Source organism: Xenopus laevis, chromosome 2L (assembly GCF_017654675.1).
Source record: "Xenopus laevis strain J_2021 chromosome 2L, Xenopus_laevis_v10.1, whole genome shotgun sequence".
In the NCBI taxonomy this organism is placed as follows: domain Eukaryota; kingdom Metazoa; phylum Chordata; class Amphibia; order Anura; family Pipidae; genus Xenopus; species Xenopus laevis.
The window spans coordinates 157,824,770-157,896,858 of NC_054373.1; the positions used below are offsets into that span (position 1 = coordinate 157,824,770).

The 72,089-nt window shown below is 39.9% G+C and overlaps 2 protein-coding genes across 3 annotated transcripts; both read right to left on the reverse strand.

The window, feature by feature from the left end:
• Positions 1-13,342: 13,342 nt before the first annotated feature.
• kpna3.L (karyopherin alpha 3 (importin alpha 4) L homeolog) lies at positions 13,343-44,351 on the reverse strand. Of its 2 annotated transcripts, none has more exons than XM_018244994.2 (17): positions 43,734-44,351; positions 31,043-31,087; positions 30,057-30,146; positions 29,915-29,938; positions 29,772-29,830; positions 28,965-29,060; positions 27,846-27,931; positions 27,459-27,545; positions 27,011-27,180; positions 25,867-25,911; positions 25,149-25,280; positions 23,572-23,700; positions 22,023-22,127; positions 21,195-21,266; positions 18,280-18,442; positions 16,132-16,226; positions 13,343-15,997 (listed from the first exon to the last, which is right to left on the reverse strand). In XM_018244994.2, the coding sequence occupies exons 1-17, from the start codon at positions 43,800-43,802 to the stop codon at positions 15,899-15,901; spliced, it is 1,566 nt and encodes a 521-aa protein (XP_018100483.1). In that variant the 5' UTR covers positions 43,803-44,351; the 3' UTR covers positions 13,343-15,898.
• Positions 44,352-52,495: 8,144 nt separating this feature from the next.
• spryd7.L (SPRY domain containing 7 L homeolog) lies at positions 52,496-61,091 on the reverse strand. The gene is made up of 5 exons (XM_018247605.2): positions 60,103-61,091; positions 58,950-59,066; positions 57,603-57,769; positions 56,746-56,848; positions 52,496-54,226 (listed from the first exon to the last, which is right to left on the reverse strand). The coding sequence occupies exons 1-5, from the start codon at positions 60,203-60,205 to the stop codon at positions 54,129-54,131; spliced, it is 588 nt and encodes a 195-aa protein (XP_018103094.1). The 5' UTR covers positions 60,206-61,091; the 3' UTR covers positions 52,496-54,128.
• Positions 61,092-72,089: the final 10,998 nt, after the last annotated feature.

Sequence of the window (72,089 nt, forward strand, 5' to 3'; positions counted from 1 at the left end):
GCTCGATTGGTAGGGTCGCCAAACGAGCGGAGCTTAAGCTCATATGCCCACTGGGCGATATCGGGTGAATCCGAACGTTCGGCCTTGAATGGGCGCTGACATGTCGCAGGACCACATCAACAAGCCGATGCAGTCCTGGATCGCAGAAAAAATCTAACTTGACTGATCAATATCAGTTTGGCCTGATATCGGTCGGGAGGACCAGTCGGTAGCCCCCTCTCGATGTTGTCTTCGCAGGAACATTTAGAACAGGTCAACCAAACATGTTATTAAAATTCATCGCTCTTTATTAAGTGCTCCTTTAACATCACAAAATCATAGTGGGGCAGGGAGAAAGCAAGGCTTTACATATTTCTTGAGCCGCTTCCTCAGAAGCCATAATGCCGCCTGCTGATATCTCATATTTAAAACCACTGATTAACAACACATCATTCCAATTAATATAATTAACAAGGCACAGAACTTATTCCTGAAGTACACACATAGGGGCACATTTATCAAGGGTCGAATTTCGAGGGTTAATAAACCCTCAAATTCGACCCTCAAAGTAAAATCCTTCGAATTCGAATATCAAATTCGAAGGATTTAGCGCAAATGCTTTGATCGAACAAAAATCGTTCGAATCGAACGTTTCAACCGATTTTAAGCGATCGATCGAAGGATTTTTTTTCGATCAAAAAAAGGTTAGAAAAGTGCTAGCGAAGGTCCCCATAGGCTAACATTGCAGCTTGGTAGGTTTAAAGTGGTGAAGTATGAAATCAAAGTATTTTTTAAAGAGACAGTACTTCGACTATCAAATAGTCAAACGATTTTTACTTTGAATCATTCGATTCGATCGAATTTGACCCATTCGATGGTCGAAGTACCCAAAAAAATACTTTGAAATTTGAATTTTTTTTTTCATTCGAATTCTTCACTCGAGCTTAGTAAATCTGCCCCATAATACATGTGTGGATAATGTTGTGATGGCTGATTCTGTTAACACCTTTAAGAGGGACTTGGATGATTTCTTGGCCAAGTATAATATCCAAGGTTACAGTGATGCTGAAATCTACATTTAGGGGGTTATTTATCAAAGTCTGAAATTATCTCTATATTTTCTGAAAAAAACTCAGAATCTGCACCGGTTTTTTTTATCTTATTTATTAATACACTTACCCAAAAATTTTGTTTGCGGGTAAAAACCCGATTTCCACCTGAAAATTCAAGATTTTTTTCAGATTTTTGGCCCTAAACCCCGAAATATTTGGGTTATTGCATGAAACCCAGAGCAGATCAAAAAATCTTTGAGACTTCTCCCATTGACTTATATGCAACCTCGACAGGTCTGTGATGCTGGATTTTCAGATTCCTCGATTCCTTGATTCCTCGGTGTATAATAAATCCAGAAAAATTTTATACTAAAAAAACACACAAATTTTTTGAGTTTTTGGCATTCTGAGTTTACTAAATAGCCCCCTTAATATAGATATTGGTATATATAGTTTCAGTGGGTGTGTGTAGGTATGTGTGCCGGGAGGGGTTGAATTTGATGGACTATGGTCTTTTTTTCCATCATTGATGTTTTTTACAAACATCAATGAAGTTAATAATTAATGGATAGATATTTAAACTACCATAAATGCATCAAATAAACCCTTTGAATATCCAGACACCATATATAAATCAATACAGATAGTAATACATGATCATAAACAATAAATAACAATGTATGTGAAAATATGATGCTGAGTAATAAATAAATGAATAAACTGATAAATCTCATATTTATCATAATATATTTATAAAATAAATATGAAATGAAGTAAAATATAACTAACAATGTCAACTAACAATATCAATATTTATAAGGTTTCTGTGTTTAGCTTTGAGCTGTGCGGACTGTGCCAGCTGTTACTGTTAACAAACAAAGGTAGATCCCTGGGAGGCAAACAACAGAGGGATTGGTCACCACAATGCTGCGAATTCCTTTACACCCCTTCTGGCTCCAAATCTTGCACTTCGTATCCTTCGCAGGAATATTCAGAATAGGTCAACCAAACATGTTATTAAAATTGTTCCACAAAACAATTGAGTTCCAGCTCCCTATTTAGATCTCTAGGTGACAGGGTACCTAATGTGAACATCCAATACACTTCTCCGAAGGGCAGTCTTAAAATTTCCCCTTCTAATGCCGGTACAACCCTGTCAATTACTTGGAAGGAGACACACAAACTCCCTCCATACTGTTCCACAAGATGTTTGGCCACAAATTAGTCACAAAACACGTAAAGCCTTGCTTTCTCCCTGCCCCAATATGATTTTGTGATTTTATAGGAGAACTAAACCCTTAATTTTAAAAAAAAAAAAACCCAACCCCTCTACCCTACATAGACCCCCCTCCCTGCTCCCCCCCATCCTAGTCTTTCTTTAATGAAAAAGAAACCTATCTCCAATATACTTTAATTATAAAATGTGTACCGTTTTTTATAAGAAACCTGACTGTATGCAGTGAAATTCTCCCTTCATTTACTGCTGTGGATAGGAATTGTCAGACGGTCCCTAACTGCTCTGCAGGGAAACAATCATACTTATGAACAGCAGGGGGAGCCCCCGCCTTACTTCCCAGCCATGCAGAACTCAAGCAGCTTTGTTTATGACGATCCCTAAGCAACCCAGACCACACTGAGCATGTGCACAGTCTTAGTCTTGCAAAGATGTTTAACAAAGTTACAAGATGGTGACCCCCTGTAGCCAACTTTGAAAGCATAAATTATATGTTTGATTAGGCTTGTGGTGCAGTAAGTTCATGTTTATATTTAGTATACAAAATACTACATTTCTAGCCTTATTCTATTTTAGACTTTACATGCCCTTTAATTTTTACTTACCCCTCGGTGCAGATTCAGTGCATCGGAGTTCACAGGTGCCATCCTCTTCTCTTGGATAAACTTTGGGTCTTCTTCCAGCGATTCGGCAATTTCCGTCAATTTCATCGCATGCACAGTTGTCAAAAACCCGAAGACTGCTCCAGCTGTGCATGCGCTGATACCGCACTTCCCGAAGAAGACCGAAGAGAAGAAGATGCGCCAGTGAACTCCGATGCCCTAAATCTGCACCGAGGGGTAAGTAAAGATAGGGGCTAGTGATGGGTGAATTTATTCACCAGGCGCAAATTTGCGGCGAATTTCCGCGTTTCGCCGCCGGCAAATACATTCGCAAAATCGCAGCGATAGTTTGCCCGCGAAAATTCGGCAGCATCAAAATATTTCGCTGCCCGCGGCAATTCTGACGACAGTGACAATTCCGAGGCCAGCGACAATCAATAGATGCCCATTGACTTTAATGTGCGTCTGAATTGTCGCTGGCGTCAGAATTGTCTAATTTTACGGGAAATTCGAAAATTTTTAGGCGAATTGAAATGGAAGAAATTCGCCCATCACTATATAGGGGCATTCACCAGGGCTAACAGCTAGGCTGGGGGGGAGCAGGAAGGGGAGTCTATGTAGGTAGGGGGGGTAATTGAATAAAAGTTGATGAACATGTTTAGTGACCTGTACTGAATGTACCTGTGATGGATCTGAAGTTTGTACAGCTGCTACTGTTAATATTTACTCAGCATAATGAGCAGCAATAAACACTGTAATTGTTGTTTATTATGCGCTTTTGGTCTGTGCCAGCAATGCTTTAAATTTAAGGGTATATAAAGTTTTATGAAACATTATATGTACACTGTGAGATTAAGGTTAGCCGGGATCATAAACCCAAACACAGTGTTTTAGCACAAAAATATGAGTCAAGGGCCACCGGAAACATGCAGCTTGGTTGTCTTTATTTGAAACAAAAGGAACAAGTTCAGCCCACTGGCTTCAAATTAGGAAAAACAGTCCTGCTTCCACACTCTCCACACATTGGTGTATACAGAAATAATAATATGTCCAGCACTTACAGCAGTGGCAGTATTGAGTCCCAGAGTCCTCTGTTAAATATTCAACACGCAGTCTCTTAGGGCAGAGACACGCCCAGATTTGGGGAGATTTAGTCGCCCTGCGGGAAATAGCCTCTTTTTCGGGATGACTAATCTCCCCGAACTGCCTCCCGCCGGCTAGAATTTAAATTGCAGACGGAAAGGCACTCGGAGTGCTTAATTTTCCGAAGTCGCCTACGGTTTCCTCATGAAGCAACTTCGGGTGACTTTGGAAAACGAATCGCACCGATTGCCATCCCGCTGGCGATTTTCATTCTAGTCGGCGGGAGGCAGTTCAGGAAAATTAGTCGCCCTGATGAAGAAGAGGAGATTTGTCGCTGGGCGACTAATCTCCCGAATCTGAGCGTCTGTCTCTGCCCTTAGGAGGGATAGTTCAGTTCCTTCCTCCAGTCACTTGGAGATACTTGAGAAAATTGCACCTCAGTATGGAAACACCCAGTCTCCTTCTCAGCTCCTCACACACTCCCACACACACTGGGAAAAGGTGTTTAAATTAACCCTCCTGAGTGCAAGAAAATCTGGGCCGGCTACATGGCCCGGAACCATTCTGTCAGAAACCTGGGCAGGCACGTTTCAGGGGCTGCTGCTGCTTGAGGCAGCAGCCCCAATGCCGCCCCTCCTCCTGCTCCGCTCTTCTAACTACCAGCGTCGGAGCGGGTGGAGGAGGGGCCGCATCGCTAGTGCAGTGAGCGCTATTGCGCTCGCTGCGCTAGAAGAGCCGAATTTACGTTTTAAAAAACGGAAATTCGGCTCTTAAAGTTACAAGAGGCGGCTTTTTGCCGCCCCTGGTAACTGGCCGCTCCGTGCCGCCTGAGGCAAGATTCTCACCTTGCCTCATGGCCGGAGCGGCCCTGAACCTGGGACAAACATAAACTGTGTCCAGGACTTTTCCAGGTATTCAGCCATCCTGTTACAACACCCATAAGAAACCATTCAGATGTTGAACCCCAGCAACTATACCTGTAATCATTCTGGGCTTTGCAGTGTGTTGTCTGTGGGTTGCCAACAGTAAATATAAAATTGGCATTCAATGCAAAGCCAGATCTTACCTGGGATATCAGATAAATCAGTGAGGGGGGAGCAGTTTCCAGAGGTTCTGCTGTAAAAGACTGCATGAAACAATCCAAATATCTTCCATCAAAAAGAAGGATGATGATCCATATAATTACCGGCACACTAGAGTGAATATATAAAGAGCAACACAAACGCCAACTGCAGCCATTTTTGCATCTACAGCAAATAAAGGATTTCCTTGTGAAAAATAAAGTGAGAATGAACCAGATGAGAGCCGGCACAATGACAAAAGTCAGAGTGTACAGAACCTTCCAGACCCTCGGCTCCGGACACTTAAATTCTAGCTCCATCATCTCTTCCATCACAAAAAGTACGAAAGCCATGAACATGGTCTTCCCAATTTTTATCTGAGATTTCCAGCTGTTAAAAAACTTCAAACGGGCCGACATGTTTTGTCTGGGCAACTGAGAAGGAAAGAGAGCTCCGGTACACTCGGAATACTGCCGGAAGAATGAAAGTGAAAGGATTCCTTAAGGATTACTGGAATATAAAGTCAATAGTGTACATTGTGCTGCTCTCCTGGGTCCTGTGACATTTTGCATCTAAAGAGGGACTCGCAAGTGTATGCAAATGGCATAAGTTGTATATAAGGTTAAAGTAAAACGTATGCAATTTACAGTAAGTAACCTCCACAAAAGTCATCCTGACTGGCCTAGAAACATATATAAATGACTTAGAAGCTCATGTATGAAGCAATCACAATGTAGAGCAGCGTGACTGGGACTGGCAGGGGCCAACTCCATTCAACTCCATTAAATTCTACTGCCCTAATGAACTGACTGATTTATTAGCACATTAAATAATAGAACCATTTATATAAACTAATAATTATAAGTCACCGTTTATATTGGGATCCATTTACTGAATTATATGAACTTTTCAGTAACAAAATGACTAATTATTGGGCCCCTAAATGTTGGGAACATGAAATCTCCCAAGAACATGTATTATAACTGCTTATCAGTCACAGTTGCAGGGTCTGTTTCCTCTATAGTTACCCCCTGGTTTTCAGTAAAAGGACAGGTGAGTTTGTATCATAGAAGCTGTGGTTGATGAAAATACATTCAGCAAGTTTAACATTTTGTTCCAGAACATGTTGTTGACCCAGGGCATTGGCAAATCTGTAGAATGTCTGGTTTTTGTGCATTTGTGTATCATTAGCATCATGGCCAAGGCTGGAACTAAGGGTAAGCAGCAGAGTCACAGAGTGGCAGAATGTAACTCACGACCAGTGTGTGGGGTGAGTTTGTTTGTGAGTGGTGACTGGGAAAGAGAGAGAGGGGAAGAGAGTGGTGGTGGGAGATCAGGGGGTGGTGGGTGACCCCCAGTATCCACCTGAAAGCAACAGAACAGGAGGGAGGCTTTGAGGTGACAAGTATAATTGCCATAGGTACAAATACTAGCTGACCCAGTTCTAATCATGGCCTTAATACCAGTAGGAGAGACACACACAGTTCTGAGGGCACTAAGCGCTATTACATTGCTCTGTATTGTGCAGCACATTAACACAATACTGGACTAAAACACACCATTAACTGAGATTACTCATAGGAAGGGATGTAGGTGAATTTTGGCCCTTGTTCTGCCTCGCCAACGCCCCACTGTCCTGCTACCTGTTCCACTGGTGATGATTCTATGACTGCTGATCTGTCATCAAGAACTAAACCCTAAAAATGATTGTGGCTAAAAATGTCATATTTTACATATTGAACTTATTGCACCAGCCTAAAGTTTCAGCTTGTCAATAGCAGCAATGATCCAGGACTTCAAACTTGTCACAGGGGGTCACCATCTTGGAAAGTGTCTGTGGGCTCTGAGCAGCTGTTGAGAAGCTAAACTTAGGGGTCGTCACTAATTATCCAGCAGAAAATGAGGTTGGTCTGTAATATAACTGATGCTACAGGGCTGATTATTAAATTCTGATGCTAATTGCACTGGTTTCTGTGCTGTCATGTAGTAATTATCTGTATTAATTACTAATCAGCCTTATATTGTGACATTTCTATTCTATGTGTACTGTATATTGTGAGTGGGTCCCTAAGCTCAGTAAGTGACAGCAGCACAGAGCATGTGCAGTGAATCAGCAGAAAAGAAGATGGGGAGCTACTGGGGCATCGTTGGAGACACAGATCTTTACTGCTAAAGGGATGTGGTTGCCTTGGGCTGGTACAGAAGCCCAAAACATAATGTACAATATTTCTAGCTACTTCTTTAGTTAGGCTTTAGTTCTCCTTTAATTCAGGTTGTCTCCTAAAACATTTGGGGGAATTGACACTGCTGCTTGTCACTTGTCTGCTTTTTTCACTGAGAAAACCTGAAAAAAGTTAAATTTCCACTACTACTTTTTATTACTCATCTTTCTATTCAGGTCGTCTCCTATTCATATTCTAGTCTCTTATTCAAATTAAATGCACACATTTTTTTGTGCAGATTGCTGTTGAGAAAAGAAGCAGGAATGTTCTATATCTATATAAAAATACTCAATTTGATAAATATAGACTATTGCTTTTAGTTTAAATGGAAAATACCCCCCTATTTTTTACTTGCCCTCATTCAATTGGGGTTATGTAGAAAAAAGCATCTAAAATTCCATCATTTCACATTGGAATAAGGTGGGGGTACATTACACTGTGAGGGGGTTTGGGAAAAAGTTCTTGGTTTCATGGTTTCATTTCTTAATCCAATATAAATAGATTGACTAACGAGTTGCTGTCATTAATAAGAAGCTAATTATTTCATCTGGAAAGTTAATGGTAGACTTTTTATTTGCAATTGAAGAGAATGCTTTTGGGTTTCATGCTTTCCTTCCAATCTGTGGAATTGGGTATGTCCTTGTAAAAAAAATTAGACAATATTTATTTCTGGAAATTCAGGAAAACTGTAAGCAGCTATTCTACATAAAGCCAAATAATGAGCTCATGTAAAACATGTGGGGTAAATTTTCCCTTTCAATGATTTCTAAATACTTAGTGAATATAAAACTGCTCAGGCTGCTGTTCTAAATGTACATTATTTTCTTTGGAAGATTGATTCCAAGCTATGAAACATGTATCCTGCCAATACAATGAATTTTAAAGCAACAGCTCCAGCTGCCGGTCAGTTTTCCAACTATTAAAGAAAGACGAGTGTTCAGATATTGTTCTGCTCAGGAGAGACATAAAAAAACGTTATCTGAAGTTTCTCGTGTCTTTTCCAAAGGGAGGAGCAACAACAGAACCATCCTCTTTTCTTTCTCTTCTAACCCGTTCCACTAACTGGATCACAGTCGAAAAAACAGACCAGCAGGTGACGCTGTTACAAAAAAAACTGAATGTAATGCAAATGGCAATTTGATTTATTTTAGGTTTAAATTTCCTCAGAAATCAGACACAGCCAAAGCTGCCCTAGACAATATCTAACTCCTACCCTGATATTAATAGCTGATCCTTTGCACTTTCCTTTACCTATATATTGCTACAAACAAATCCACTGTTCTGTAGTTGTAGCACCCAGACAGGTATAGGAATGGGATCCCTTATTCCGGAAACCCGTTATCCAGAAAGCTCTGAATTAAGGAAAGGGCATCTCCCATAGACTCCATTATAATCAAATAATCCCAATTTTTTAAAATGATTCCCTTTTTCTCTGTAATAATAAATCAGAACCTTGTACTTGATCCCAACTAAGATATAATTAATCTTTATTGGAATCAAAACCAGCCTATTGGGTTTATTTAATATTTACATGATTTTCTAGTAGACTTAAGGTATGAAGATCCAAATTACAGAAAAGATCCATTATCCAGAAAACCTCAGGTCCTGAGAATTCTGGATAACAGGTCCCATACCTGTATCTAAATTAGGGATTACTGGTCACGTACATGATGTGGAATAGAAAAACTCAGCCAACTTTCAGTGATAATACAATCATACATATTTGGTTCAATTAATTTCAACACAATAAAGTGTAAGACTGGGCAGAGCCACAATGATTTTTAAGAAGCAAATGGAAACTTTATGATTCAATAAAAACCTGTACAGGTATAGAGCCTGTAATCCAGACTGCTTGGGACCTGGGGTTTTCTGGATAAGAAAACAAATCTGGATCCCCCTACTTTAATTTTACTAAAAAATCATTGCCTCTATTAAGGATTAATTATATCTTAGTTGGGATTGAGTACAAGGTACTGTTTTATTATTACAGAGAAAAGGGAAATCATGTTTAAAAAGCTGAATTACTTGAATTAAATGGAGTCTATTGGAGATGGCCTTCCTGTAATTTGGAGCTTTCTGCATAATGGGTTTTCGGGTAATGGATCCAATACCTGTAGCTAAAAAAAATGTACCTATGCTGTGTGTCGGCAGCGCATTACAATTGCTCATGCTGGAACCAGCCAATCAGAGCAGGTGAAACCAGTTGTTGACCTTTTTGGAATCTTGCGGGTCTGATATATCCTCCTAGGACCATAATATTAATAGATCACACAATTGTTTCCTTATTTGGCTAATAATTTCTATTTTAATCAGCTCCATTACTTTAAATTAAAAGACCAGTGTCATGCTGCGAGCAGCCTTTCTTCTCTGCACGGCATCAGAAATACAACCTTAGTCAACAGCACTATCCAAATAATACAGTTTATTAAAAATATTTTTTTTTAAAAAAAGGGGACTTGTGGGATAAATTATTATTATTTAATATGGTGTCGGTTGGTGTCAGTTATATACAGTTGTCCAATTATTTCTCATACCCCAAGTTTGCTTTATTATGTGAAAATGATGATGTCATACAAAGTCTATGGAGCCCCTGAGCAATCGAGGGGGGGGGAGGGGCATAAAAATCTCCTAGAGGGCAGATACAGCCTCTAATGGTGGTGGCAGATGGGAAGATTAAACGCCCAGTGATAAATCTTTTCTTCTGCGGGCGTCTAATCTACACGAAATGCCTTCCCACCGGCAAGAATGTGAATCGCCGACGGGATGTCATACGTATTGCTTCGGAATTCAGAAATCACCCCAAGTTTCCTTGTGAGGCAATTTCGGGCGTCTTCGGAAAACGAAGCGATACGTATGCCATCCCGGCAGTAAGAATGAGAATCGCATTTTGGAAATAGAAAGAGGCACAAAAAGAGTATATTTGAACCACGCCCATTTTTGTGGCCATGCCCCCTAATTACCATGTTTATTTTACAAAATTTGGCAAGTTATGAACGTTTGAACATATTTCTGTGGTTTTTTTTTCCAGTTATTACAGTTTTGCTAATGAAGGTGAATTGCCCTTTAAACTGTTAGTCTAACTTCTCCCAAGAGACATTTTTATCCTAATTGTTACAACTACTTATTTGCTTATCTCAAAATTGTTACAAAAGTATATTTGTGCACCTGGTGGCTGTTCTGGCAAAAGCCAATTAAGTTAGAAACATTGTATCTTTTTTCTGGCTGTTCAGTGCAGGTGATCAAAGAGAAATTTGGGACATTTCAGTAACACGCCAGGACTGCGGGTTTAGATGTCAAAAGCGGGACTGTCCTGCTCAAAAAGGGACAGTTGGGAGGTATACATTTAGGCATTTGGGGAGATTAGTCGCCCGCAGTAGAGGAAATTTGAAAAGCACGAGTTTGAAGGCCGAGTGTTTTTATACAGGTCATGGAACTCAGAGGTAAATTCTAATATCCTCATATTTTACAACAGGGGGTACTTTATTATAATGCACAAGTTTCAGTGTCATGTGACAGAAATGACATCACTAGGCACAGTTTAGAAGGATATAATTTACAGGATATTTATGGCTCGTGTATTATATACCTATATACCCCATAACCCTATATTCCTACCTGTTCTGCCTTCAGTAATACAGCACGTGGCTGCAGACAGTCCCTGCTTATGGAAAATCTAATATATGGTATAATGTACCCTGTAAGTGCCTCTTTATACTGATTCCAAGCCACCTATGTAATATTATTATCCCCTATATTGCATGAGTGGGAAAGTATGAAAAGGATGGGTGAATGAAAGTTCCTGTTTATTAAAGAAGCTGTTCACCTGTAAGTTAACTTTTACTATTGGGAAGTCTGACATTCCAGGGGGGTCTATGTGGGGTAGGGGTTTAGAGGATTTTTTTTTAAATAAGGGTTTGTTTCTCCTTTAAATGTCCCCCTCCAACCTCTTACACTGTTGTGTGTCAACACTGGGATTTTTTTAGTGATCCATTGGTCCCGTCTGACAATGTGTTTTGGGGGATTTGATTAAAGGGGTGGTTCATCCTCAAGTTAACTTTTAGTATATTATAGAATGGGCACATTTTAGCAACTTTTGAATTGCACTTCATTATTTTTTTTTTTTTTATAGTTTTTGAATTATTTGCCTTCTTCTCCTGACACTTTCCAGCTTTCAAATGGGGGTCACTGACACCATCTAAAAATCAAACGTAAGGCTACAAATGTATTGTTATTTATATACTTTTTATTACTCATCTTTCTATTCAGACCCTCTCCTAATCATATTCCAGACACTTATTCAAATCAGTGCATGGTTGCTAGGGTCATTTGAACCCTAGCAACTATATTGCTGAAACTGCAAACTGGAGAGCTGCTGAATAAAAAGCTCAAAAACTACAAATAATAAAAAATGAAAAAAAATGAGACAATTTGCAAATTGTCTCAGAATATCACTCTCTGCATCATACTAAAGGTGAACAAAACTACAAATAAGAGATGACTGCCGTGATCTCCGAACCGATGGGTAAGTAAAAAGTTAGGGGCAATTGCCTGGGTAGGCTGGGATTAGGGCTGGGACTATGTGGGGTAGGGTTTTTTTAATAAGGGGTTTGTTTCTCCTTTAATTTTTCTGCTGCAGGAGGTGAACGGAGACTGGCTACTGGCAGAGCCTTCCTCCTGCAGAGAGATCATGTAATGAGCTGACAGAAAAAAGACGGCCAGCAAAGTATTTGGGGTACAAGAGTCTCTGCATCTGCAGCCAAGCTTGGAAATACAAGTCTGCTAGGTGCACCATTTGCAGACATATGGACAAAGGCCGTGAAGAAGAAGTTTCACGGTGACAAAAACTATTTTGTTATAAGGGGACCCGTCACCCAACAAAAATTATGCAAAATTAACTTAAATTACACTATATAAATTATTTTGAATAATAATAAAATCCCAGTCTGGGATTTCAAAATTATAGCAATCAGGGAGCAGAAATTTTGAGGACACTGTTATAAAGACAAGCCTTGAATCATCTCAGAATCTTGTTTGTGCACCAGAATGGGGGACCTGATGTCCATCCCCATGTCCTGGCTACACAATTAAACGGGGAAGAGAACAGGGGAATGTGGGGAGAGCAGTGACATCTAGGAAGTGCTGAATGGAAAGTGAAAGTAATTGCCTGCCCTGCCTCTGTGCCCAGGGCATAGAGGAGGGGCAGGCAATATTTGATCGACAGCTGAGATTTTTAAATACGCTTACAACAGCTATGAATGCTTTAATAAAAAATAAAAATTGGATTTCATGTTTAATTTGAAATTTATTATACAGATTTTTGTGTCTGGGTGACAGGTCCACTTTAAAGGGTAAAAAAAACGTGTTTTGAATCATGTGATGTCTGGTTGGATATTGCCACAATTCAGTCACAAGCATGGACGGACTATTTCCAGCCGGCAGTCAGGTAGGGTCGCTAGGCAGCAGAGCAGGCCGGTGTCTGAATCCTATGTAAATCTGTACATGAGGTGGCACAGCTTGTGGCTTCTCAGTAACAAGTGAAGAGAATTTGAAGTCCAGCACCAAAATTATCATGAGATAAAATGCCTTTATTAGGAACACATGGCAGAACCTGGATAGCAGCGACGTTTCAGGCTTCAATCAAGCTTCATAAATGACTGATAATATTGGTGCTGGACTTCTCTTCAATATAATGGATTGTGGCCATTAATAGTACGTGAGGATTATTGGAGCGGATTCTGCAAATATTGTTCTCAGTAACTTGTCTCAGGTAGGTCACGGATATGACCAATACAAATACTATATGCAGCCCTCCAGCAGGCTTGGCACAGCAGTGCTAACCACAGAGCTAGGACAGGTAATTTCAACACTTTAGTGCTCCATAAAACACTGCTATCCCAAGCCTGCTGGGGGGATTCGTATTGTATATCTCCATGCTGTAGAATTGTCACACTACTGGTAAAGGTCGGACAGTACTTTTTTAGGAATCGTGTAGCAGTTAAGTCAAAGGCAGTATGACCTTCTAGCACACAAGTCCCCCACATTGTCACACCCAGTAGCAGCGTTGGGAATTAGTGCCCCAAACGTATACACACACACACAAATAAAAATATAGTATTTGATAGCAGCTTTTTATTGGTTACAAAACCTAAGCCCATATACAAAATTAGGAACACATTTTGATGCTTCTTCGGAAAGAACATTTTAGTCTATTTAAACAGTTATTATAAAAGAAAATGCATTTTCAAACACTGTTTTGAAAACTTAAAAGTGCAGCAATAATCTTTGTTTTTTTTTTTTCCCCATTTTTGTAACTTTTCAACGACGCAATCCCCGTCAAAACTTGATACGGTCACAGGCCCAGGTAAGCGAATCAAGCACTTGGTTAGCGCTTTAAAATAGTCATGTACACTTTTAAGGCTTTAACACCCTCCAAACCGCCAGCAAAGCTTCCTTGTGAAAGCAAACTCCTCCCAGGTGCAACTGTCGCAGCATCTTGGCGGAACTGCCAGTTTTCCCTACAAGCACCGACACTCAACTGGTTGACGCTCTTTGTAAAATTTGGAGGTGAAATGGATTAAAAAAAAAAAAAAAATACTGCTTGTGGATAAAGTGTCAGCGGGGCTTCGCTCTGCAACGTGACCATATCAAGTTGTGACTTCAACTGTAACTTTTAAGTTAAACACCACACATTTAGACCGGAGGGTGTGAATGGGATGCACTTACGATATGAAGCTTCAACTCTAAAACTCTGGGGGACAGGGGAAAGAAAAAAAGGCACAATGAACTTCAACTCAATTTTTTTTATATGTGCACAAGAGTTGAATCAGTTTTGAGCCACCTTAAAGAGAAATTGATTCTAAAATTTATAAAACCTATAAATAATCAGAGGCCAAACTGCTATATTAAAACAGATTCTTTAGCAAGTAAAAATCTTGCAGTTTAAACATACACTTGTATCATTCTGGCGATACAAGACAAAACCCCCCCCTCTTTAAAGTGGCTCTACCTTGGCAGATATATATTGTAATGAAAGCGCATCTGCTGCGTTGTTCTTCAGTAACACGACTGACGGTCAGAGAAGCTGACCCACAAAAACTTGGCTGGCGTCCGTTTTCCTCGATACAGTAAACATTAACCAATTCAGGTATGCTAAGTAGTTTTCATTCCTCTATCCTATCACATCACTTAACTGGGAATCGTCAAACGCAAACACACTGCGTTTTAGTGTCGGAGTTGCGACGCGCTCCTGGTCACTGTAGCTTCGACCACAAAGGAAAAAAAAAAAACTCCAAAAGTCAGAGTTTGTGAAAGTAAATAGCCATTATAATTGTAATATTTCACAATCTTAGCAGGTTCTAACTGTCAGGTGGCCAGGTCAGCGTTAAGGTATATAACCGGCAGCCATCATATGTGGACATTATTAAAGGGAACTGTACAGCAGGAAAGCGAGACAATATAGCGCTACTGACCCACCTTATAGGAGTTCCGTCCTCTTACACACTTCCATGAGCCGTATTCTTTCCACCAGCTGTCGGCTAATTTCTGTGCTAAACATCCTGCGTCATTCTGAATAAAGCTTTAAATATTTCTATTTTTGCCAACCATGATTTTAAAAGCACTGGTTACGAAGTATAAATTGTTTAAGACTACATTACAGTAAACATGAAAGCTCCACAGTTTGAACCCAATAAAATTAAAGCCTGTAGCCACCTAAATGAAACAAAAGACCAAGTCAACTAAAAGATGAAAGCAAGGTTCCATCCCCGGCCCACCCCACCCGCGTGTTTTACGTTTGTTCTCGTCAAAATCTCAGCTTGGTTTGTAAGTTACTCTTGCTTTCAGCTTCAGCTCAACTGGCATATTCTAGAAGCTCAGAGGAAATTCCATGCACAGCTTTTGGTTACTTCAAAACAGCGGGATATGTATGTAGAAGTGGTCAAATACGGCATGATGTTCAAAAGAATACAAAGCATTTTGCTTAGAAATAGTTCCGTTTTTTTTTTCTCTCCAATCCTGACTTCTGAGGCAGTTTAGGAAACACCAATTAGAGACAGACCTACATTTGTCTTTCTCTTAAACAATTTGTTTCATGAAATCACCCAAGTAAAACCTTTATTCGGTTTCGTGAATGAAATATTTTGGCTTGCATGGTTTTTTTTTTTTTTGTAATTTTTTTTTTTGTTTTGTTTTCCGTTAAAGATCTAGTTCCACAAAATATGAAAATGTTCATGTAGGAAGATGGAGGCTCAGAGCAGACTACTCCTGCAAATTCTTCCAAAACAACGGCATCAAACCAAAGTCTGGATGTACAGTGCAGCAGATTCAAGAGGAGCGACTTTCCCGCAGTAAGCTGATATGCCACCACTATGGAATAATTTGAAAGAAGAACGTTGTGGCCGTCAGCACATGGTGCTGAATGGAAAAGGCAGGAGATATAGTTGGGACTGTCAGAATTTCAAAGAAAACCGAGATCATGCATATGCAATTACAGTCCGTGTGAACGTGATATTTGGCAACTGCAAGGTGACAAGATAACATGATTTTGCTTTAGAAGCATCAAAACGAAGAGACGTGTGTGTATCTTTAAGCCTTTAATGTTTCTTCAACGGGTCGATATCTGGTGGTGCTGTATGCGGAGGGACAGAAAAGCTGCACAGCAACATACTTAGAAGTTAAATTCCTTTGTTTGCAGACTGGTTGTGGGTTCAAAATGATATGTACCTCCTGGGGTAGCGTCAGGAACAAGGCTTTGATCTTCATCAATCTGCAGACGAGAACGTGAAAACAATCATTTTTAAATTCATTGTTACAGAGGTTTTGCAGGAAAAATGTACTTTTTTCTAGACACCAATTTGAAATAAACAGTCAGTGCTATACCCAGAAAGACAAAGCACTTACATCATCACCAGAGAAATACTGGTCTATGATCTCAAATGCTAGTTTATAGATTTCTTCATTCTCATGTTGTTGCAGTGATTCTATTTTCTCCAATCCTACAAACAGAACAGAGAAATGAGACATTTAGAAAAACATTGCTTAGCATAGGATGAGATACATTCTGCCAGGCACAAGTTCACTTGTTTTCAAAATAAAGACAAATGTAAGACCATATTTTACTGGACATTAAAAGTGAATTCATGCCCTCTTCAGCCCATGGTACATGACGGGCACAAACATGATTTATCCTGCTGCTTTTTTTATTTTATTTGAAGGCAAATGTGCTCTATGGCAAATGCTGATACAGTCTGGCAGGGGTCTCTATGGTGATTTCTGCATTCTACTGTAATCCCAGCCTGACAACACCAGACATAGGAAGCCCAGGAACCAGCAGATTGGGATAAGAATTTTTAACATGGTTATCCCTAAGAGGAACATAGCTCCACAGTGCTTGTGCCAAGAGCCTTAAAAACAGGTTATTTTCATGAAAATAACAAAAGCTTTAAACCTTTTATCTGAATCAGCCTTTTCCCTAGAGCCCTAAACTCCAGCGATACCGTGACTCTAAGGCCTATAACAGGACAGACTAAACTCAGGGGGAAAATTATAGTCAAATGTTGGTTGTTCCTTACAAATATATATTTGCTTCTATACGATTTGATCATTGTCTACAAGACAACTTTTTTCTAATTTTGGTTCTGTACATTATTACCACAATGAATTTTAAATGAAACAACTCAGATGCAGTTGAACTGCAGACTTTAATTCAGTGGGTTGAACAAAAAGATTGCATAAAAACTTGAGGAACTAAAGCCTTTTTTTTAACACAAACACTTCATTTCAGGGGCTCAAAAGTAATTGGACAAATTAAAAAACTGAAAATAAAATGTTAATTTCTAATACTTGGTTGAAACCCCTTTGCTGACAATGACAGCCTGAAGTCTTGAACTCATGGACATCACCAGATTCTGGGTTTCCTCCTTTTTAATGCTCTGCCAGGCCTTTACTGCAGCGGCTTTCAGTTGCTGTTTGTTTGTGAGCCTTTCTGTCTGAAGTTTAGTCTTCAACAAGTGAAATGCAGCTCAATTAAGTTCAGATCAGGTGACTGACTTGGCCAATCAAGAATATTCCACTTCTTTGCTTTAATAAACTCCTGGGTTGCTTTGGCTGTATGTTCTTGGTCATTATGAAAAGCCTCCCAATCAATTTGAATGCATTTAGCTGGATTTGAGCAGACAGTGTCTCTGAACAGCTCAGAATTCATTCAGCTGCTTCTGTCCTGTGTCACATGATGGATAAACACTAGTGTCCCAGTGCCACTGGCAGCCATGCACACCCAAGCCATCACACTGCCTCCGCCATGTTTTATAGATGATGTGCTATGCTTTGGATCATGAGCTGTTCCACACATTCTCCATACTTTTTTCTTGCCATCATTCTGGTAGAGGTTGATCTTGGTTTCATCTGTCTAAAGAATGTTTTTCCAGAACTGTGCTGGCTTTTCTATTCTTGATGCTTATGAGTGGCTTGTACCTTGCAGTGCACCCTCTGTATTTACTTTCATGCAGTCTCCTCTTTATGGTAGACTTGGATATCGATACGCCAACCTCCTGGAGAGTGTTGTTCACTTGTTTGGCTGTTTTGAAGGGGTTTCTCTTCACCATGGAAATGATTCTGTGATCATCCACCACTGTTGTCTTCCGTGGACGTCCAGGTCTTTTTGGGTTGCCGAGTTCACCAGCACTTTTTTTCTTTTTTTCTCCGGATGTACCAAACTGTAGATTTTGCCACTCCTAATATTGTAGCAATTTCTTGGATGGGTTTTTTCTGTTTTTGCAGCTTAAGGATGGCTTGTTTCACCTGCATGGAGAGCTCCTTTGACGGCATTTTGTCTGTTCACAGCAAAATCATCCACATACAACCACCCACATATACGGTTAGCTGTGTGTTTGCACAGGTTACATGACAGCTTTGAATGTCTGCCCTCATGGCAACACAGCAGCTTGTTTATATAAACTATATTGTTTCTAAAGCAAACACACAGATATTACCAGTGCAGAACACTGTATGCAAAGGAATTAGTTGAGGTGGAGATCATACAGTCCTTACCTCCACATTCCTCAATAATCTCGGCAATAGTACTAGCTTCATCCCCTGCCATAATTAGAATGTTTTTCAGACCGTCCAAAACAACCTGCACAACTTGAGAATCCTTTACAGACAGCAAACTGCAGAACGGCGGGATAACATTTTGCTGCACAAGGTATTCCACCTGCATACAACAGAAAGATGGGTTATGTGTTAGCCAATTCACTTGTACTACAGACAGTATAATGGGTTAATATATTACTCTGTGAAATATAAATATATGCATATAAATAACCACACTAAAATAAGTACAGGAAACAAACAGAAATATGTGTTAATATAAATGTTGATAACATCCAGCACACATAGGACTTGATTCAAAAAAGTAAAATCATCTTTATTCAACCTGGTTCCTGATGAAGTCTCAAGTGTGAGTCAAATCAATGTTTATAATAACACATTTCCATTATTAATAATATTATTATATTTAAGGCCCCCCATTGCTTGATATGTTACTTCTATTTCTGATCTGTCCTTCTTTCCTCCTCTCCTATAACTTGTTTTTAACCTACTTCCCTTCCTCCTCCCCTCTCCTCCCTGTGCCCCAAATGTGCCAGCAGCCCCCAGATCGCAGCCTACATAAGAGTTGAAAGTGCCATGAAGCAGCGTTATGTGGGCAAGGATGAATATACCCGTGTCGATTTTATTTACTTTGATTGTGTCAGCCATGACGGTTGGGTAATTTTGGCACTCATGAGCGGAGTAGCGGTAAACTGTCTCCTTAGCGGTCCTTTGGCTGTTGCAATATGGTTACAGAGTAACCTGTAGCTGGCCGTTCGCAGCGCTACTTTGAAAGAATGTCGGCTGGCCGCATATAAGGAATCCCGCACGGCTCCCCCTGTCAGTTCTGCACGGAACAGCGTCATCCGGTTGCCCCGGTAACGCCAGCTAGTGAGCGGATCGGAGTATAGCAGTCCTGGTGCGTCTACGCGCACACCCACCTCTACACTGCGCAATGATTGGTCGATTCACGGAGAGGCTTGTTGCGATTGGCTGGCGGCTATACTGTGATGTTTAGCCTAAAACTGACACAATGGCACGTCTCCCCACTTGCTACTTTCTTACTTTTTTATCTTATGCTTCACTTTGTCTCACATGGCTACACTTGCCAGCACTATCGATACTTATATGATGTTCTCACATCCCACACTGCTCTATGCAGATCCCTACACTTCCCCACATTGTTTGGTGGTTGCTTAGCAACGGTTTTGGCGCCAATAAATGGCCAGGGGGTTTAAATTCTGGGTTGGGGCATGGTCTGGCTGTTTGTTTGTAATCTCCTGACGAAGATCCCTGTGTGGGATCGAAACGTTGAGTGGAATAAATACACGAATATTTTGCATCAAAAAAAACTTCCTGAGTGTCGCTTTCTTCTGCAAATATCCATTTACTTTGGCTGGCACCCAGGTTTCGACGCAGTTAACGGAGTGCACCTTTGGATTTCATATATATATATATATATATATATATATATATATATATATATATTATATATATACACACACACACACATACACACATATACACATATACAAACATACATACATACACACTTTTCCCCAGGATGCTCAAACATTAACATTATCTGTTACAGATAAAACACTGAAAAGGTTTAATAAGTATATTGCAAAGTTGCTTAGAATTATATTTTCTTGTTTAGGTCAATTTTTATTTTTTAGTCAATTGCTCATTAAAGGGGTGGGTCACCTTCAAAACACTTTTCTCAGTTCCATTGTTTTCAGATTCAGTGTTCACCAAAAGTAAAGACTTTTTTCAATTACTTTTCATTTTGTACAGTTTTTTCTAAATCTAAATTTTATTGTTCCTTTCTCTTCAGTCTGGCAGCTCAGTAATTCAGGTGCAGACTCTAAACGGTTACAATTTTGCTACATTTAGTTGATACATTTCTCAGCAGCATCTCTGGAATATTAGCAACTATTGTATCAATTCTAACAGCTGCCTGTAATGAAACCCAGAGATTCTGCTCAGCAGGGACAAAGATAAGAAATGTATCAACTAAATGTATCAATTAAGAACAGCTTACAGGGTCGGCGACCCCCACCCAGAGCTGCTTCAGAAGGTAAAAAGTGACACTTTACGCTTCAATATTAGAAAAACAGTCACACGTAGAAAATAGAAAGTCATTGGAAAAAGTCTTTATTTCAGGTGAACTATCTGAAACCAACTGAACTGAAAAAAGTGTTGGTAGGGAATCCATACCAGTAAAAAATGTTTTTTTATTTTACAGCAGTTTTATTTTATAGTCACACATTGGACAGCCCTGTACAGACATGATCACACAAGGTCACAAGTGGGATGCCTAAAAATTCTGGTCAATGACCGCAGCATTTTGCTACTCCAAACACATTCACATCACTGGCAACATCAATGACTCAAAATTGTGCCCCCCTCTTTGAACAATAAACAAAGATGAATATGGAAGGGAAAACTGTTGGAATGGTTTATATGCTTAATGTATAATTTCATCACATGTACAATATAATTAAGGGATATTTCTTATTGCCCTGGGGTGACACGTTCCACCCACCAGCAGAGAGAACGCCAATACGGCTCAAAACCACCTCAAATCTGCTCTGTGCCTGCAATGCCAGGCAGTATTTTAGTGAATCACAGGTGGTTCAAAAGCAATACTGGTTTGTTCTTGGTGTGTAGTAATAAAATTCCCTTCACGCTTTACATGAAGCTCAAGGGTCTATGCAGAACATTATACAAAATGTGAATAATGGAGCTGTTAAGTGACGTTTGAATTAAAACCTCTCATAAAATATTACAGTTTTGTCCTGTTTTATGATGAGATAATACCTTAAGTGATTTTATGATGAAAACAACAATACTAAATACAGTTTTAAACCTACCTGATCTTTTCTTCCACTTATAGTCAAGTTACTGATGGCCCAGGCAGCTTCCTTCTGGGTTCCAAAATCCCCCTAGAAAAATTAAATATATATATATATATGAACACAAACACATATAAATGTACAAAATTTACAAAAAAATAGAAGAACAGAATAAAGCTGGCCATATATACTCTGCTTATTTCACAAGGTCAACAAATAAATGGATCTTTTCTTGATCCAAACTTTCATCCCTTGGGCAAATAATCAGACCACACAGGGGTTCAAACTGTGCCTTTACACAAGCTGGTCCTTGGCTGAGGGAATTTAACAACCAGCCCAATCATGTGAGTGCATAAATTATTTAAACGTGTACATATTTCTGGAGGGGGGGTTTGGTCTTTTTTTAAAGCCAACTTAGCTGTAAAAACATTAAAAAAAAAAGTATCATTTTACTTGGCTTTCAGTTTCATACACAAGCTATGCCACTTTGATTGTATGCCACACAAAAAGCCTCTCTTCTTAATTCTTTGCCTGCTAGTGGAACTGGCTACTTGTGCAAATATAGAACCCAGAGGGCCTCCAGATCATGTTCTGTACATTAGAAGACTATCCTAGTAGAGTTAGGCACCTATAGCTCCATTAGATCACCTGTTAAGATTTATACAAAATAACAATTCGTTAGCTCTGTACATCATGTATTTCAGTTTATGGCACTGTAACCACTTTCTAAAAATGAAACTACTGCATATATATACACATGAACTTATTCCATACATGTTTTCTGAATGTTAAAATTCCAACATCCAACTTTTTAAAACAGAAAAGACAAAGTCATGCATAACTCACCTTAGCCAGCTGATGTATAATCATAGGTATTAAGCCAGCATCTATGACAGCCTGAACTTGTTGCTGGTTTCCTGCTGTAATATTAGATAAGAACCACACTGCTTCCTATATGAATAAAAGAATAATTTCATTATTGGTTTGCAAAGACAAATAAAGAAAACATTTTGCTTACAGTACATTAGGAACTTATAGGAAGACAAATTATGAAAAATATGACACTCGTCTAGTATCCAATAACAACTGATCAGCTTTGTTTAGCCTGTTTCAAGTACAACAATGTAAGCCCAGTGTTGTTTAATGAGCCCAAAAGTCTTTACATCCCATTGAATTTTTTTAATGACATGATTATACCCCTTTTCTATCGTTATTATATTTAAGTTAAAACGGAACCAATGATCAGATCTTAATACAGCCTATGCAGACCAATCATTAAAAAGGATGTAAAGGCAAAAAAATAAAACCCCATTTTTACGTTCTTTAATGAAAAAGATCCTATCTCTAATATACTTTTATTAAAAAATGTGTACCGGTTTTAGAAGAAACCCAACTGTATGCAGTGAAATTTCCCCTTCGTTTAACTTGCTCTGACTGCTGTGGATAGGAAACTTCAGATAATCCCTAACCACTCTGCAGGGAAACAATCATACTTTCACAGCAGGGGGGAGGGACTTCCCAGAATTCAAGGAGATTTGTATCCTCAGATACAGTGCAGTCTGCATATTCTGATTATTAAGTCTGGCTGTATCTGCTGCTATGGCAGATATTTTTTGACTTGTGCTGTTTTGATAATTTGAGTATCCCTAAGCTTAACCGCCAACTGAAGCCCAGACCACACTGAGCATGTGCATGGTTTTGGTCTTGCAAAAATGTTTCAAAACGAAAATCACAGCACCATCCAAATTGTGTATAATCTTAAAGCCTTTATTGGGTTTCTGGCTTGGATCTCAAACGAACAACGTTTTAGGCCTGCATGGCCTTTTTCCAAGTTAATGAACTACTGTTGGTTTTATACTCACTCATTAGAAGTAATAAGCGAGTATAAAACTTTGTAACCAGCAAGCCAGAAACCCAATAAAGGCTTTTTAAGATTATACACAATTTGGATGGTGCAGTGAATTCGTTTTGAATTATCTAGCCAGTTGGAGTGGACAACCTTGCACGTACACCTGTCTATCAAGCTTGTGGTTTGGGTAAGTGCTGACCGATTGTTCCAGTTTGCAAAAATGTTTAACAAGATGATGACCCCCCTGTGGCCAACTTTGAAAGCATAAATCATTTGTTTAATTAGGCTTCTGGTGCAGTAAGCTCATATTTATGTTTAAGATAAAAAAAAATACAGCATTTCAAGCATTATTCGATTTTAGACTTTAGTTCCCCTTTAATGGGCTTATCAGGTATTCAGCCATTGGGATTTTCTTGCCTATTTTCAGATAGCTATTAATGTATTCCAATTTCAATTGTTTGTTATTCAAAATGCAACCTATGACGAAAGTTTTTACCCCCCCCCCCCAACACTCAGACGAGACACAGATAAAATACAGCAAATTACCTTGTTAATTTTCTCTTTAGGGTGGGTTAGAAGATTGTGAAAATGAGAAAGAACATCACAGTTTAAGACGACTTGAGTCTGTTCATCTGTTCCAGTAACAATGTTACCAACGGCCCTTAGGGCTGCAGTCTGTAGAGGGGGGAAAATTAAAAATGTACATTGATTCAATGGAGGCCTGAAAATGGGGTGAAAACATGTGCTTTAAGATTGCTCTGCGTGTTCTTTTGCAAATTCTTTGGATCAAAATGTCCAACCCCATTCAGTTCTAATCAACAGAAGATTGTGGCAGCGGATAGCAACCCCAGATTCAGCATACATTATAACTGCTTGAATCATTACGATCCAGAATGTCCAGTCGACTGGCCAATCAAAATAGGGAGGAGCATCATTTACCATATAGGTGCCACAAATCAGGAAGAATTGCAAAATCTGAGCTAAACATCTAGTTGTCATCAGAAATAATGACTTTTTCCAATTACTTTCTATTTTCTATGTCACAGTTTTTCAAATATTGAAATGTAAAGTGTCATTTTTCACCTTCTAAAGCAGCTCTAAGGGTTCTAAGTTCACCGACCCTGTAAACTGTTCTACATGGATACATTTAGTTGATACATTTCTTATGTTTGTCCCTGCTGAGCAGAATCTCTGGGTTTCATTACAGGCAGCTGTTAAAATTGATACAATAGTTGCTAATACTCCAGAGATGCTGCTCAGAAATGTATCAACTAAATGTTGCAAAAGTGTAACTGTTTAGAGTCTGCGCCTGAATTACTGAGCTGCCAGACTCAAACACCAGAGACACGAACATTTAACTTTAAAGGGGTGGTTCCCCTTTAAGTTAACTTTTAGTATGTTACAGAAAGGCCAATTGTAAGCAACTTTGCATTTGGTCTTCATTATTTATTTCCTATAGTTTTTGAGTTCTTTGCCTTCTTCTTCTGACTCTTTCCAGCTTTGAAATGGGGGTCACTGACCCCATCTAAAAAACAAGTGCTCTGTAAAGCTACAGATGTATTGTTATTGCTACTTTTTATTCCTCATCTTTCTATTCAGGCCTCTCCTATTCATATTCCAGTCTCTTATTCAAATCAATGCATGGTTGCTAGGGTCATTTGGACCCTAGCAACCAGATTGCTAAAATTGCAAACTGGAGAGCTGCTGAATAAAAAGCGAAATAACTCAAAAACCACACATAAAAAATGAAAAGAAATTTCAAATTGTCTAAAAATATTTTCTACATGATACTAAAAGTTTATTCAAAGGTGAACAACTCCATTAAACTTATATTTTGGAAAAACAGTAAAAAATAAATAATGGAAAGTAATTGAAAAAAGTCTATTTCTGAGGAACAATCTGAAAACAACTGAACTGAAAAAAATTGTTTGGAAAATGAACAACCCCTTTAAAGAATCAAATAGGTAAAACTAAAATTCATAAAAAGAAAAACCAATACTAGTAATAGTAATGTTAAAAACAATCAGATCATTTCTACACGCTTTCATTGCAATGCTCCTTTATAGGAATAATGGGAATAATGGGAAGATTCTAAAAAGAGAACATGCAGCATCGAGACTTACTTGTACTTTTACTTCCTGGTGGCTCAAGAGAGGTACTAAAAATGGAACGACTCCAGAATCTATCACCATCTGTATTTGTTCATTGCCACCATCAGTCAGGTAAGACAAAGCCCATACGGTATCCACTAGAATCTAGAAAAGAAAATGGTTTATTACATATCATGAACTGCATAAGAGCTTGGGATACCACGTCTAGATGTGATATAAAAATGGGCACCTCAGGCTGCTTTACTAATTCTACAAATGGCCCTAAAAGATAATGTGCTGCCTGCTTCTCAATTAACCTGAGATTCAAACCTGCTGTCAGATTACTTTGTACCTTTCATCGCTACATTAGTCGACAGTCAGCATTTCAGCTACTTGCCAATATTTGTCCTATTTTATCATAGTTCTGTGAATATGCCTAACCATATGCTTGGGACAAAAGTGATTTTGAATTATTTTGGAGTTTTACAAACTAATATAATAGACACATGCTTTGTATTATTAACCCAAACATCACTAGTTTTAATTTAGGTTTGTAAGCTCTCAACCTCCTAGTTTCCATTTATCGAACTGTGTCTATTTATCCCAAAGTGTTTTACAGGTACAGCTAAAATCACAGGATATGTAGCTAAATTGTAGACATTACTTCTACTGACATGGCACAAATAAACAGGTTTAGAAAAGCAATTTCTCATGCTCAAAAATATATATTTGTGAAAGGCTGAATACTTACATTGATGTCTGTATGATAAATGAGGACACACAATGCAGGTAAAATCTGTAAATATAAAAAATCAAATCAGTGTATCAGTAAATAGAACTGAAAACAATATGTAAGCAGGTTTTTTTCAACTTCTAGATAATTTCCTCTTTAGTTAAGCAGTGGACACAGGGAGCAGGGGTTATTCAAATTCTTCAACCAGGAGTTCTTTTTGATACACAGGTTGCCACCTTTAAAGGGGACCCGTCAGCCAAAAACATTATTCAAAATCCTATTTTATGACATTAGTCAAGCAAAATAAACTTTAATTACACTATATCAATTATTTGAATCTTGTTTCCTTCAGTCTGGGAAATCATAATTATAACAAGCAGGCAGAAGCCATTTTGTGGACACTGTTATTAAGGCAAGTCTTATATCATCTCAGAATCTTGTCTGTGCACCAGAATAGGGGACCTGATGTCCATCCCCATGCCCTGGATACACAATTAAATGGTAAAGAGAACGGGGGAATGTGGGGAGAGCAGTGACATCTAGTAAGTGCTGAATGGAAAGTGAAAGTAATCGTCTGCCCTGCCTCTATGCCTAAGGCATAGAGGAGGGGGCAGACAATATTTGATTGACAGCTGAGAATTTTAAATGAGCTTACAACAGCTATGAATGCTTTAATAAAAAAAGGGCTTTGTCAGATATCAGGAAGGTAGGAAAATCCAATTGAGAGAGCTACATATTGGCCAATGATGCATTCCTCTTGCAACAAGCTGGCCAGGAAATGCATGCATTATGGGCAGAGCAACAAACAATTGGGTCAACCTTATTTGGCCCACCAACTGAGAAATAACCCTCACTACACATTTGCCTTGCTTTTATTTTGTATTAAACATGCCTTTTACTACACCCAAAGACTAATTAATGCAGATAATCAGATTAAGATCTTCCTTGTTCTAATTAGGAACTGTAGCAATAGGAGTCACAGCACCATCCGTAAGAGTAATGTAAAAAGCCTTTATCGGTTACAAGGCTCCGATCTCAAACAACTAAACGTTTTGGGCCCAAACACGGCCCTTTTTCAAGTGGAAAAGGAACTGTGAAAAACGTCTGACCTTATAACAAAGAAACGTGCTTTGCAAATAAAAGCATTCCAAATTTCAGTTACCTCCTGGACAGTCTCCATGGGCGGTGGAGGGTCCTTATTGCGGCAGAGGTTTACAATGACCCAAGTGACATTCCGAAGGAAGGTGATGGGGATTGAGGGGTTAATGAATGAAAGAAGCGGTTTGACAACTCCGAGCGAGATGACGTAATCTCTACACTGAGGCCCATCTCCTACAGGAACGATAATGCAAAAGTTGAAAGTCAAATTAACTTAGAGGAATTCTCCATATGCGAAAACCATAAATTGTGATCTTTATAAATCAACAAACTCTATAAAGAACAAACACGTATGGTAGCTCTCATTTGAATGTGTACATGGCAACTGAATGAATGTACACAATTAACTACACCTTACAGTTGGCATGTTTCAGGGCTGTCGAAATAGATGCTCGCAGACAAGATGTGGCACTGCACTGGCCTCTGGACTACAAGGAAACCATAATGCTCACCTATAATGTTTCCAAGCGCCCAAACTGCTTGTTCACAAACATTTTGATGCAGGGAATGGAGAAGTCTCAGAAACAGAGGCACAGCATCTGGTAAGAGAATATGGAGTTAGAGACTTTCATGACGAAAAACGACGTTCACAAAAAAAACCCCATACCCCCATACCAATATAAACCAGAACTTTATATGAATAAATGGAAAGCTGCATGATTACACTGCTGCGACAGTCAACATATCATTTAGTCATTTGCAAACACAGACGTCTGCAGCCACCAAAATTTCCCACAGAAAATTACAGGTTATGTTGTCGAATAGGGACATTTGTCTGGTGCCATTGCATTTTCTGTGTATGCTCTGTTTTCTACAGAAAATACATTCATCATACTTACTGGACTGAACCACTGCCTGGGTTTGTGCCGAGGTTCCTGATGCTATGTTAGTTAAGGCCCATGCTGCTTCAAACTGTAAAGAAGGGCTACAAAAATTGAAATGACTCATTAACAGAACAAAATTAGAAATAAAAAAGCAGCAAGATGTAAAAAAAACGCATGTTTAAAACACTTTTTGCTGAACACGTTTGCCACTATAAATGGATGTTGCTTTGGCTGGTGATTCCGTTGCACTTTCCCAGAATATTCCATTAACCTCCCAGTCTCATTCATACGGCAATAGAGGTGCAATTAAATAGGATTTGGTCACAACCGCGTCACATGGCCACACTTTGGGATATCTGCCCTTCTGCAGATTAACACAATAAAAAATATCAGCTTGTTTGCCCCCTTGACAGTTGTGAGGCTATAAGTAATAGCAAAGAGTAAATAGTTTACCAAAGAGAAATAGAAAGGTATTTCCTCAAAGGACAACTGTGACCTAAAGCTGGCCCATAAATAACTTGATTCATTAACACAATTCTAACACAGTAAGTACTGTTTTTAAAAGGTATCAAAAAACTGAATCAAACAACAATGTACAATGTGCAGAAATACACCAAGGAGAAGAGGTTTAGGCAAATAATACAGTGGAACAGTGTTGTTTGCACAGTACCACTGTATTCCCTGTAAAAAAAAATTAAAGTGCCGGTACTGGTGCTTGTCAGGTGATCCTCACTGGAATGTGCCACATTGTAAAGCAGATTTATGCAGAACCTCAACCATACAGAATCACTTGAATTGTAAAATCTAATAACCTACATGATAGTGATGTGCGGGCTGGCCCAATACCTGCAGGACTCCTCTTTGCGGGTGGCGGTTGAGCTCTTCTCTTGCTCTCCCCGCCCGCCACCTTCAAATGCCGGCTTCCGACTTTATAGCCACATGCCTGCTCGTCCCGCCCCTTTTGTGATGTCATCTGCGGGGCATGTCGGCGCGGGTCTATAAAGGGAACCCGGAAGTCGGATGCAGGTTGGGGCGGGCGGGTTAGGGTCGAGTGCAGTTCGGGAAAAACCCAACCCACACATCACTACTACATGATAATATAATGATATTCTAAAAAAAGAGCAGTGTTCTTACTTATCATCGGCCCCTAAGCATTTCACTAGGATCGGCAAAATTCCAGATTTTATTAGATCATCAATAGGTGGATTTCTGTCACTGGATAGTAATTTTCTGCAATGGAAACAGGAAAACACATTAGTTGTATAAGATCCTGCCCAGAAATGAGCATTTCCTTCAATAACAGCACATGATTTAGCTTTGATATAAGCAAACTTCTGAAATCTAGTACACACGGACCTTTCCCACATTTCATAGTGGGACACTATCTAGGAACACATTTTAATCTGAAAATAAAACTGGTACCAAAGTTAAGTCTCCTGTTTGATATCCATTCATCCCCCCAAGATAAATGACCTATTTAAAATATTAGATTTGGCATTTTTTCCACATTCTGAGTGAAGTGAATCTCCTTGACAAAGGCCGTTGTGCCAAAACGTTGGGGCCCACTCATTTTTTGGCAGGTGTATCCACTCCTTGTTGTCTTTTTCTGCCTTTTATATACAATTGGGTGGTATGTATAGATGTTTAATGTTATGTATGCTGATGCTTTTGATATAACATTGTTTTAATTGACATATTTTTTTGTGATACAACCTTTGTTTGAGAAAAAGGTTTTCGTGAGAAACCTAGCATATTGCATAATATGTATCTTGTTACTCTCTGTGGGGTTAACTTTTGGTTTCCAGCACCTCATCATATATTGCCAAATACTTTATTGATTGGTGTGCGCTCCTTTTACCTGTATTTTTTCCACATTATACAGGGTCAACAACAAGATTGAGGTATACAGTGCAAAGAATCATTAAATGTTACACTCTTTACCTTGCTGCTTGCACTGCACTTAGTTGGATTGCTGGATTATCACTGGTGGCATTCTGCAAATGGAGAATAATTCTAAATTCAGTTGCAGAAATGAAAGCAATTACATAATGAAACACTGAACAAAAAAACATACATACCTGCAATATTGCTTCGAGGGTTACATTTTGCTAATTAAGAGAAAAGAGAAAACATTAGTTAATTCTACCAATAATAGGGAAAATCCATATGACAGCCAGATATGCAAGAACAGACCAATGACAGAATTTGTTTCAGATCATCCCATACCGATTTAAAATCTCCATCGACATCAGAATCTTCTAAGCTCTCTTCTTGCGGGACATTTCTTTTTTTCAACAGGTGCTCATCTCGTTTGTTCTGAAATGAAAGCAAATGTGGATGCCTTAGCAGCCTATTAAAGAACTAAGCAATGTATTGAACCCACATATTTCCAAACCATTAAAGGGGTCAGCACAGAGAAATTACAGATCTAATAAAGGTGACCATAGACACACAGATAATATAGTACAAAACTAATTGTCATGGTGGATATGGTGGGAAAAGAGCCAACCAATATCGGCAGAAGACTTTGATATCGGTCGGCTCCTCGATCGGGCTGGACGGAAAATTTTGATTGGGTGCCTTTGAAGGCACCCAAACATCAGCCATTGTTAGTGCTGAATCTAGCATTCTATTATATATACCTGTATATCTAACGATTCAGCTCTACACGTGTGTATTGAAAGGAACGATCTTTCTTGGAAACGGTTACTTTGATGGCCACCTTTAGATAACATACTGTTACCCTTTTGTATAAATTCTGCATTGCTTCAGAGACAATATACAATTTATAGCACCAAGCTACTTGTTAGCTGTAGAAGCACCTATTCAGTGTCATGTTGGGCTCCAGGCTTGGGAAACTTGTGACAGCAGGTACTGGGGCTTTTCAGACCAAAACTGCTAGTCACACCATATGCACTGGACTACTGGGCCATGCACCTTTTAGTATTATAAACATAAGAGGAGGCCTCTGGGAAAAGATAAGGAAAAAAGTGTGTGTCAGCCAGCGAGAATGTTTATTTGTACTTTTTTTTCTTCATTTTTTATAATTGGCAGGGAACCCATGGGCAAAGGGCCAAGAACTTTGGCCCCACTAGGACAAGGGCCCTGCAAACTAAGCAGTTTGAGATGAATTCTGATGGTGGCACTGAGCTTCCATATTTTACATGCTCTAATTGGTAGATCTAGAACCATCATAAATAAAGTAACATTACCTTTCGCAGCTCAACAGTCACTTCATTTCTGTGTCTTCTCATAGTCTAAGGAAATAAACATAAAAAGGTAGGTAAACAGGTTATAAACGGTATTCATATGCTGTCATGGACAAGTCATTATATAAAGACAATAATCAATGTATTATTATCAATGTGGAAGGAATGAGTCAGCAACACTTGGAACGTGGCGCTAAATTGCAAATTATCTAGAATGGTGGGGGGGGGGTGCAAAATACTATTCTCCTATAGAAATACTTACATTAATAAAAAAATCAAGTCATAAGAATGGACACATTTTCATTTAAAGGACAAAGAAAGGCTAAAATGTTTGGCACCCACAGTGAATGTTTTTGCTCTGAGCCGATGCTCCCTAAAAGGATAATCCTGTTTCCAAGCAAGGTGTACCCATAAATACAATATAAAAATTCAACTTGGACAAGTCCAGTATCAGGCCCCCTATAGTAAATGGCAAGGTTTTTGCTGTGCACTCTGTCACCACTGGAGGGACAGTAAATCCTAACTGCTGGAGGGTTTGGAAGCCGGATAAATGTTCTTTATACGGCTTCAATAGAAAATAATCATAATTAAGCAGTGAAAGGTTCAGAAAGACTTTCCATTAACATGCATGACAGAATGTATTTCCACAAATAGGTTTGCACACAGAGCTGTCTATTTTAAAAATAGTGTTCAGATCAGTTTTCTTCTGTATATCAATATGTCAACTGTAAACTTAATGGGTTGAACAGACATGGCCAATGTCAGCACTGATAAAAAAACAGGACAAAAAAAGGAGAATCTGGCATTGTGGGCAAATGCTAAGTTACATAATTATGATGGTAAATCAGGTACTTATTAGCTGCAGACTCCCAAAGAATCAGAGCTGGCGTGTGGTATTCAAGTCAATGGGTTCAGTTGTGTGTTTCCATTAGCCTTAGCTTCTGAGCAAAGTTACACGGCATTTCACCAGTTCTTAAACCAATAACATTCACCTTTATGCCTGTGTTTGCACCTGAAGCCTCCCAAAGAATAAGCATGCACAAGCACAATTCGGGATTGGCTAATCGGGTCATCTGATACCCAGTCAAAAATTATTTGCTTTTTAATGGAGAGTTATGGTTACTTCCACTCAGGAAACCCCATTACCTGTTACTCATGTTGCTATTTCAGTTTCCTTGCTGAAAAACCAAAGACTTGCTTTATGGCAGGGAGTCACTTTGCCATAATATGAACAGTTGTTACAGCTCCTGCTTGGAGAGACTGGTGGCTGATCTGTCAAATCTGTTTGTAGTAGCTTGAAAACCGTGCATATAATTCAGCTAATGGAGAAGCACCTGGAACTGCCAACAAACATGTGACTCTGGAGTGCCTCAGGGCAAAAATGAGGACTAAAGCATTTTAGGGCTGAAAGTGCAAAACATGGGCATCGGTTTGTTTTCCCAAACATTTACATTATTGCTGGTGGAAAAGCATTTTCGGGAGATGTGTCGCCGCAGTAGCACAGATTTAACCATGGGCAACAAATCTTCCCATGTGCGATTGCCTTTAATTTGTAGTTTTTTGCCTAATGTAAGCCTCCATTCCTCAGGGCAATGGCACAAGAGATATGTCTCCTGAAAATGCTTTCCCAGCAGCAATAATGTAAATCACCGGTGGAAAAAACACACAAGTCGCTTCAGCATGAAGTCGCCGGGAGTTGAAAAAGGAGCAAGAAGTGGTTGCACTAGTGAAATCTATATTGACAGTCTGGTAATGAAAGGGGTTTGCCAGGTGTGTTACGTGTTGACTCAGGGTTATATCACAACCCTTCAACCTTATTTCAGATGAAAAACATTTTTTTTTTTAGCATAGACAACAGTGTTACCAGAGTACATATACATGGAAACCAATCACCTTGTTATAGCTGCAGTAATATATTTTCTATTAAACGAGTGTTCATCTCTAAATGTCAATTAAAGGAGTATTCAGTCTAGGCCCAGTATTAACTGCTTTGGGCAGCTCTATAGCTTTTTTTTTTCATTAATCTCACACATAGCATTTGACCAGTTTATCACTACCAAAGTGATGAAAGCCCAGAAAGCCAATGTCTATTACTGTATGAAAAAACAGAAAAGCCATACAACCAGATGCAGACTGGGATTCAAAACAGGCCCTGTCATTTCAAGTACACAGAGGCCCAAATAGCGCCCACTAGCCCAATAAACAGTGAGTGTATGTGGCATCTTACAGCAGCCTCTCTGGCATTTGCCAGAACCCACAGATTGCCCGACCAGGCCTGACTACCACTACAGACTTGCCTTTATAGTTACCAGGAATCACAGTATAGTAAATAAACAACTCTTACCACCACTAAGAAAACAACACATTATGGTGGTTATTTATGAAAGGTTGAATTTTAGAGAGTTTTTCAGACCTTGAATGAACTCATAACTTGTGTATGGTTTCTAATTAAAAAATAAAAAAAAAAACTCAAATGGAAAAAAACTCAAATCAGCGAGTTTAGGGTTTTCAAGTTTTTGGTCAAAACCCTCTGAAAAAAACATCATAAAGGCTATTAACATCTTTAAATGGTTCAAGGGACCTCTGCCATTGACTCCGACAGGTTTTAGATGTATTTAGGTGTATTTTCAGAATCAAACTATTTCCAGGATCAGGGTATAATGAATCTCGAAACATTTGAGCTTTTTTTAAAATAAAAATGTGAATTTCGACCAGAAACAAACTCGAATTTTCATGAAAAACACAACCTTAATAAATTTCCCCTATAGCGCGCAGGTTGAAAGAGAAATATTGTGCATAACAAAAATATACTACTGTAGACAGACTATGGGGCCCATTTACTTAGCTCGAGTAAAGGAATAGAGGAAAAAAACTTTGAATTTCGAATGTTTTTTTTGGTTACTTCGACCTTCGATTGGGCTACTTCGACTTCGAATTGAACTTAAAATCGTTGACTATTCAATAGTTGAAGTACTGTCTCTTTACGAAAAAACTTTGACCCCCTAGTTCGCCACCTAAAAGCTACCAAAGTCAATGTTAGCCTATGGGGAAGGTCCCCATAGGCTTTGGTAGCTTTTTTGGTCGAACAAAAATCGTTCGATTGATGTATTAAAATCCCTCAAATCGAATGATTCGAACGATTTAATCGTTCAATCGAACGATTTTTCGTTCGATCGAACAAATAGCGATAAATCCTTCGACTTCGATATTCGAAGGATTTAACTTCGACAGTCGAATATCAAGGGTTAATTAACCCTCGTTATTCGACCTTAAGTAAATTTGCCCCTATGTGTAATTACTATTTCTAAATGATTATTTCTATAATGAATACAATTATACAAATTGCTTGTTGCAACATTTGCAGTATGGAGTTAGGGCCCCAGACTAGCCCTCCTGTCCTGCTACTAGTTGCAGACGTGTGAGGTCAATACGGGCAGCCTGCCAGCCACAAGGTTTAACTGCAGTGGAGGGGGGGGGGAGTGAATTAGTTATTTCTATAAAGGGAATTGGAACTTTAGCAGCAACTACACACTGAATAAATGAAGAGTAAGAATCTGTTTATATATTAAAAATGCCCTCAGTTCAGGACTCTGCTTTTTTCAGCAGGATTCAGCCGAATCCTCATGACTGGCCGAACTGAATCCTAATTTGCATATGCAAATTAGGGGCAGGAAGGAAAAATCCCGTTTTGTCACAAAATTTCCAGCTTTTTCCCTTCCCGTCCCTAATTTGCATATCCAAATTAGGATTTGTTCGGTATTCGGCCAAATCTTTCATGAAGGATTCGGCCGACTCCCAAATAGTGTATTCAGTGCATTTTCAGGATCCACCAGCAGCTACAGAGGCTCCATAGACTTCTTTGTAAGACATCATGCTTTTAACATGTTCATGGACCAGTTTTTCTATCAGTTACCTGGCAGATTGCAGCATTGGAAAAGCTGGACAAACTGTCTAACAATTTAAAGGGGACCCATCACCCAAAAAAGTGATTCCAAATCCTATTTTATCATTTTAGTTTAAGCAAAATGAACTTAAATTACACTGTATAAATTATTTGAATCTTGTTTCCATCAGTTTGGGGATTTATAATTATAGCAAGCAGGCAGGAGCCATTTAGTGGACACTTATTAAAGCAAGCCTTGCCTCATATCAGAATCTTGTTTGTGCACTAGAATGGGGGACCCAAATTAAATGGTGAAGAGAACTGGGGGAATGTGGGGAGAGCAGTGACATCTAGTAAGTGCTGAATGGAAAATTAAAGCAATTGCTTGCCCCACCTCTATGCCTAAGGCATAGAGGAGAGCCAGGCAATATTTGATTGACATCTAAGATTTTTAAATGATATCACAACAGCTATGAATGCTTTAATCAAAAAAAGAAATTGGATTTCATATTTAATTTAAAAAGGACTTTTATTATACAGCTTTTTGTGTCTGCATAACAGGTCCACTTTAACAATACCTATAAAAGCCATGGTTGTTTGCATTGGTATTAGTGATGCCAAAAACCAGATCAGGTCTGTTCAGAAGTCACTGTACATAAGGCTGTTAGATGTACATTACCCTCAAATGATTTTTCGGACTAAGGGAAAAAATGTCTACTTAACAAATCTGCTGAAAAAGAAAAAAACAGGTGGAAAGTTGATGAGCGTGGGGAAGTTGTGTGCAATCTATCCAGGCTTAGCTAAGCTTGTGCATTCAGTAAGTGGTAAAGATTGGAAAGCAGGAGCACAAAGCTGGTATGTGTTGTACAGGGGCTGTAATGAATCAAAATGATTCCACTGTGCAAGCACACAGCATGAGATGCCATACTAATAGAATGAGGTAACTAGGGATGCACCGAATCCACTTTTTTGGATTCGGCCGAACCCCCGAATCCTTTGCAAAAGATTCGGCCGAATACCGAACCGAATCCGAACCCTAATTTGCATATGCAAATTAGGGATGGGAAGGGGAAAACATTTTTTACTTCCTTGTTTTGTGACAAAAAGTCACGTGATTTCCCTCCCCGCCCCTAATTTACATATGCAAATTAGGATTCGGATTCGGTTCGGCCGGGCAGAAGGATTCGGCCGAATCCGAATCCTGTTAAAAAAGTCAGAATCCTGGCCGAATCCCGAACCGAATCCTGGATTCGGTGCATCCCTAGAGGTAACTACCTAAACAGCTTCAACTAAACCAGTTTATAGGAAATACAACTCGTAACTTTTCTAAGCAACAAGAAATAAAAATTGTATAATAATATAATAATGTATAATAATACTAATCTATATATATTATATACTAATATAATAATAATCATGTTCTAAATGTTGCTTTATTGATTTGTCAATAAAGTTCTTGCATGGAAAAATAAAATATGGCACATTCATCAGATTTTTGCTCTATGACCCACCGATAGGGTTGCTACCTTTAAAAAAAAAAAAAAAAAAAAATTACCGGCCATGGTGGGGGCGGAAACCAAAGGGGTGGGGTGTGACTCAAAAGGGGCAGAGCCAATGAGATGTGCTGCAAAAGGGGCGGAGCCATGGGGGAGTAACATCACAAAAGGGGCAGAGACATGGGGGGTAGCGTCACAAAAGGGTCGGGGCCACAGCCAGAAGCCGACGAAAATGTACGTTTTCATCGGCGGGCAGGGGATTTTGTAAATGGTATTACAAATTACCGGCAGCTACATTGTCGGTAAATTTGTAATACCGGCCCTGGCAGATGTTTTACCGCCCGGGTGGCAACCCTACCCACCGATATGATGTCTTTATAAAACATCAACCTACCCATCATATAAGTATAAATATACTCCTCCTGCATTAAATTATGATTGGTATAGAATACACAAGAGCAATGAATATCCTGTAAATTATATCCATATAAACGGTGCTTAGTGAGGTCATCGGTTATAATCAGAGCTTACTGATGTTATTTCTATCACGACTCACTGAAACTTGTCTATTATAATAAAGTACCCCCTGTTGCAAAATATTAGGATATTAGAAGTCACCTGCAGCGGGGTCAGGTACCTGCAGGTTACCCGCAAAAACCTGCGGGTTTTGCAGGTCGAAGTTTCAGGGGCGGTTATAGACACGGGTCGCCGGTAACGAAAGGATCTCTCTCAGATGGGTCCACCTTGAGGTAAGCGATATCAGGCTAAGGACGAGGAGAACTGATGCAGTCCTCAATCCTACTGGATTTTTAAACCTGCCAAATAGACATATAGCTGACTTTTGGCCAGATATCGATCAGGGAAGCCAGTCAGAGGGCCCCATACTCTGGGCAATACACTGCAGACTTAACTGTCAGCTTTTTGTTTCTGCCTTTAGTCAACTAGTAAATCATGCAAACATTCCATTACATAAACCCAATAGGCTGGTTTTGCTTCAAATAAGAATTAATTATATCTTAGTTTGTAATAATAAATAAGTACCTTGTTCTAGATCCAAAGAAAAGGGAAATCATTTTTAAAAGTTCAGATTAGATTATTTGGATAAAATGGAGTCTATGGGAGACTGCTTTCTGTAATTCTGAGTTTTCTAGATCACAGGTTTCTGAATAACTGATCCAGACCAGATTGATAGTGCTGCTCTAGAATAATTAGGTGGCTTTTAAAGGAACAGTAAGACCAAAAAAAATGAACTTTTGTTTTAAAGTAATTAATTTATAATGTACTGTTGTCTTGCACTGGTAAAAAAAAAAAAAAAAAAGTGTGTTGGTTTCAGAAACACTACTATTATTTATATAAATAAGCTGCTGTGTAGCCATGGGGGCAAAAGGCTCAGCTTTATATAGCAGATAAGCTCTGTAGAATACAATGGGAACTTTTCAGTCATCTACTATTTAACCTGTGCCTTTTCTCCTTTTTTCAAACTAAATGGCTGCCCCCATGGCTGCAGAGCAGCTTGTTTATATAAACAATAATATTTCTAAAGCAAACACACCAGTTTTACCAGTGCCGGGCAACAGTACATTATATTTTAATTAATTTATAACACTCATTTTTTGGTGTTACTGTTGCTTTAAAGGGATCCTGTCATGGGAAAACATGTTTTTTTTCAAAACGCATCAGTTAATAGTGCTACCCAGCAGAATTCTGCACTGAAATCCATTTCTCAAAAGAGCAAACACATTTTTTTATATTCAATTTTGAAATCTGACATGGGGCTAGACATTTTGTCATTTTCCCAGCTGCCCCTGGTCATGTGCCTTGTGCCTGCACTTTAGGAGAGAAATGCTTTCTGGCAGGCTGCTGTTTTTCCTTCTCAATGTAACTGAATGTGTCTCAGTGAGACATGGGTTTTTACTATTGAGTGTTGTTCTTAGATCTACCAGGCAGCTGTTATCTGGTTACCTTCCCATTGTTCTTTTGTTTGGCTGCTGGGGGGGAAAAGAGAGGGGTGATATCACTCCAACTTGCAGTACAGCAGTAAAGAGTGATTGAAGTTTATCAGAGCACAAGTCACATGACTTGGGGCAGCTGGGAAATTGACAATATGTCTAGGCCCATGTCAGATTTCAAAATTGAATATTAAAAAAATCTGTTTGCTCTTTTGAGAAATGGATTTCTGTGCAGAATTCTGCTGGAGCAGCACTATTAACTGATTCATTTTGAAAATGTTTTTTTCCCCATGACAGTATCCCTTTAAGGAGTTGGACCTGAAGGGCTTTTTGATTTTCCCTGTTCATACCACAAGTATGTTAAATTAAAACTAACACAATAACTTCTCTCAGTCAGATTTACCTTAGCCCCTAATAAAGTACTAACAAGCATTATCCATTAAAAGTCACTGGAGTTCTGTCGAAACCATTTTCGTTTAAATTTTGTGTATGCCTTGTGCAGAAAAATAACCTTATCAAAAGGTCTTTGTGCAGAGTGGTGTCGGAAGGGAGTCATGCAAACACGGAATTGCCTGTGTGTACATACTAAATGTTCCATGAGCTGTATGATCCGTGTATACACAAGCACCCAGTTTAAAGGGAGAGTGGATCCCATGTCAAGGCTTTAATTGATTGTAAGTAGCCAGGTCTCACTCAGATGAAAACAGACTACTTAAACTAAAATTAGGGTAACATTTATTTGTAACTGGCCTCCACAGAAAAAATGTGCCATCTAATAAAATGCATTGTTCTATCCTAACAATGAAATCTTTTAGTCATTCCGTTCTACTACATATTAAAAGTGTTGTTTCATCTTGGCTAGAGACAATAGAATACATGGAAAAGTTGCAATAAGCTGCCTCCCCCCCCCCTTTTTTTGGTTTTTTTATAGTCTCAGATAAAACTTCTATCGGTTTGGTAACGCAACACAATGCCCAGGCAGTTTGAAAGTCAAAATGGAAGATTATAAGGAGTGTCTGTATTTTGTATTGCCATTGTCTTTCTCTTCAAACAATAAAATGGAATGTTCTTTAGGCTCTGGATTGCAATGGACCCAACCAATAGTATTTTCAATTGTGAGCTTGAAAAAGACTGAATAGGAAAACTGATTATAAAAAAAGAAAATATAAACAAAAACAGCCAAAGCAGATAGATTTGCTGAACAAAAGGCCATATCTAACAGGTTATGGGACATACATAGCCTGATAATCAAACTAAAGCTTCTACTAGATATACATGTTTGGTGATCCATTATCCAGAAAGCTCTGAATTACAGGAAGGCCATCTCCATTATAAGCAAGTAATTCTAATTTTTCAAAATTTTCTCTGTATTAATAAAACAGAAGTTTGTACTTGATCCTAATGAAGATATATCATTAATCCTTATTGAAAGCAAAAGCAACCTAGTGGTCTTATTTAATGTTTAACTTTTTTTTTTAAGCAGACCTAAGGTATGGAGATCCAAACTACGGAAAGATCCCTTATCTTGAAAACCCCAGGTCCCAAACAAGCTGTATAACAAGTCCCATATCTGTACATAACAGTATATGGAACTCATAGCAGTCAGTATAAAGTGCAAATCAACTTGCCTTCATATTTACTCCAAATCCCTGCAGTTTTTGTGAAATATGCGACTATGCTATCCCATCATGCACCTGCAGTGCTGACTACGGAAGTAAGAGCTCATATCCTGAATGTTCTACTGATTTTTCATCATCAATATGAAAGGGCAGTTTATAGATGGGTCAACACTGGCACAGCTATGCTGATCTACCAAGGTTCTACGAAGGTACCTTCACTTGTCCGGATTTCGAATAGCCTTGATGCAATAAAACTAGAGAAAAAAAAAATACATTACACCCATCCAGAGCTTTCCCACAAGCCACGTGCAAATAGCTCTCTAGAAATTAGTACTTGTTGTATAAAGGGATGGTTCACCTATGAGTTAACTTTTAGTATGATGTAGATGGTGATATTCTGAGACAATTTGCAATTGGTTTTCATTTTTTATTATTTGTGTTTTTTGAGTTATTTAGCTTTTTATCCAGAAGCTCTCCAGTGTTCAATTTCAGCAATCTGTTTGCTAGGGTATACATTACCCTAGCAACCATGCACTAATTTGAATAAGAGACTGGAATATGAATAGGAGAGGGCCAAGATAGAAAGATTAGCAATAAAAATGTAGCAATAACAATACATGTGTAGTTTATAGAGCATTTGTTTTTTTTAGATGGGGTTAGTGACCCTCATTTGAAAGCTGAAAAGAGTCACAATAAAAAGGCAAATAATTAAAAAACTATATATAAAAAAAAAATAATGAAGGGCAATTAAAAAATTGAATTGACCATTCTATAACATACTTAAACACTTAAAGTTAATGTAAAGGTGAACCACCCCTTTAAAGAGAAAGACGTCCCATACATTCATGTTTGTGTACACTCAACGTGTACGCACAGGTGAACACTGTACCTATCAGTGACCTTACAACAAGGAGAGAATCCACTTGGATTATTTTATTCTCTGCATGCAGGCCAAGAAACAGTCTGGTGTGCCACTGGCCTAATAGTGCTTTCAACAGTAATTTATGTAAACCTATTTAAATTGTTTAATGTGTATTGGAAAGTAGATTGGAATTACATTGCGGTCATTAAGCAAAAACATTTTGGGTGGCACTCCCCTTTAATAACCATCACCTTGAACCACACCCCTTTTAATGTGTAAAGCAATAGTTGTCACAATATATACTTTTATGCAACAAAATAAGGTACAATGTTGATTTAGTTGGGTAGTGATGCAATAACTATTCAATCTAAAGACCAGTGAATATTTCTCTTGATTAAATACATCTATTATATAAAAGCTATCAATAATGCAGAAAAAAAACCTTACAAAAGGTAAGGATTTCCTCTGTACTTAGTGACTAGTACCATGAAAGAAATAATCTTTGTATCCATAGTTTCATTTAACATTGTAATATGTGTTTCAGCTTTAGTATATGCTCTCCTAACCCAATCAATTGGGATTTCCTTTTATCCTATTAAAATACATATTCACTGTACTTGTAGATTTTTTTTTTTTAATTTAAAAATAAAAGTAGTTGTGCTTCAGTAATCAGTACAAATATTCACATGTTTGAAGTGGTGCAGCTCACCGTCTGATATCTGTTATTGTGCAAAACAGAAATGAGATATAAATACATAGCAGCACCAGTAATGTTCCTCGATGAGCCAGTACAGAAGACTTCCAGGCCCCGACTTGTGTGCTAGCATGATAAGCAGCATGTTCTTCTGAGCCGATATCTTACAGAGCAATGCATATTCACAAGTACTTTTGGGCCTCACAGATATATAGCCCTTCCATTCATTATATTCCCTTCAACCTAGTATTTAGCAGGCATGATTTGTTTCTATAATCGTTTGGTGTTCTTAAAAGGAAGGCTCCTGGCGCAAATAGTGGTTGTATGACTTATTCAGTTCAAGTACCACTTTGAGGCTCAAAATTCAGTCAATGTTCCCCATTGAAAATATTGCTTAGCCAGCCATGAAAGTATAGTTCCAAAAATCTCTAGGACATCAGCGTTCATCCTAAATATCTGTGAGGCAGCCCCAGAGTTTGGGAACCTCTGCACCATACAAAAAAAACTACAAAAAGTTATTCTATAACTACTGAGTCATCACAATGTGTCAGCAAAGAGCTGTACAGGTGTGAGATGGAGACAGAGAAATAATATGGAAGTACAGGTAAGGGATCTGTTATCCAGAAACCCGTTACGCAGAAAGCTGCAAATTACGGAAAGGCCGTCTCCAATAGACTGCATTTCATCCAAATTTTTAAAAATGATTTAGCTTTTCTCGGTTATTATAAAACAGTGCATTGTACTTGATCCAAGCTAAACGTATTGGAAGCAAAAGCAGCCTATTGGGTTTATTTAACATTTAATTTTGTAGCAGAATTATGGTATGAAGATCCAAATTATGGAAAGATCAGTTATCCAAAAAACCTCAGGTCCACCAGCATTCTAGCTAACAGGTCCCATACCTGTACATGAAATGGGGATGGGAATGCAAATATATCTGTGTATAAGGTGACTGGACACCAGGCATAAGATGGGAACAGTCAGTGTCAGATTGGCCCACCGGGATACCAGGAAAATTCCCGATAAGGCCCAGGTGTCAGCGGGCCTCTTGCTTCTAAACATTTGGCCTATTTCTTGGTCATTCACTATTCTTTGTCTTTATGGGAGAAAAGAGGCTTAATAATGGAAGAATAGAGGATAGTAAGTAGAAGACTAGGAGAATAAAGAGGTTAAGTGAGAAGTGGAGCAAAAATAGTTTGGAAAGTGGCCCATGGTCTAAGGTTTTCTGGTGGGCCCCTTGTATTCCAGTCCAACACTGGGAACAGTAAATAAAGCAGATAGAAACTTCAGCTAGAGACAGTGGTTCTTTTTTTTAAGAAATGTGCAGTTTGATCTTCATTTCTGTAGCACAGAGAAGCCAGAGAAGCAGTGGGTGTTCTGGGACTTGCACTTATTACAATAATGGCAGATAAAGGAGTGTGTAACAACAATCTCATTTTACACCAATACATGCCTAGGCTTTGTTTCAAAAACCCCCACCCCCAAAACAAGCCAAGTAAACATGGTCTGTTCCAACGGATGATAAGCAAATCAGCCAGAGACAATGGTTCTGGAGGTGGCGGTTTTGGAACTCAGGGCAGACATAAGAGAACGTAGAAAAATGACCAACTGCAACAATAATAATCAGCTGCACAGTGTCATTTATCCAATAGCACCTTGTACAAATGAGATCCCCCCCCCCTGCAATGTGACACATCCCTCTGATCATGTGACAAGACGTTGATAGCTGAGGAAGAGGCTGCCATGCAAGGTGGCTCACTATCCCCCCCCCCCAGCCATCTATGGAGAGAGGCACTTCCGGGAATGAAGTGGATCCCTGCTGTTCGGGGGCTGCAGTGCAGAGCTATGGGAATCCCCAGGCTACTAGTTACTAGAGGAATCCCCAGGCTACTAGTTACTACATCTCGCACAATCCCCCGCCACGAGTCAGTGACATGAGATTCCCTGTAATGGGCCGGGGCTGCCAATGTACAACATGGTGTCTCTTCCCGGGCAGGTGTCACCGGCGGTACATACAGGCCTCACTGCAACATTCTCTCAGGCCACGCTCCCCCAGCCCTACGGTGGCCCGGACACTCAATAGCTCGCTGTGACACAGTAGGCCGAGTCACTTTATGAAAACAGTGCCGGCTTTTCCAGGGAGAGGTCAAGGCCTTAGTAAAGGCCTCTCCCGACTCACTGCGTTACTCACCTCCACATCTCGCCCCTTGTTCTTAAAGCTCTTGATACGGTGGTTCTCTAGGCCGGCGTTCTCCGCCATGGCGGCTGCTTCTTATGTGTCTTTCCCCTGCCCGTTTACCGGCTGCGACAGCAACACTTCCAAGCCCGCGCCACAGCCGCACTCCTCCGCCCTGCGCGCTCTCGCACTCACAGAGAGGTGGGGAAAGATTGGGGGCGTGGCGTGCGCGCTCACAGCGAGGGACAGAGTGGGAAAGATTGGGGGCGTGCACGCTCACAGAGAAGGAGAGAGTTGTGGAAAAGGCTGGGGGGCGTGGCGTGCGCGCTCGCACTCAAAGAGAGGTGTGGAAAAACTGTGGGCGTGGTGTACGCGCTCGCAATAGGTCGGGGGCGGTCCTTGGGCGTGGTATGCGCGATCGCTTTGAGAACACGGGGGCGTGATCTTGATTCTGAAAGCTAGTTCGCTTTTGCTGAGCTCCAAGCTAAGTGACGCTAGAGCTGACGCTGAAGATGCCGTGCTAAAGCTACGACTCTCCATAACCCCGGCTAGTCGTTCATAATACAAGTTACAGCTATCCAGACGGTGGCCTGTGAGAGTTGTAGCAACAACATCGTCTGGAGAGCCTGCATGTGCGCCTCTCGGTTAATGCGCAGTAAAGTTATGAGGCGGACACCTTTTCCCCCTGACGTAGGCAGTCACGTGGTCGAAAAGGAACGCTCTAGAGCCAGTGGAACGGGGCTTATTGCACTCCGCCCTGTCTTTCTAATGCGGGGGCTACAGGCTCCGCCCTCTCGGGCAACCCCTGGGAGCACCATAGGTGGGCGGTGTTACATGCGCCTTGAGTCCCTCTTAAAGTGATCGCACCCTTCAATGTGGCCCTTGCGCTCATACCTCCCAACTGTCCCTTTTTTGGAGGGACAGTCCCTCATTTGTACTGGAAAGTCCCTCTTTTCTATGCACTGAACAGCCAGAAAAAGAAACAAAGTTTCTCACTTAATTGGCTTTTAGCAGAGAATCCAGAACAGCTAACAGGTGCAAATAAGATACTTTGTAACAATTTTTAGACACAAAAACACAGTTTAGATAAGGAGAAATATTTTCAAACTTTCATAACCTGCCAAATTTTGTAAAACAAACATGGTAATTAGAAGGTGTGGCCACAGAAAGGGGTGTGGTCAAAAAAATGTCCCTCTTTTTACTTCCAAAATGTTGGGTGGTATGCTTGCGCTGACTGGGCTCAATGACAGTGATGTAGACTTTTATGTTTTGCTGATAAATGTCTCTCTCGCGGCGGAAGAGCAGGCGAACGGATCGAATTGGAACTTTGAGACATTCTAAACGTTTATTTATTTACAGCTCACCCATTTGTGACAAAGATACAGAGGACAAAGTAAATAAATCGTATTATTCTCTATCTCAACACAATCAGCCAATACTATTCACAGCTACATAGTCGCTTAAAAGATGTTGCAGTTCTGCCAAATAATTGTTGAAAATAACAATGCCATGGAATTCCTATGTATTTAAAGTTAGGGATGCACCGAACCCAGGATTCGGCCTTTTTCAGCAGGATTCAGATTCGGCGGAATCCTTTTGCCCGGCCAAACCGAATCCTAATTTCCCTGGGGACGGGGAAGGAAGTGACGTGACTTTTTGTCACAAAACAAGGACGTAAAAATGTTTTCCCTTTTTCTTTCACGAAAGATTTGGCCGAATCCAAAACAGTGGAATCAGTGCATCCCTAATTTCAGCATTAACTTTGGGCTCATCCCGCCCCCAGCTTAGACAGGCGTTCCCATGCCCTGAAAGTCTGACCTCACTTTCTGTTTCATGTTTATCTTAGGTGGGATTACCCAGCTCACATTTCTAGTTCCATATACTGTTCATATTAAAGTGGACCTGTCACCCAGACACAAAAAGCTGTACAATAAAAGTCCTTTTCAAATTAAACATGAAATCCAATTTCAGTTGTTTATTAAAGTATTCGTAGCTGTTGTAAGCTCATTTAAAAATCTCAGCTGTCAATCAAATATTCTCTGCCCCTCCTCTATGCCTTAAGGTGGCCATACACGGGCCGATAAAAGCTGCCGACAGACCGAGTCAGCAGCTTATTGGCCCGTGTATGGGGGCCCCCGACGGGCTTCCCCGATCGAGATCTGGCCGAAAGTCGGCGAGATCTCGATCGGATGGGGTTAAAAATCCCGTTGGATCGCGGCCGCATCTGTTCGTTGATGCGGTCCCGCGATCCGACCGCCCGTTTGCGAACGTGAAGGATCCGATCGTTGGGCCCTAGGGCCCACGATCGGATCAGCCCGATATTGCCCACCTCAAGGTGGGCATATCGGAGGGAGATCCGCTCGTTTGGCGACATCGCCAAACGAGCGGATCTATCCGTGTATGGCCACCTTTAGGCATCAGCTTTACACTTTTTGTGGCATCTGCCAATTCCTCAGATGAAGGTGGACTGGGAACTCATTGGAAGTGTAGCACGAGGATATTTTGCAGGCGGTAGGTGCTCCCATATGTTTCCTTCATCATTTACAGTGGATGGAAAATAACTTTGCTAACATCTCTGCAGCTTGTCACACAGGATCAAATGATCAGAAAACAGATTTTTTGAGCAGACTCCTTCTACTGAGACACAATCTCTCAAGAATTTTTCAAATGTTGGTGAGGAGTTGTGGGTCTACCAGAAGTAGACTTGATGATGACTGCAAGCAACACATTTTTTTCCCACAAGACCTTTCCCAGAGGTTATTTAAGAAGATAGCTTCAGCTAGGCCCATCAATTGTTTTTGGCAGCATGGTGGCTCAGTGGGTAGAAAATCTGTTTAATAGTGCTGGGGTTATATGTTTGATTCCAGCTTGGGCACCATCTGCGACAAGTTTGTAACATTTTTTGGACAACTTATGCCAGGTTTTGGGTTCTCTTTAAAGATTAGGGCATGGCTAGGACTATTATCCTGGAGGAGTGAGGCAGGAGCAGCCCAATTTAATTCTGATATGGAGTGGTGAGGAAAAGGGGGTATTGTTTTTGTACTTAACATAATTCTTTTTTTCCTCCTTCCTCCTTCAGCTCTATGAGAACAAGGAAGTCCCCACTCAAAATTTTTTGGAAGGTGAACAAACCCTTTCAGTTCTGAATGGCGTTACAAAATTCCATAATCTTCAAGGTCAAAATAAGGAAGTATAAAAACCTGGGTTTATCAACCTCTAATTTGTTTTGCAGTTAATCATTTATTTTACAGTTATGGGATAAAGATGTTAATATTTTTAGCCATATACATTTTTTTCGTATGAGCAAAATAAACTTATGCTGAAACTGTATTCGGAGTATGAATCTTTTTTTTTATTTATTATAAAACACTAATTTATTGGAAAGTGAAGATTTTTTTTCCTGTTTGCCCTGTTTAGCTCAGGAAATAAACACTTATTTTTATTATTAATTAAAGCATCAGGAAATGTACAAATAAGTTAAGTGCTTTGTCATTACAAGAATCATAAAATACTTCTATGCATTTGGTGATTGTTAAAACCGATTTCCAGTGAACAATATTTCATGGGGCAGAATCAAGATCATGTGCAGTTCGTATCTCTGTCCTACAATGGGTTCATAAGCCAACAATTAATGCAATTTTTCTTTTGTCTGTCGGTTTGAAACCCACAAAAAGTTTGTGGGTTTCAAATGACGATGAACAACATTTTACAAAAATCACTACCCGTTCAGAATTTCTACCTTCTTCAAGAGGTTTATGCTACTGATAAGGATATTTGAGTCAGATATTCGTAGCATATTTTGAATAAATGAACGAGTTGTTTTGAACTTGGACTATTTTACTTCCCACGTGAGTACTCAAGAGGTGTGTTTCATCCATTTCTAGAATTACTGAGGCAATGTGTATACCCATGGACACGGTTAAGAAGTGACTTTTTTTTTTAGCACCAAGTGTGTGTGTTTTTTTTAATATACCTAATAAGGGTTATACACAAACACAGGTCTGGGATCCCCTGTAGGGAAACCTGTTATGCAGAAAGCTCTGAATTATGGAAAAAATGTCTTCCATAGACTCCATTTTATCCAAATAATCTTTTTCTCTGTAATAATAAAACAGTACCTTGTAGACGTACAGATTATAGACTGTTAGACATTTTCCGACCTGCAACTAGCCATTCACATTAAAGGAAAACGATACCCCCAAAATGAATACTTAAGTAACAGATAGTTTATATCAAATTGAATGTCATATTAAAGAATCTTACCAAACTGGAATATATATTTACATAAATATTTCCCTTTTACATCTCTTGCCTTGAACCACCATTTCGTGACTCTATCTGTGCTGCCTCAGAGATCACCTGACCAGAAATACTACAACACTAACTGTAACAGGAAGAATTGAGGAAGCAAAAGGCAGAACTCTGTCTGTTAATTGGCTCATGTGACCTTACATGTGGTTTGTATGTGTGCACAGTGAATCTTACGATCTCAGGGGGCGGCTCTTATTTTTTAAAATGGCAATTTTCTATTTATGATTACCCAATGGCGCATACTACTAAAAAAGTATATTATTATGATAATGGTTTATTTACATGAAGCAGGGTTTTACACATGAGCTGTTTTACTCAGTATCTTTTAATAGAGACCTAAATTGTTTGGGGGGTATAGTTTTCCTTTAAAATAAAGTAGTAAAGAAAACAAATCACATGACTATTAAGTGACAGGCAACAATCGAACGAAAGTTCTGTCCGACATGTAGTAGTAACAGTCTCCCATTCATATCGTCAGATACATGTAGAGATCTTATCAATCGCTGATATAAATCTTTTAACCTGGCCGATTGACTGAACTTCCATGGTACAAAAAACGTCAGGACATTCCACACACACACAATCCAAAAATCATACGGATCTTTGTTTCGTATGATGGCATGTTTTCATCTATGGCCAGCTTAAGATATAATTAATCCTTATTGTAAGCAAAACTAGCCCATTGGATTTATTTAATGTTTACATTTCTAGTAGACAATGTATGAATTATTGAAAGACCCATTATCTGGAAAACCCCAGGTTCCAAGCATTCTGGATAACAGATCCCATACCTGTAATGTCAAAGTCTTACAGGCCCCATCATCAGTTGCCTTTTACTGGTCTCATGCACAAGATTACAATTTTCCTTAAAGGAGAACCAAACCCTTGATTATAAACATTGAATTTGCTGGGGGATGCCTAATATATTAGCCAATACATTTACCTTTCCTTGTCCTTTGACCTGAAACTCTGTTCCATGTCACAACAGAGGCAGTTTTTATGAAGTTCCAGACATATTTCTGTTGAAACTTAATCCGACTCTTCAAGATGTTTGTCTGTATTTAAGCATCTGTTTTAAAAATAAAGCCTCACACAGAAATAGGTCATGTCAGCCAAATTTGAGGACCACATCAATTAAAAACACTATATCCAAATATATCCAAAAGGAAGAATGTGAGGATCTCCAATAACAAAGAAACTACATTTTTAAACAAGTAGAAAATTTATGTCTTATGTCCTAATAAATTTTCTACTTTTTAAAAATGTAGTTTCTTTGTTATTGGAGATCCTCACATTCTTCCTTTTGGATATAGTGTTTTGGATTTTGCACCTTGGGACTGAGGTGAACTGTGAGTGGATTCTCCTGTTATTTACTTAATAACGGAATTTTTTTGGTTTATTAATTTTTTCGAGTGGTACTTTTTATATTTTTTCCTTGTGGCAGTAGCACAAACTTTATCTTTATTATGATCACATCAATTAGCCAATGTGGTTGTGGGCAAATCAAACCCTGCCCTATCAACATCTAGTCGATTTTCAACCAGATATCGGTGGGACAGGCCCGTTGGGAGAGCCCCATACACAGGCAGATAAAATGCTGAATTAAGGTGGCCATACACGGGCCGATAAAAGCTGCCGACAGACTGTGTCGGCAGATTATTGGCCCGTGTATGGGGGCCCCCGATGGGCTTCCCCGATCGAGATCTATCGATCGGATGGGTTTAAAAATCCCGTCGGATCGCGGCCGCATCTGTTCGTTGGTGCGGTCCCGCGATCCGACCGCCCGTTTGCCGAATGCTAGGATCCGATCGTTGGGCCCTAGGGCCCACGATCGGATCTGCCCGATATTGCCCACCTCAAGGTGGGCATATCGGAGGGAGATCCGCTCATTTGGCGACATCGCCAAACGAGCGGATCTATCCATTTATGGCCACCTTTAGTCTAAAGTGCCTGAATTGGCATCTTACAACTGCCCCTGTATGGCCTCCCTAGAAAGAGACCAACTGCCATATGCAAGTATAAAGTTATTGGCTGTTCTGTGGAAAGACAATTACATCTTTGTAATTTAATAGAATGTATGTTTTATTTTGTTATACTCTAACACAATCCTTAAAAAGCAGGACTCTCCGCTGCATGTATCCTAAAGGAAGCACAAAATTCTAACCCTTGTATTGCCAGGCTCCTTTATAGTGTACAGTGCAGCTGAACTGTGCATGCAAGACTGCTAATGACTTGGCACATGCACCATTAACACCAAAAGTAGGGAACTTAGTACAATCTCGAACGGGCACCCAGCATGCTGCACATTAGTGTTGTGCCCCTACATAAGCCATCTGCGCAATCCAGACATGTGGGCATTACTTGGAACTGGCCAGGACAAACAAGACAATATAGCATGATGGTGGCTTCATTCAGCAGACCATCCATTTTGGGTCATAATGCCACTGCACATGTAGAGAGATTAAGCAACTCTGTAACTGAACTACCTTACAATGGGATTTAGATGGCCATTACATATCCCCAAGTAAAAAGGAATACAGGGCATCCGAATGGCACAGAATTCCAAACCACCAGCTCTTTGGTAATTTCTCACACAGTGCAATTTATGTAAGAGAGAAAACAAATTGAAATTAAGGTTTCAAATTGATGCAGAAGAAAGTGCTACCTCCAAGGGCATTTTCTTTTCATCAGAGCATTACAAAAACAACACAGAATTGCTGCATTACATGACCAAATTAGTAATGCTAATTTTTTAAATGACACCTGTAAACTAACCCACATTTTAGTTCAATGCAGTTCAGTGATGGGCAAATTTCTCCCGTTTCGCCGGAAATTTTGTGAATTTACTGGAACGATGGCGTCAATTCTGACGCTGTCGACAATTCCGTTATAATTATAAATATTGAGCAAATCTGCACCTGAAAATACTTAGGTTTGTGCTACTGCCACATGACAACAAATATCTATGGTACCACTCAACAAATAAGTATTAAATAAAAATACAAAAAATATGATACAAATAATAAAGGAGAATACACTCACAGTTCACCTCAGTCCCAAGGTGCAAAGACCAAAACACTGTATCCAAAAGGATGTGAGGATCTCCAAAAATAAAGAAACAAATGTAAAAAGCAGTTGCTTGTTGGGGCACTTACTCATCTGCACCTGGGCAGTAACCCATGGCATAGCTTGCTGAAAAAAGTGAATAACTGCTTGGTTGCTATGGTTTACTGGCCAGGTGCAAATTTTCCCAGTGTTTAGGAGTCCTTCATCACTTGTTAAGGTCACATATACAGGCGGGCCCAGTTTTCGGGCTTGAGCATTGGGTCCTAGCACCGGACGCCATCGCGAGCACCCCCCCCCTTGCGATGGAGCATTGGGGATGATGTGTACATACATGTCCCTGGTGCTCCTTAGGTAATGCTGGGCGACATGCCGCTGATAAAATTTTGCAGCTCTAGGCCCAGGCCTTTGTGGCCTCGCCAAAAATCTGGGCCTGTATGTAGGCTTCCATTGACCCATCTATGGCCACATTGCCACCTCTCTTAAAGGATCTATGCCTGGCTTGCACCCAAGCCGTCAGGGCAGAGCAGGAAGATTTGATTTTGATCATACACTCATGCCTGTTCGGTAACAGCTTGGTTGCATATCAGCAAGGCAGAAGTGTTTCCTGTACCAATGGAAAGGAGGCCAAGTAGGGTTGAGTGCACCCTCTGGTTTGCTCAGTGACATTGTGGGTGCATTTAAGAAAGGCAAAGGCAAGTGTTTGATGCAGTAGGGGAAAGTGGCCAAGGAGAATTCGGTGCACACCCAGTTTTGCGCAGTGATGTTGCAGGTGTACATAAAGAAGTGGAAGCTTTTGGAGTAGCAAAATGCTGGCCAGTTAAAGTGTTCAGTAGAGCCAAGAAAATGTAATACTGTTTATCAGACTTGCTTACCAACACTAAAGGTGACCATACTTAAGGTGTCTGGTGTATCGGCAGATTTTTAACACTTGCCTGATTCCTTAAAGGGGACCCGTCACCCAAAAAAAACATTCCAAATCCTATTTTATCACATTAGTCAAGCAAAATGAACTTTAATTACACTGTATAAATTATTTGAATCTTGTTTCTTTCAGTCTGGGAATTCATAATTATAGCAAGCAGGCAGGAGCCATTTTGTGGACACTGTATTAAGACAAGTCTTGTATCATCTCAGAATCTTGTTTGTGCACCAGAATGGGGAACCCGATGTCCATCCCCATGCCCTGGCTACACATTTAAATGGTGAAGAGAACGGGGGAATGTGGGGAGAGCAGCAATTTCTAGGAAGTGCTAAATGGAAAGTGAAAGTAATTGTCTGCCCCGCCTCTATGCCACTGGCATAGAGGAGGGGCAGACAATATTTGATTGACAGCTGAGATTTTTAAATGAGCTTACAACAGCTATGAATGCTTTAATAAAAAATAAAAATTTGATTTCATGTTTAATTTGAAAAGGACTTTTATTATACAGATTTTTGTGTCTGGGTGACAGGTCCACTTTAACTGACCAATATGCATAATTCATAAATATCTGTCAGCACATAAATGTACCCATACCAATATTACTGCTTTCTTTGTACTTCCACTCGAGCACAGCTAAAAAAAAAAAAAAGAAGTAAATAGTCCTATTCGTTACAAGCAGTTAAGAGTTTAAGGAAAATGAAGTCAAAGCATCTGTATTGTTAAGCAATGAGTTTTTCAAGCGATTTCCACTGCAGCCAATCTGCATCAGCATAATGATTGCTGTAGCCCATACTTTCTGGCAAAAACAGGCAGGTGTTTCATACTTGAATCAATTTTATCCACAATGGGGAAACAGGTGGCAGCTTTGACGTTGCTGGGAAACAAAATGCTTACAATTTCTTCACTACAGGATTCTGCAACCTTAACAGAGGCTCAGGGAAGAAAAGCATCTCAAGGCTAAAGATAACATCCCCAGACTAGCTATGATATAGGTCATTTTGTGAAAAATATATATTTTGGAAAAGAAAACTGCCCAGTACTAATTAGTAATTAAAAAACAGAAATATTTTATAAAGCTGAAAAGTTGTAGGATCCATTTCGGTTTTTATTTCTGAAAATCAAAATACAACTTTATGCATGATACAAAATACTTTCATATGGAAGAAGCTGACGTTTGGGTAATAATATCCTTTTAGTATTAATGAATAAAAATGTTCTATTAAATAATTACCACAAAATACATGGAAACATTAACATTTACTGTGCCAATTAGATTTTTTTTTAGTGCAGAATTCAGGTATGAAGGTTCGATCATAAATACAAACACAAAGCTGTACTCTACCAGCGGAATTTAGGTGACGACAAATGCTGCCAATGACAAAAGTGCAGAATTCTACATCTAAAGTATTACACAATAAAATTTAGCAAGGAGGAGGACAATAAAATGTCCATTATCAGTATTACCTCATAAGCATCCAAGCAGGCACTCCATGGTTTTAATCTGGAGAAAACCACTGGTCAGTGTGGGAGAATTAACATGCAATATCCCAAACAGTGTCAGCAACAGAATGTACCATAAGGCACTCTGGGAATTAATAACACACACAAATGACACATTGCTTCAAATAAGAAAAAACAATTGGGAGAGTGTTTAGTGTATAGGATGAATTGCAGGCCCCTTGGCAGTAGAGGGTTTTCATTGTTGTAGTGTTAATGCACAGAGTCTCTGTACAGTAATTCTATAGGGAGCGAAGCATTATAATAACTTAATTCCATGATGAGGGCCCTGAGCTCACAAAATAAAAAAACAGAATATTGCAAAATAAATACAATCACAAATAATACAGCACAAAGAAAGGAAACGCACTTAGTATTTTATATTTACATGTAGATATGCAACACCTGCCCATAAACAGTTTTGTAGCAGGTATGGGCAGATTTTAGAGGAGGTCCATCAAAAGGACGGGGACACCATATTAAATACTCACACAAAGAAGACCTGAAAAGCCTGTGCCATTGAGGAAAAAAAAAAAAAAAGCACATTTCAGTTACGCGTCTTGCAGTTTTAGGTAGTGAGGACAAAGCTGTGTGACTGCAGTAGGAGTCAGTCGTTAGAAAATCTGCTGCTCAAAGAGAATCTTCTCGAAGCCAGCTGGAGGCGTGTGATAAAATTCACTGAACTGGCAGTCCAAAATTGCACTGTCGTCAACTGAAGGAAAACCAAAGATACAGTTGATTATGAGGTTACAGTTGGTTATATAGAGAGGGATGTTTCTTAATATGGTGTATGTGTAGATGAAATGTCATATAAAACCCAGACAAAATCTATAGGTTTTGAATATGGTGGCAAAAAAAAAGTTATCCTGGAATGACAGGCTATAATAGGGCTTAAACTGCTACCGTTATCTTTATTTGTTGTCTATCTTTAAAGGCAAATGTCACATCAGGGATTCAAAAACAGAGACAGCAGATGCAGCAGCTTGTGATCTTTTGAGATACATTGATTATCAGAGTGCCTCAACCTAACCTTTTTGCCTAACACAAACAAGCTGTGCATCAGTGGTTCACTGCAAATTGTTCGCCAGGTGTGTCGTTTGTAGCCAGAAAAAAAATGTTTGGATGGGGAACTCCCAAATAAATAGTGTTTTTTGATAGAACATATTTATTTTTTATACATGCACTAGTTTATTTGCTTTGCATTGTAACAAGCAACAATCTTAAACTGGTCTTTCTAAGCAAATTGCTTCTAGCTTAAATACAAAGCTCCACTACCTTTATATGCAAAACATAGCATTCTGTGAAATTTGTGTTTTGTTTCAGAGTTTTCCATTTTCATGACTTTTTGGGTTTTTAAATCCCCTTTATGGCCAAAGACCTACCTAAAACAAGGGTTTTGCTGCACGCTCAAGAATAATCCAAGCAAGCAAATACATTTTCAACCCAACTTTATTTGGCTTTTAGGCTGGATCCCCCATCTACTCCCTTGATAGCCCAGCACCACAGTTTGAAAAGCTATGCCATCAGCAAATGCTTGGCCACTGCAAATTTAGAGTTCAGTTAATGATGGTGCTGATCCAGTCAATGCTACAGACCATTTTCACTTGTTTGTATGCAAAACAGCAGCTGTTTTAGGACAGTTGACTTGCATTTTCACGATGGAGGATGTATTGGGTGGGAGTCTAAAAAATTACACATTTATTATATGCCGCTCCATGTGTTCTTGTTAGATGACCTGGAAGACTGGTATGCCTATTGGTGCATTGGTCCTTATGGCTGTGTTTGCATTTGGACCACTGTGTCATAACATTCTGGCTTCAAATTAAAAATAAAATGCCTTTGTTCCTACGATCCTGCTTTGTACTTTATTGCTCTCCTGGTTTTTTTTGCCCGTTTCTGACTTCTATTGTCTTCTGCCTGCCCTGACTTCAAGCCTGTTTATCAACCATGATTCTGCCTGACCTTCATTAAATTATTGCGCATTGGATCAATCTCTTCCGAGTTCTAGGTTCCCTGGCCCAGCAGGAGTCTCCTGCTTACTAAAGAGAGAAATCTCACTAGCAGTCCCAGGGTTCCTGATACAAAGATTGTGACAGTTCTGGTCCAAGCTGGCCCACCATGTGACCACCCAGAATGGCTATGTGTTCCAAGTTACATAGTTATAAAGTTAAATCGTGTTGAAAAAAGACAAAGTCCTTCAAGTTCAACCCCTCCAAATGAAAACCCAGCATCCATACACACACCCCTCCATACCCTCACATAAATTATATATACCCATATCTATACTAACTATAGAGTTTAGTATCATAATAGCCTTTGATTTTATGTCTGATCAGCATGGTGTCCCTATGAGAATATAAGGCCAGTTTTAAAGGAAGACAATACCCCCAGGATAAATATTTAACCAACAGATAGAATATTTCATATTAAAGGGCCTATTGAAGAATCTTACCAAACTATTATATATATCAGCAAATATTGCCATTTTACATAAAGCCACTATTTTATGAAGGTCTGTGGATCACTCATTAAGCAATTAACTAGAAATAATGCAGTTCTGACTGTGAAAGGAAGTTTGGGCAAAAAAGAAGTTTGTCCATTAATTGGCCTTGGTTTGTTTGAGTGACCTGTGAATTTTATGATACCGGGGGTGGCCATTATTACTTAAAATTGCTATCACGATTTTACATAAGAGCTGTTTATGCGATTTCTTTTAGAGACCTACATAGTTTAGGGATATAGTTCTTCTTTAAAGAGAAACAATGGAAATATTTTGGATGGGATATAATGGTCAGAGTACTCTTATTTTGTAAAAACTTACAAACACAGCCCTTAATTTTGCTACAGCCTCCCTTGACAGAGGCATTTTCTTGATTATTTTGCCTTTCTTATGAATGAAATGTATAGAAAATTTGTCATAGTTGAACTGAACAGCAATGGCTTGCACAGTACAGAGATATGTCTCATGCTAAAATAATGCTTTTGGCACAGGACTTTATTTGGCAAAGATCTATATTTCAGAACAGACTACTCTGGCTCCTGGAATGTGCATTCAATTCATGCAGAAATGTCAGACTGACACAGTCTGTATTAGAAATGTATTGTTTTTATGGGGACACTGATTCTCTTGCTTTAATAAGCGGACCACAAAATCACTAGTTGGGAGCAGAAGCATGCATCATATTAAAGTTTCATTTCTTACAGTATATACATGCGATACCTGTAACTTACCATAAACAACAGGATAGACGGTCCCTCTTATCCCAGAAGCTGGACAATGCATATTTTTCCCATTTAAATATATGTTTAATTCTACATGATCATATGTAATGCCCTAAAGAAATAAGAAATGACATATGTTAGCACATGAGTACACGTCTGCCTAGCCAGGTTTTATGTACTGCTGTGAATTTTAAATCAAAACGTGTATTTACAATAATATGCAGTTTTTTATCATTGAAAAATTTGTGTTCATGCTGTAAAAAACAACAAAACTGACATTTAAAATCAGATAGTTTTCCCTACTAAGCCAACAGCGAATAGTAGGGATGTACCGAATCCAGGATTTGGTTCAGAATTCAGCAGTATTCAGCAGTGTCTGGCCAAACCAAATCTGAATTTAAAAAAATCCTGTGAACAAGGAAGTCAAAATTTCTTTAAACGCTGTGCTGTTTGCGAAGTTTTCTGTCTCCCTCATTTCCCTAATTTACATATGCAAACTAGGGTTCACATACAGTTTGGTATTCAACAAATTATTTCACCATGGATTTGGGATTCAGTGCATTCCTAGCGAATAGCGGGTCACGGGTCCGGGTTGCAGATAAGGTACTTGCGGATCGGTTAGCGGGTCCAAGCAGGTAAGAATGCGGGTTGCAGGCCCAAGTTGCGGGTTGCAGGCCCAAGTTGCAGATTGCAGGTTGGGGGTAAGGGTTCCAAAAAATGGACCCACGCAGGACTCTAAATGAGAGTACTAAACTAGCAACAGTGTTCTTAAAAAAAAAAATGATTTAGAAATATATATCTATCTATCTATCTATCTATATATATATATATATATATACACACACACTGTATATGCATGTACTTACCACAACATCACCTTCTTGGGGTAAACTGTTTGCTGGTAGTCTGTTCTTTTCCTCATTATTATAGTAGATGGCCCCGTCGTTTCTCATGACAAGGCTATGGACATCACGTCCTAGAGGGATTTGGTTCAAATTTGCTTTTTGTGTTGCAACTCCAATGCCCCATATACCTGAAATATCATGCCAGGATTACTAGATTGTTACCTTTTTTTCCCACCAAACATAATAAATACCATTTTGGTCACATTACACACAGAATACTCTTCTGTTACAGCCTAATCATAGAGCATCAACATTCCAACTAGGCTGTTCAAGAGTAATGCAACAGATTCTTATTTAGCACACATTACTTTACTGAAAATGTTTAATTATTCATATCAGTATCTGCCATAGGGGAGTTTACAGCCTAGTTTTTGTATCAAATAAACAAACTAGTATCAATTCCATCATAACAATGAATCTATGTTTTTGAGCTGGAGTAAATTGCACAAAAGCGACAGCATGCTATATGAAACAGAAAAATCAGCCATACTGTAATATGTCCTATACACAACTTGGTGAGCCTGATTCTCTAAATGAGAGAGAACCATTTGTTTATGATGCATCAGAAATCTGTTGCCCATATCTTGTCCCTCTCTAGTGGGAGAGAGACAAGTAACTCCAGTGGGAATCTTCATGTTAGTCACAAGTAAATGGACATGTTTCTTGCTTATTTATGTGCTTCAGATGTGACGTCATCATTCCGCAGGGTGCCCAGTTTTTTTTGCGGCTTACCCGCGGGTACCCGACCCGCTGCAGGACTGCATATTTTTTAAATGATATATATTGCAAAGTTTCTTGAAATTATGTTTACTTTTCAAAAAGTTATGTTTTTGTGGAGTTCCCCTTTAAATATGAAACTTCAATTTTGGAAAAATGGTAAAAAATAAAAGATGGAAAGCAACTGAACAAATTCTGTATTTCTGGTGAACAATCTGAAAACAACAATCTGAATGACTTAGTTCCAATAATAAAGGCACACTGATTTACATTCCAACAAGATCCCAGTAAAAACTATTAAAGGAGACAAGTATGGCTGAAAGAAAAAATAATGTTTTTACCGGTATGTCCTAAATTATACAAGTACATATAATTGATTTCAGACATAAGTAGGAATTAATATATACCTTTAGACTGGGGCTTAAAAGGAAATGAATTAATTTTTTTAGACCAGGGCAGCTGAAAAGGCAAGTCCTGTAGGACTTCCGATAACAGAGAAGCTGTGCACAGTAAAAGCTTCATACCTGAGTAAAGCCTTTCCCATTATCTAATTTATTATTCACCTTTATGAATAACACAGCTATTACAAACCTGTAGATTGTACTTTAAACTCAAAATAGCTTTTGTTCTGATGAAGAGGTGCATTGGCAAGACAGGCCCCTGTGCCACAGATTCGCCTCCCATTTTTGACGATTACAACATCCGTTCCTGCAAGAGAAAGCACAGCATTATACATTAGCAAAGATACCGTCAGTAACAGAGAAAGACTGGAAATGAGACAGAAATGTGTGACATAGTTCAAATAATTCAAATGAATGATAATGGAAACGAGATATTATAAGGAGTTTTTGCTTTAAGGTTTTATTAAAGGGAACCTGTCACCCAGACAAAAAGCTGTATAATAAATTTTTTTTTTCAAATTGAGCATGAAACCCAAATAAAATGAAAGTGTTTTAAAAGTAATACAAATATAATGCAGTGTTGCCCTACACTGGTAAAATTGCTGTGTTTGCTTCAGAAACACTTCAATTGTTTAAATAAATAAGCTGCTGTGTAGCAATGGGAATACCTCCCAACATTTTGGAAACAGAAAGAGGGACCATTTTTGACCACGCCCATTTTTATGGCCACACCCCCAATTACCATGTCCGTTTTACAAAATTTGGCAGGTTATGAAAGTTTGAACACATTTCTATGGTTTTTATACATTATTGCAGTTTTGCTAATGAAGGCGAATTGCCCTTTAATCTGTGAGTCTTCGTTCTTATCTAAAACTGTTACAAAAGTATCTTAAGTATGTGTTCTGGGCTCTCTGCCAAGAGCCAATCAAGTTATCTGTTATCCACTATTTAACCTGTGCCATATAGTCTTTTTTCAATTTCCGCCATTGCTACACAGCAGCTTGTTTATATGAACTATAGTAGTGTTTCTGAAGTAAACATCTTTTTTACCAGTGCAGGGCAACAGTACATGATATTTTCATTTCTTTAAAACACTTACATTTTTTGGCGTTACTGTTCCTTTAATATAACTGAACGTAAAGCGCGGAATATGTTGTCAGCTCTGCCCCTATATAAATAAGGGGGAGGGTCTGCGCGCAGTGATACACAAACCATTGCCTAAGAGTGGGCGGGTCCAGGAGCAGCTGTAGAAAAGGGAAAATGTGGGGGCGGAAGGAGAACAGTCAGTAGGTTAATGATTAACCCTTTCCAACACCTTCGAATGGCCCCGAATTTGCGCTTACCCATATGCTGCGTGTCCAGCTGCACCGCCGGCATCTCCTTGAGCGGAATGTGCCCAGAGCCGTCATCCATACAGCACCTGAAGCAACACAGCACGTTCGCCATGCTCAGCCAGGAAGCGACTGCGGATTCCCCAGCAGAACAGACGCGCCGACGCTGCAGTCCAGAAGACTATGCGAGAGAACAGCGACCCCTGGCGGCAGGGATGTTCAATTGGAATCTGTAATTGCTGGGAAACAACGGACAGTGAATAAAAGTCTCACAGCTCGACAAGCCGTTGGTTCACTTGGCAGCGAATCTCTGCGCGGGAACAGGGTTGATATTGATTCTGTGTTACCGCTCAATTCGCTGTCCGTTACAGCCTTGGCTTATTGCCCTCTCACTAAGCGCTAAATGTCATTCTCAGTGAGCTTCTCCTCGTGCTCCTGCCGCCTCTCTCGGCGCAACAAGTTAGACCTGCCTGTGTGGGTTGCGCGGTGCCACTGACTAGACTCGCTCTTCCTGCTTTGCTCCGCGTCACGTGACTACACATTAAACAGTGACCTAAGAATCACATGTAGCCAAGGCATTTGATACCACACAATGAAGGAATATGATCTTTGTGATTGGATAGAGCACTGCACTGAGGAGAATTTACTGATATGTGAATAGGGTGTTCTCTTGTAGCAGAACCACTGGTGTTAGTGGCTACCTCACAGGGCTGGGATTCAAAATAAGCCCTGGCATTCCAAGTACACAGAGGCCCAAACAGCCCACAGGCTACAGCAGCTCACTAAATAGTGATTTTCTATGGCATCTTACAGCTAGTGTTGCCATCCGACCGGCCTAGCCGGTAAAACACCTGCCGGGGCCGGTATTACAAATATACCGGCAATGTAGCTGCTGGTAAATTTGTAATACACTTAAAAAGACCCCTCGGCCTGCCCCCAATCCCCTGTAAAAACGTAGCTTTTGTGACTTTGTCCCCGTCTTTAAATGTCGGTGCCGTGGCCACGCCCCCTTTACGGCATGGCATCGCCCTTTTGATGTCACACCCGCCCCTTTTTGTTCCCGCCCCCCACCAGGCCGGTAAAACCGTCAGAAAAGGTGGCAACCCTACTTATAACAGCCCCTCTGGCATTTGCCAAACCCCACAGATTGCCAGTCCGGGCCTGGTACCTCACGTAGCTATCCACCAGCATCACACCTGACTGGGTTTACCACCCAACCGGTATTTTACTGGCCTAGCATGTAAAACACCTGCCAGGACTTGTATTGCCATTAAAGCGGTGGTTCAGGGTTGTTCACCTTCAAACAACTAGCTGTTCCAATAGATCACCAGAAATAACCACTTTTTCCAATCACTTTCTATTTGTCCCCATTTTTCTAATATTGTAGTGTAATCAGTTGCTTTTTTCACCTTCTAAAGCACCTCTGGAAAGGAGGGTCGCCGACCTTCTAAACTGTTCTAAATTGATACATTTAGTTGATTCATTTCTTATCTTTGTCCCTGCTGAGCAGATTTACTGAGTTTCATTACAGGCAGCTGTTAGAATTGATACAATAGTTGCTAATACTCCAGAGATGCTGCTGAGAAATGTATCAACTAAATGTTACAAAATTGCAAAGAGTTTAGAGTCTGCCCCTGAATTACTGAGCTGCCGGACCAAAACACCAGACCAGCACTAGATAAATTATTTGAATCTTGTGTCCATCAGGCTGGGAATTCATAATTATAGCAAGCAGGCAGGAGCCATTTTGTAGACACTGTTATTAAGGCAAGTCTTGTATCATCTCAGAATCTTGTTCGTCCTGATGTCCATCCCCATGCCCTGGCTACACAATTAAATGATGAAGAGAATGGGAGAATGTGGGGAGAGCAGTGACAACTAGGAAGTGCTGAATGGAACGTGAAAGTAGTTGCCTGCCCTGCAGGCATAGAGGAGGGGCAGACAATATTTGATTGACAGCTGAACTTTTTCAATTAGTTTAAAACTGCTATGAATGCTTTAATAAAAGAAACGAATTTGGATTTCATGTTTAATTTGAAAAGGACTTTGATTATACAGCTTTTTGTGCCTGGGTGACAGGTCCACTTTCAGGCTCTCATTCACACCAGTTTGCTAGGGTAAAATGGACCCTAGCAACCAAATGGTTGCTGAAATTCCAAACCGGAGAGCTGCTGAATAAAAAGCTAAATAACTCAAAAACAAATAATAAGAAAATGAATAAATAATTATAAATGAAAGCCAATTGCAAATTGTCTTAGAATATCACTCTCTGCATCATAATAAAAGTTAATTTTAACAACCCCTTTAAAGGAACTGTTCAATGTAAAAATGAAACTGGGTAAATAGTGCAAAATAAAACAAACTTTATCAATATAATTAAGACAAAAATGTAATGTATAAAGGCTGGAGTGACTGGATGTGTAACATAATAGCCACAGGCCAACTTCCTCTTTTGCATCTCTCTAACCTGTTGCCAGTCAGTAACCACTCAGTGACTTGAAGGGGGTCCACATGGAACATAAGTGTTCAGTTAGTTTGTTTTTTAATCTGACCTGCATGCTAAGGGCAACACAACATGATCGTTTCATTACTTTAAAACACTTTAATTTTTTGGTGTTATTGTTCCTTTAAAGGGATACTGTCATGGGAAAAAAAAATCAAAATGAATCAGTAAATAGTGCTGCTCCAGCAGAATTCTGCACTGAAATCCATTTCTCAAAAGAGAGATACTGATTTTTTTATATTTAATTTTGAAATCTGACATGGGGCTAGACATATTGTCAATTTCCCAGCTGCCCCAAGTCACACTCAATAGTAAAAACCCATGTCTCACTGAGACACATTCAGTTACATTGAGAAGGAAAAACAGCAGCCTGCCAGAAAGCATTTCTCTCCTAAAGTGCAGGCACAAGTCACATGACTTGGGGCAGCTGGGAAATTGACAAAATGTCTAGCTCCATGTCAGATTTCAAAATTGAATATAAAAAAATCTGTTTGCTCTTTTGAGAAATGGATTCAGTGCAGAATTCTGGTGGAGTAACACTATTAACTGATGCGTTTTGAGAAAAAAACATGTTTTCCGATGACAGGATCCCTTTATTGTCCAACAGCTGGGTCAATCTCAGCTACTCCCTCTATTGATAAAACAGAAAATGACAAGGGAAAAACTATTTAGTCTTTTAACTTTCTCCTGCCAATCACCAAATCTCCAAAATCTGCAAATGAATCAGCGCCTATGGCAACGAAGAAAATAAAAACAGAAAACCAAAAATAGAGCAGTATGTCTGCTTATTTAGAAGCCCCGGTGTTTGGAAATCTCTTTGTAAGGTGTACTTTCCCTTTAAATCTTCCATTGCTGTTAATAGCATGTAAAAGAAGGATCCCTTTATATCCAATTAGTTGTATCCACCGTGTGGTTAAATTGCCTACTTACAAACCAAAATAAAGGTATATTGCTAGTCAATCCTTCCTCTCCTTTTGGTTCAGTTCCACGACTCACGATATACAAAGCTATAAATCCAAAATAGTATAATACCATTTATTTAAAAATATGCTTTAAAAACATGTTTGCACTCACATTTGTTCTGAAGTCAAATCACACATAGACATCTGTGTTGCAGAGGCTGTTGCAGCTTCTGTAGAGGGGCCCTAGCTGCATGTTTAGCTCCCTCGTGGCTCGCCCTGTGTGTCTGGTGTGCCTTAAACCCCAAGATGGCGCTTCTCTTCACAGAAAAACTTGCCAGTGCAGGATAGTATTACTACAATACTATCCTGGGCTGGCAAGTTTTTCAGTGGAAGATTTAAAGGGAAAGTGCACCTTACAAAGAGATTTCCAAACACCAGGTGCCTTCTAAATAACCAGACATACTGCGCTATTTTTGTTACTCCCTCTAGTGGTTATATCATTTCCCAATCTCCACCCACTGCTGACTCGCCACAGCTCATTCTTGCTATACTCTAGAGGGCAGCAATATCAAGCAAAAACAATAGACGTTTTGTTTATTAACACAAGGAAAAGGTAACTAACACGATAAAGAAAACACATTCATTGTCTTGCTGCAGTACAACATGATTATGCGATTATTTCTCTGTAGCGTTGCTCATGCTTGAACTGGGAGGAAAAATAGATACTGGCATTTTTTTAAAAAAGGTTTTTACTTTACCTTTTACAACATCAAAACAAAAAGCAAAAACAAAGCAACACCAAGTTATTGCATTTAGTGCAGGCAGTAAAGTACAATATACTACAAATCACAATATTGTAATACAGTGACCAGTACAGAGGGGGTGTGTGTCATATTGGGTACTTAGATGAGTCCTGGTGTAAGTCTCTACATGTTTGGTTCTGCCTCTGGGCAGGTTTAAAGCCAAGGACCCCACACGCATCAATTTTTTGTGGACATTGCCTAGCCATATACGTTAGTTTTATTATGGGAAGTTTACTATTTACCATCATAATCCATGCCTTCACTGTGGGAGGAGCAGTGTTCATCCAACCAAGTGCTATTAGTTTTTTTCCCATAGAAAAGTAAGGATCTTAGTAATGTTCTAGTTTTAATGCGGGGAGCTAGATAATCTACTAGTCCAAAGAGACAGATCTCAGAGGTTAGAGCTCCTGGAAGTAGAGCCTGGGTTGTTTTATAATTGATCAAGTTGGTCCAGTATTTGTGAATTACCGGGCATGTCCACAACATATGAAAAAGACCAGTGTCCGGGGCATGGCACTTAGGACAATTTGCATTAGGATTTCTGAGAGCTCTTACAGATGAGCGTTTGAAGCTGTGCTCCCCTGCGTTCTGTTTTTATGCGTTCAGCCGCAGGGGAGCGCAGGAGTAGACGCATTCAGTTTTTTTCAATGGGGCTGTACTCACACAGGTGCATGTTGAGACGCAACATGCTGCATTTTTCCTGCGTTCGACGCCTACATGCGCATGTGTGAGTACAGCCCCATTGAAAAAAACTGAATGCGTCTACTCCTTGCGCTCCCCTGCGGCTGAACGCATAAAAAGGGGAGCACAGCTTCAAATGCTCGTCTGTAAGAGCCCTAACTATGGCTTTGAGTCTCAATGGGGTGATGTATGTTCTGTGGATAATTTTGAATTGCACCATTTTGTCCCTGGTGGAAATTAGGGAATTGTATAGATTTGTCTTTACATCTTCCCAAACATCCTCGTCTAGAGAGGGATTATCTACTGCCCACTTGGACTCAGATACTGGCATTTTTAAGTACACAGAGGCCGAAACACCCCCCCACCAGCCCAATAAATAGTGACTGTCTACAGCCTCTTTCAGCAGTCCCTCTGGAATTTGCCTGGAATCCACAAATATTGATTTTATGTCATCAAATTGTTTTCATCTTAATGAAATACTTATTGATATTTATGATAATAGGCCTTGTTGAAAAGTGCAAGCACAAGTAGAAAGTGCAGAGCTACTATGCTTTTATTATTATTAACATGTATTTATATAGTGCCAACATATTTCGGAGAGTTTTAGCACAACAACAACAACTAAATAGCCATAGGCTGGATACTTCTACAGTAACAGATCTCCGTAAAGTTGATTTTCATGTGAAAAGTCATGAGATTGTGTTTGACAGAGGAACCCTGTATTCTCATCCCTTTCTGGCCTTTCTGTGTCTTTTTCCAGTTGTGGCTTTCTGGTAGTGCAAGGGTTAAATCACTTTATACGACATCCAGATTTCCTCAATAAGTTATAAAATAACTATTTTTGAATAAAACTTGGCAGGTTTGCTGCCTTCTTTATCCAATTTTCCATTAGGCCCAGCGTGATCCAAAACCATGAATAAGCAATATTTAGGCAAAAGGATTTTTTTTTTGTCAGGGGGGTGGGGGTAGGATCAACAAGGAAGGATTGTGGCAATGACCCAATACTACCCAAACTGGAATATCTGGACTTCTCCCCACAACTTTTTAACGGACTCTCTTTGCTGTAATGTCATTCATCCCCATGTAGAAGGAGGGCAGCCAAGCTCCGCACAAGGCAGCACTGAATGTTATGGCGTGTCACCAAAGTGCCTGGTGTATGGGAGCCAAATATAACATATAGTGTAATGGAAGAATCCGCACTCCACTGTCTCGTGATATGTAAGGGCCCCAAGTTGTCTTGAGCTCACCGGACTGAATTTTATCCTCATTCTTTATCTTCCATGATGATGTGAAAGTTTGATACTTTTACACTCTTTTAAAGAAAACAAACAAACAAAAAACGCACACAAAAGCAGCCAAATCCCATTTTAAAGAAACAGTAACACCAAACATGATCTTAATTTGATCGGACGCCATTTATTTCTTTAAAGTAGAATTCTTCAAACAAACTGTTCGTGCAAGCCATATCAGAAAAATTCCGATACATTTTTTTTTCTTAAAAAAAAAGTAAAATGAATTTTCAAAAGCGCAAAGTTTATTTATTTCTTTTCTTGATTTAGGAAAAATGCTGCTAAAAAAAAAAAAACAAGCAAAAATATATTGGAATAGTTGTGATTTACTAAAGAAAAAAAATCTAAATATTCAGGAGGCATCTGCAGCAACGGGTGGGGGGCAACAGTGGCCCTTGGCTCTTCAGTAAGAATGAATATTGTAAAGGAGCTAACACACAACACTGAAAGGTGCCTTTGAGAAATAGGTGGATAGAGGGGCTAGCAGGGGTGTAACTACAGAGAAAGCAGACCCTGCGGCTGCAGGGGGGCCCCAGAATGAATTTGCTGTGGGGCCCAGTAACATCTAGTTATGCCATAAGTGATAATTCGGGCTCAAATTTTTTAATGTTTAAATAGAACTAAAGCCCAACATTTTGCACCAGAGCCCTCTGGCTTCTAGTTATGCCACTGCTCTACACAGTATGTACAATAATGTGACTCTGGATACTATAGTCCAAAGGATTTATGAGTTGGTAGCATTACTAGAAGTACTGGAGCCCCCAGCAATATATTTTTAGGGTCTCCCTTAAGCCTTGTGGAAGATAATCTGCTTGGCTCTTTTTTGAAAAAAAATTAAATATGGAGGGATGTACCGAATCCAGGATTCGGTTCGGGATTCGGCCAGGATTCTGCCTTTTTCAGCAGGATTCGGATTTCGTCTGAATCCTTGTGTCTAGTTGAATCCTAATTTGCATATGTAAATTAGGGGCAGGTAGGGAAATCACATGAAGAATTTTTTCCACTTTTTTCGTCCATGCCCCTAATTTGCATATGCAAATTTGGATTTGGATTCAGTATTTGGCTGAATGTTTCACCAAGGATTTGGGGATTCGGCAGAATCCCATATAATGGATTCGGTGCATCCCTACGTTATATGAGCAATATCAGGACTCCATGAAACCTTTCATACTCATGGGCTCCAGTATCTGCTTGGGACTTTTGTTTATATTGTTAAGATTGCCCCACCCTGCCATAATGGGAAGTAGGGGTTAAAGGTTATATTCTATGTCAGGCATGTCCAAACTGCTGCCGGGGGCCAATTGCAGGCCGTTTTCAAGTTAACACCGGCCCTCTGCCTCCATCATAAAATTAATAATAATGAGGCCCCTCCCGCACAGTGCGAATAGGAATCCTATAGCAGTAATATTTGGCACATCAGTGAAATGATCTGCCACTTGGTCTATACTGCTGGTCTATAGAGACACACCGCTCTCACATACTTCTTTAGGGCTGAAGGTGTCAATAGACGTACTGACGTGCCAGTACAGTAAACTAAAGAAGTATGGCGTCACTACGTTCCAGTACGTGTCTATTACTAACACCTTCAGCACACAGACAGCAGTATAGACCAAGTGGCAGATCATTTCACTAATGTGCCCAAATATTACTGCTACGATTACTCGATTCCTGTAATTTAATGTTAATGGTTCAAAGAATGTCGGGCTGAATGGTCGGCCCCCACACATTTTCACCTCACCAAATCTGGCCCTCGTTGCAAAAAGTTTGGGCACCCCTGTTCTATGTGGAGGTTTAGCTTGGGTGTATTAAAAGGAGAAGTAAACCCCTTATTAAAAAAAACCCTACATAGACCCCCCTCCCCCCCAGCCTAGCTGCTACCCCGGGCAAATGCCTAACTTTTTACTTACCCCTCATGCAGATTTCACAGCATCGGAGTTGACAGCAGCCATATTCTTCTTCTTTGTTCTTTATCGGGTCTTCTTCTGTTGTTTCTGCAATTTTTGTGACTTTCGGCTCATGCGCAGTTGACAGTAACCCAAAGACTGCTCCAACTGCGCATGCGCAGATACGGAACTTAATTCCCGATGAAGAGCGAAGAGAAGAAGATGGCTGCCGTGAACTCTGATGCCGTGAATATGCACCGATGGGTAAGTAAAAAGTTAGGGGCATTTGCCCGGGGTAACAGCTAGGCTGGGGGGGAGGAGGGAGTGGGGTCTATGTAGGGTAGTGGGTAGGGTTTTTTTTAATAAGGGGTTTACTTCTCCTTTAACGTAATGGCAGATGGGGAGATTTGTCACCCAGGGTTAAATCTATGCTACAGTGGAAGAGAAATCTCCAGAAAATGCTTTCCCACTGGCAATAAAGTAAATCGCTGGAGAACTTTGACGTAGGCCTGGGCTGTCAAAAGTCTGGGGGCTGGAATTTGGCCTTCCAAGGGATATTTTATTGCTATCCAGCCACCCGAAGGGCTACACAGACGTTTTTGCATGACATGAACACATGATATGTTGAATAAGTTTAACTTTACCGACTTAGGGGTGGGGTTCACATGTGTGTAAGAACAGTCCACTGAGAGTAGGTGCCCTCACACTGCACAAGATATGTCCTAAAAAAAACAAAATAAAGAAAAAATATCCCACCAAAGCTTCTATTGGATCCCAAACAATCTCTACATAAATGAAATACCATTTGCAGCACAGTTGTTGTACTACTGAGCTCAGATATGACTCATGGCTCCCCACACACCCATCGAATGAAAACCATTATGATAATAAACAAGGCCTGCTCCAAAGAGATTTATAAATGCCAGAGAGAAATAGAGTTTGTCAGGCCTGCCCTGCCTGTTTCTTCTTTCAAGCAATTTTTACTGGATAGTGAAATTCTAACCCAAGGAAATACCAAAAATATATCCCTGCAGTACTTTTTAAAGGACAAGGAAAGCCCAATTCACTGGCAAGTGCCAACATTTTAGCACGAGCCCCCCACCTGTAAATTACTAGGTTTGTTCCCGAGGCCAGTGCCAGTACCCAGTGCCGCCATTAGAAATCACGGAGCCTCGTATAACAAAATATTCGGGGCCCTATGGGCCCCGCCCACCCTGGCGGCCAAGCCCCACCCAAGCCCCACCCCAGATCCCGCCCACTCCACATCACAGTTAAAAGACCACTCAGACATCAGAGCTAAAAAAGTAACCCTCCCACACACACAAGTTATAAAAAGCTATTGATGGTCAGGGCCCACTTATAAGTTAAAAAAAAAAAACATTGGTGCCCCATAAAAGTTTTTTTTAAAAAGCATTGGTGCCAGGGCCCCCCTTACAAGTAAAACAAATTGGGGCCCCAAAGAATATTTTTTAAAAAAACATTGATGCAAGGGCTCCCCTTACAAGTTAAAAAAATTGGAGCTCCAAAAAATATTTTTTGAAAAAACATTGGTGGCAGGGGCCTATAGAATATTAAAATAATACATTGGTGGCCAGGGGATTAAAAAAAACAAAAAAAAAACACAAATTGGTGTGGAGTAGAATTGAACTCATGGCTTCAGGACTTCAACTTCGCCTCCTTTCATGACTTTGGGTCTTTTCGCCGCTTCGGGACTTTGGCTTTCGTGGCTTCGCGTCTTTTCGGCTTCGGCTGTTTCTGTGGCTTTGGGACTTTTCGCAGATTTGGGAGTTCGGTTTTGGCTGTTTTCGTGGCTTCTGGACTTTATCGCTGATTTGGGAGTTTGGCTTCGGCTATTTTCGTGGCTTTGTGTCTTTTCGCTGCTTCGGGAGTTCGGTATCGGCTGTTTTCCAAATAGGAGAAGGAGATATAGTCCATAAAGGGTCACAGGGTACATAAGAGTTTGGGGTTAATAAAGATGCACCATGGCCCATAGACCTTTAATTACACCCCTAGTTGATGTTGGGACATTTACTATTCAGCTGGACATCTTCACTTCAACCGCCCTTTTCCCCAGTCCTACTTTGGGAGCACAAGTGTTAAGGGCTGTTTTATATGACATCCAGATTTCCACAATAAGTTATAAGAGAACTGCTTTTGAATAAAACTTGGCAGGTTTGCTGCCTTTCTTTGTCCAACTTTCCATTCAGCGCAATGCAATCCAAAAACATGAATAAGCAATATTTAGACAAAAGGATTCTTGTGTCAGGGTGGGGGTGCATACTGATGGTGCAAGAGACCCAGTGAGATAAAATCCAAATACTATCAACCTGTTGTCTCAGTTTATTTAACGTCGCTCATAGCCGTGAAACAGAAGGGCAGGCAAGTTCCTCATACTTTCACAAGGTAGCACCAAACCATATGGTGTGTCACCGAAAAGCCTGGTGTATGAAAGCCAAACATAACATATACTCTAATGGAAGAATCTTGACTTCACTGCCTTGTGATGTGTAATGGGCCATTCCTTATCTCAGACGGATATCTTGCTTCTTCTCTATGAAAAAGAGCAGTTGCCTATCTCCCATAACCCTGTATTCCCTCACTTGCTAAAAAGCCATACAACCCCTTAAAGCTATCTAATGTATCAGCCTGTACAACTGATTCAGGGAGAGAATTCCACATCTTCACAGCTCTCACTGTAACAAACCCCTTCCGAATATTTAGGTGGAACCTCTTTTCTTCTAATCGGAATGGGTGACCTCGTGTCAGCTGGAAAGACCTACTGGTAAATAAAGCATTAGAGAGATTATTATATGATCCCCTTATATATTTATACATAGTCAGGGCCGCCATTAGAAATCACTGGGCCCCGTACAAAAAATTTTTCGGGGCCCCCAAGCCCCACCCTTGCCCCAAGCCCCACCCCAGATCCCGCCCACTCCCCTGGCCACACCCCTGATAAGCCCCAGCGAAATTTGTCAAAACCCCACCTACTCTCTGGCAAGCCCCACCTGGAACCCACAAATAGTGTGTTTCCATCTCGCTCTGCCACAGTCTCTTGTCTGCAGTTCCCTCTCTGCCTGTCTGTATCAGCGGGTACCAGCTGCACATACTGGGACTGTGTGGGAAACAAACAAATATAAATTCCCAACCCAGGATTGATTCCCTTTTTCTTTTCCATTTGCCACCATTTCCAGGCCCCACCCACTGCACCCAAGCTCTTCCTTCCCTCGTTTCTCAGACCGAGTGTGGACTGTTCCCACCCGGGTAGGACTGGGGGGCTTGGGGCCCACTGGGAATGCTGTCCAGGTCCCCCCTTGCTGCAGTGCCTGCCCCACGCGCTCCCTTGCTGCTGGCCCTTGTCAGCGTGCATGGATGTGGGCCCGCTCCCTTGCTGCTGCGCCGGCGCGCATGCGCATGCGCAGACAGCGAAGCGCGCCAGATAGTTTTTTTTTTTAAATATCTAAGGACGGAAGGGGCTAGACTGCCGGCTTTGGTAAAGGGGACGGCGGGTGGTGAAGCCAATGGGTGGTAGGCGGCGCGGAGGCATAGGTAATAGATGTAGATGGATGTAGAGCGGGAAGGAGTGGGGTATATCACAGAGGGAGGTAGTGCGCGCCATTGGGGACAGCCAGACAGGAACGCTCTGGGGCCCGAGATTATTACTCTCCTTAAAGGGGGGCCCGGCTCTTTTGAAAAGTGCAGCACTGCCGGGCCCCCCTTCAGGCCCGGGCCCGGTACACTTGTACCCCCTGTGACCCCCTGATGGCGGCCCTGTACATAGTCATCATATCACCCCTTAAGCGCCTCTTCTCCAGCGTGAACATCCCCAATTTGGCCAGTCTTTCCTCATAGCTAAGATTCTCAATACCTTTTACCAGCTTAGTTGCCCTTCTCTGTACCCTCTCTAATACAATAATGTCCTGTTTAAGTGATGTAGT

Coding starts and splice junctions, on each gene's coding strand:
- kpna3.L (XM_018244994.2), bottom strand. CDS start 43,802: ATGGCGGAGAACGCCGGCCTAGAGAACCACCGTATCAAGAGCTTTAAG. Junction 25,912..27,010: donor CCATGGAGACTGTCCAGGAG/GTAACTGAAATT, acceptor TTATATTTACAG/ATTTTACCTGCATTGTGTGT. Junction 21,267..22,022: donor TTATACATCAGCTGGCTAAG/GTGAGTTATGCA, acceptor TAATTTTTCTAG/GGGGATTTTGGAACCCAGAA.
- spryd7.L (XM_018247605.2), bottom strand. CDS start 60,205: ATGGCGAACGTGCTGTGTTGCTTCAGGTGCTGTATGGATGACGGCTCT. Junction 57,770..58,949: donor GTTTAAAGTACAATCTACAG/GTTTGTAATAGC, acceptor ATGATATTTCAG/GTATATGGGGCATTGGAGTT. Junction 54,227..56,745: donor CGTCTATCCTGTTGTTTATG/GTAAGTTACAGG, acceptor GTTTTCCTTCAG/TTGACGACAGTGCAATTTTG.